Raw genomic sequence first — 69,101 nt, 5'->3', positions numbered from 1 at the left:
TCTTTAGTTCTGGCCCAAGGAGTGAAAAGGGGAACTCCTAATGTCCAGAGAGATCATGACCATTCTCTCTTCTTTTTTTTTTTTTAATTATTCTCTTTCTCTGTTTCTCATGCCACAGGCCCAGGGCAAACCCACACCTGCAGGGTCAGCAGTCAGTAACTGGACTGACAGGAGCCAAAACTCTGAGACAGGGTAAACTTGTTCTTTGTTCAGAACTGTGGTAACATGGCAGGTGAGACTAGCTTCCACTGATATTTTTTTTTCTCTGTATTCTCCTGCCACTTGGACCTGAACATGGGCTACAAACATAGATGTGTGTAGAACAGAGTAACCAGAACCCCAATTTGGGGTAGAGGATCAAAAAGGGGAGCCTCAGGGAACTGAGAGTACTGGGGAGATTACAGAGAGGGTGGAGCTCAGGGAAGTGACTCCATATGGTTGTTTATGAATTCCAGGGCTCACTTCCAAGCCATACATGTTTGGATCTGGTTTTAATGAGGATACCAAGACCTTTGAGAACTGAAGTAATGGAGAGGTCATCACCTGGTTCCTAGACTGGCTTCTGGGTGGTACACACCTGAAATGGAGACAAAAAGCAGTTTGAAAACTGAGTGGATGTTGACATCACAGTGCACAGAAGATGGGTTGGAACTTGCAAACTGAACCTAACCATGTCCATCACCTGCTAAAACAAAATATCAACATTTTTCATAATGGTTAAACAAGATCCAGAGTCTCACCAAATAATATCTAAATTGTTCAGTGTAAAATAAAAAATACTGAGCATACAAAGAACCATAACAATTTAGGTCACCTTCGCCTTTATCCCCCTGCTGTGCATTGCAGGTTCTGTGTCATTCTCCAGCTGCTCCCCATCCCACCCCAATTTTCTTTGACAAAGGCAATCCACAGACACAAATGATGAGATTTCACAGATGTTGGAATTAGAAGACAAAGGCTTTGAAGCAGCTATTATAAAAGTGCTCAAATGAGCAATTGTGAATATTCTTGAAACAAATATTAACATACAAAATCTTAGTAAGGAAATAGAAGATGTAAGTGGAAATTTGAGAACTTAGAAATATCAGAACTAAACCAAGAAATTCACTGGTGGACTCATTACCAGAATGGAAACGATAGAAGAAAGAGTCAGTGAACTTAAAAGTAGACAAATAGAAATTATTCACTGTAAACCGTAGAGACAAAAAATAGAATAAAAAAAAAGAACAGGTCTCTCTGACATATGCAACAACAACAAAAGGTCTATCATTTATGTCATCAAGATCCCAGAAAGGGAGATGAAAGACAGTGATGCTGAAAAACATTTAAATAACGTTTTAAAATGTCCCAAGTTTGGTGAAAGATATAAACTTACACCTTCAAGACTTGAATAAACCCCCAACATGGTAAACACAAAGAAATCTACATCCAGACACATCATAATCAAACTACTGAAAGCTAAAGATGAAGCAAAAATCTTGAAAGTAGCCAGAGAAAAATGACTCATGATCTGTGGGGCACAATGATATGAATGATTGCAGATTTCTCATCAGAAACCATGAAGGCCATAAGTAGTGATACAGTATTTTATTTATTTATTTATTTATTATTTTTTTTTAAGAAAGGGTCTCACTCTGTTGCCCAGGCTGGAGTGCAGTGGTGCAAACACGGCTCACTATAGCCTCAACCTCCCAGGCTCAAGTGATCCTCTTGTTTCAGCACCCCAAGTAGCTGGGACTACAGGCACATGCACCACCATGCCCACCTAATTTTGGTATTTTCTGTAGAGACTGGGTTTCACTGTGTTGCCCAGGCTGGTCTCGAACTCCTGAGCTCAAGCAATCCATCCACCTTGGCTTCCCAAAGTGCTGGGATTACAGGTGTGAGCCACCAATCCAAGCCTGTGATACAGTATTTATAAAGTGCTGAAAGAAAATAACTGTTAACCTAGAATTCAAAATCCAGCAAAAATATCCTTTAGGGATGAAGGCAAAATAAAGACATTCTCAGATGAAGGAAAACTAAAAGAATTCATAGAAGCAAATCTGTTCTAAAGGAACTGATACAGCTCTCCTGATAGAGGGTATGGTTCCATCCTAACAGCTGAACTTGTGGCCCTTCTGTATTATCCCTACCTTGTTGAGCCTAAAGGTTGCCACTCGGTGTAAAGAATGGACTACCCATGTGACTGAATCTATCATTTTCTATACATAAGGTAAATGCAGAGATTTCAGACTACAAAGTGACCTTCATAGGCCAATGGTGTTTCTGGAAACCTGTGAGCAGAAAAAGGACTTCCACTCTGAAGGGTGGCAGCATAGTCACTTGGCTGGGGCAACTGGTCTCTTTGGCAATAACTGGTTATCAGAGAGGTTCCCGTGGCATCCAGGCCCTGCACGGTGCCATTGAGACCCTGTCAGGTGAGAACAAAATGACAGTAGTGTGGCCCAGGCTCGCATACTGAGGACGGAAGGCACCAGAAGACAGTAGACACTGGTCCAAAACCTGCAGGTGTGCACAGCAGATGGAATACTCCTTTCTGCCAGCAGAGGGGATATTTTCAGGGGGCTTCGTGTCTTTAGTGAGAGAGAACCAAGGAACTGGAAAAGGATGGACACTGTGGGTGGCCACACACACAAACCTCGGCGACTGGCAAAATCATCTGAGGAGAATTGGATTGTTTCCTTGGCAAACAAAGTGGTTGAAGAACTATTTTTGTGGCTGTTCTTATGATTCTGTGTCTCACTGTAGACTGGCACAGCCTAGAGAACATGCGCTATGGTTGTTATAAGGACAATCTACAAATATTACAAGTAATTTGGAGAAGAGAAAGAAAAACACCTGTGATCCTATAACACTAGCATGACTATCATCATTTTCACATAATCTCATTCATTGGAAAATAAACTTAATATGAGGTTGAATGAGCTGAGAGGACCTTTTCACTTTACATGGGTCACGATTATTTTCAATGTTTCTACATTGTCCTCATACTCAACACTTAAATAACTGCTTGATTAAATGGATGCACATTAACTTAACTAATTCTATGTACATTAATTTCCTTAACAGCTACCCCTCACTGTGGAACACTTAGGTTGTTTCCACTTCTCTAATATTCTGAGTAAGTGCAATGAACATCATAAATGCTCCTCTTTTTCCTTCTTTGAGATTGTCAAGCCTTTCTGGATTTTTTTTTTTTTTTTTTTTTTTTTTTTTTTAGATGGAGTTTCACTCTTGCTGCCCAGGCTGGAGTGCAATGGTGCGATTTCGGCTCGCTGCAACCTCCACCTCCCAGGTTCAAGTGATTCTCCTGCCTCAGCCTCCCGAGTAGCTGGGATTACAGGCATGCGCCACCAAGCCCAGATAATTTTGTATTTTTAGTAGAGATGGGGTTTCTCCATGTTGGTCAGGCTGGTTTCAAACTCCTGACCTCAGGTGATCCGCCCATCTTGGCCTCCCAAAGTGCTGGGATTACAGGCGTGAGCCACCGCGTTGGCCACCATTCTGGATTTTAACTGCAGCAAAAGAAATAGGGCTGGATGTGCATGTGTGTGAGTGTGCGCGTGTGTTTGGGTGGGTGTGCTTTAGCTCATACCATCACTCTCCACGGATGCCGTGCACGCTGCCAGCCATCTTTTTGTGTGACTGCTCTGTTTTCTAATTTGTGCCTATCTTGGGGGGACTTGGCCATGTCACTGAGCCTGCTTTACTTCTCTGATTTTTAAAACAAATGGTCTGATGAAACTGCTTCTAAAACCAGTCTGTGACCTGAGTAGCAGGAATCCTGACAGATTTTTCCCTAATGGATTAATTAATGAACTAATTAATTAAGTGAATATTTGCTGAGTATCTACTATGTGCCAACCCTGTATTAGTGTTAGGAATATAGCAATAAACACTGCAGATGAAAATCCCTGTCCTAATAGAGTTGACAGAACTTTGGTGTTCTGTATTCATTGGTGAGACAGAATCAATGAATAAATACATATACAATGTAATTCCAAGAGATGATAAACATGCGAAGAAAAGTAAAGCAGGGAAGGGGAGAGAGGGTGATGGAGGAAATTTTTTTTTCTTAAAAGAATTTTTTTTTTTTTTTTAGAAATAATGTCTCGCTATGTTGCCCAGGCTGGACTTCAACTTCTTGGCTCAAGTGATCCTCCCACCTCAGTCTCTCGAATAGCTGGGACTATAGGCATGGGCCATTGTGCCCAGTTCAGAGGACCCTTTTTAGAGAGGATGGTCAGGACAGCCTCTTTGAGCAGGTAATTTTGGGGTTGAATGAGCTGAGAGGTCCAGCCGTGCTTTTGGGAGAGAGAGTGAGCCGGGCAGAGGGAACAGTGGTGCAAAGGCTCTGAGTTAGGAGTGAGTTTAGTGTTTTCAAGGAATAGCAAAGAATGCAGTGAGGCTGGAGTGAAATGAGTGAAGAGGGCAGTGATGAGATGAAGTCAGAGAGGTGGGGGTGATGATGAGGCTCTCTGGGGGAGGTCTGTCCAGTGTGGGCCTTGGGGATGGTAGGGAGTCCAGGGCAGGTGCTCTCTCATCTGGGACCCCCTGATCCTGGTTCTGTGGGAAGATAAAGATCAGAGCAGGAGACAGACACAAACAGATCATTTTAATATCTGGTGAGAGAGATGTTTTCGGAACCTAAAACCCAGGGGAAATTAGTGAGGCAATGATTTTCTGTCTTTCTGCTTGACTTCTGCTTTATTTATCTTCAGGACTAGCCATAATTTGAAGATGCTGGAAAAAAATATTCACAGTCTCTGGAAATCTAGCAAAGTGATCAGGGTTCTTTCTTTTGGCACTTCAAAGCAGAGTCAACAAAAAAAGCTGGGGGCATTTTTTTGTGGTTATATGTTAAAAATAAGAATGAACTTATACTGTCTTTCTTCCATTTTTCTTTCTTTATACCTGGGTTTGGCTGAGCCTGAGAGCAAAGATTGCCATTTGGGTTCAGTAGGTTGCTGACAAATTAAGTAAAGATTCCCTCATTTGTGGGTCAGATGTCTTACAGCCTGGTTTTGGTGAAGCAAATCTTGGGAGAGTGAATCCTGTCCACCCTCTGGCTGCTGGCCACATGGAGATGTTAGTAATTGCGGGTCAGGGCAGGTCAGATCTCCTAAGCCAAAGGTCCAGAGGTATCAGCGAATGCAGGGACTACCAGGCAATTCTTCATGTCTCAGCCTGGCAAGGAGATAATTCCAGAGAGAGCTGCAGGTTCCGTCACTAATTCATTGTGTGATCTTGGGCAAGTTTATTATTTGTAAAATGGGAGTGGAGGTAAGGTAGGGTGTGGGCTGAGCCAGAGTGATAGCCATTGCTCTCTTCAGCTTTTAAATTCCACTGGGTCAACAAAAAGGAAGCTTCTGAGCAGCCTTAATTGGCAGAGCTGAGGACACAAACAGCAGGAATAGCTGTAGAGGGATATGGCCTGGGTGGAGTTCCTGCAAGCCCAAGGGATTCCAGGACAGCTAGCAGAAAAAGAAGGGTTAGTGAGGGGAAGAGGGATGGAGGGGGAAAAGGTTGGGAGTAATCTTGCCCAGGATCACACAGCTGGGTAGAGGAGGAGGAGGAGGAGGAGGAGGAGGAGGAGGAGGAGGGCAGGACAGCGGGCATGGCTTTGTGGTTGTGTGAGTTCTGGCCTCTTTAAAGTGGAGTTTAGGAGTGGCTGGCTTCTCTGTAAGAGTTGCTCAGCTTAGTTGCAGGAGCCTGATGTGGACCCCTGAGAAAGGGCTGAGGAAGGCCTGAGTTGCATGCCCTGGTTCCAGGGACCCTGCAACAGCAGGTGGCATAGAGATAAGAGCAGGGCCCCTGCAGTTAGAAGGTGCTGTCCTAAATCCAGCATGGCACTGAAAGCATTAGGGGAACAGGTCTTTAGGCTTTCTGCCTTCCCTGCCCAGGGAGCTCCATCAGGCCCCCTCCAAGACTCCACACATGATCACACATGCTGATTCCGCACCTTCATTGTGTAGGTGCAGCTTCCAGACAAGGCTCAGAGGCCCTTCTCTGCCAGACGGTGGCTCTAAGCCCTTTCATAGAGAAGTTCCAGAACCAGCTGCTTATATCCTGGCACTGCTGTTTGTGGGCAGCATGTGCACCTCCAAGCCACTTAACCTCTCCGAGCTCCTGTTTCCTCTTGGAGGAGTGGAATCATGATCACCTTGCAGGATTGGGACTGTCTCCTAGGTTGATGCTTGTGAGACTCTTTATACAGCACCCAAGAGGAGGCCAGGAATGTTCTTTCCTTTCCCTTTCCTGCATTAGAAGAAGTTGTGAAAGGCTTGGAAGTGGGCAAAGGGGATGACTGGGTGTCCTTTCAGTGGAACACTGGGCATTTAACTGATGCTGCTGGGGTCTGTGTCTTTGACTGGGTGACTTGCAATCCCTGGAAAACTGATAGAAATGCAAACAATTCTTGCCTATCAAAACATAAGTGTGGTGGCTCACGCATGTAATCCCAGCACTTTGGGAGGCAGAGGCAGGTGGATTGCTTGAGCTCAGAAGTCTGAGACCAACCTGAGCAACATGGCAAAACCCCATCTCTCTAAAAAGTACAAAAATTAGCTGAGAGTGGTGCACACGCCTGTAGTGTCAGCTACTTGGGAGGCTGAAGTGGGAGGATTGCTTGAGCCTGGGAAGTTGAGGCTGCAGTGAGCTGTGATTGTGCCACTGCACTCTAGCCTGGGCAACAGAGCCAAGACCCTGTCTCAAAAAACAAAAACAAAAAAACCCAAAACCTACAGAAACATAAGTGAATATTGTCCTCTAATGATACAAGTAACTTCTGTTATGGATAACAGATTATTCCAAACAGTGTATTTTCTTGACCTGTGGATATGATACAGTTTTCTCTCTGTTAGCATTCCTGGCTGTCTACACATGTCTATCCTTCAGATTCTGCTTTGAAATGATTGTGACATCTTACTGGTTCCTTTATTAATTGATGAGTTAAATGATATCTTTGACATATGTTCATTTTGTGTTGTATGAGTCATGACTTTACCTTTGAAAATGGTATTTTAACACCCACTTCCTTGATGATTCATAAATCAGTAATTTAGATCAGATTTTCACCATCCATTCCCCACTGCTGATTCTATATTAAATTCCAGGTCCTTCACTCATCCTCCATCCCCAAAACACAAACAGCACACACACACACAAACACACACACACACACACGGGCACATAACCCCTACACACCCATAAAACTAGTGATTTTTGCAAGGGGAGGTGGCACTAAAAACCCAGGCATCTGGATATTTTAGACTGAATGGGGGTTGGATACCTAAGATATGAGGCAGCCTTGGAGATCAAGTGTAGGGACTGAATGAGGTGGTGTCTCAGGAGGGACTAATATAGTGTTTCCTATTTGGAGTAAGTTTTACGTTGAATCCCAACTTCAGCTCAAGTGAAAGAATTGTACTGACCAAGTCTTCCTGGGGCTCCCTCCCAGTGTCCTGTCCCCAACACTAAGGAAGGTGGCACTGAGTGCCACTAGCGAGTGGTGCCGGGCTGGGTAAGGTTTTAGATTTGCCAGTATTGTTTTCAACGTATTTCCCTTGGGGGCTGTCAGGTTCTGTTGCACTAGGCACCTGGGGCTCTGCTGGACAAGGATCGGAGGGTCTTGGAGGCCTCAGCAGGAGGCATGGAAAGGTTGCACCGTGGGCGGTGGGTACTGGATCATCTCTGGGTGTCACCTTGGACTATTTCCCCTCACTGATTTCTACAGAGAACCAACAGACAGATTGGCTTCTGCTCTGTATAACTACCAGAGTCTCCCCAGCACTTTGGAGTCCCACCAACTCCAAAACATGGCGGGGCTCAAGGAAAAGAGATTATAGGCTCTTCTCTGCACCATTGCAGCTCCAAGTGCGGTCTGCAACCAGCAGCATTGACATCACCTGGGAGCTTGCTCAGGCTCCCGCCCAGACTTGTTGAATCAGAACGTGCAGTTTAACAAGATTCTCCAGGTGATTCCTGTGCACTCAGTTGGAGAAGTGCTAGAGTGATGAAGGTCCCAATAGCCTCGGAACATTAAGCCCTCCAGTCTGTGAATCTCCTTAGCTGGGGCATAAGGGCCAGTCACTTTCACTCTTCAGAGCCTGTGTCCTCATCTGTAAAGAAAGGATGATAACTTCTGTGCCACAGAGCCATGGAGTGATCAAATGTATGCAAAACCATGGCCAGTTACTGCCTGTAACTTGTTTAAAGGCCAAGAGAACCCCAAGGAAACCCCGGTGGGAGTAGGATTGGCAAATAAGATCGGGGATCAGGATGGCCAGGGCTGGGCTCTGGAGTTGCCCACAGATGGCCCTTTCACTGTCCACCTGGCCTGTAGCAAAGTTAGCTCCAGGCCTGAGCTGCATCTCCCAGCCCTTTCTGGGGACATCTACTACAAGGATTTGTCCCGGTGTAGCATCTATCAGGCTTCCCTCCTTGCATGTTCTGAGGACCAAATGGAGCCCTTTGCCCTCAGTAGACGCAGGGAATGACAGGGCAGAATGAAATCACTTTAATAGCATAACAACATTTTCAGACCAGGAGTCACAGATGAAGAAAACATTTTGTCTTCCATTTGCACAATTCTGGTGAGGTGTGTGGTTGCACTGGACAATCTTACAGACACATTTTTCACATTGAGAACTTAATAAATAGATACATACAATGTCAAACTCCACAGACAATGAGTTATGAGTGTGATTGTTTTCTTATTCTGCCTCCTCTGGGTTGGGAGGTTGCTTCCCGTTAGGCTGATGGAGGCTGGGTCCTCTAAGAGGGATACTCATACTCCTCGGCACTGCGACGGCCAAAATCCATCCAGCCCATGTAGTCCCGGTCACTTATCCTGTGGCTGGGGTCCAGGTTCTGCAGGTTCTTAACGATGGACATTCGTCCAGAAGGAGCTACAAGGAGCAGGGAGGAGGGAAACAGGGACATTACATCTAAAAGCATCTCTAGTTCAATTTGTGAATGAGAGCAATGGAAAAAGCCAGACACAATATAATAGACACCACCTTAAAGGTATCAAAGAGCTATCAAAGTAGTGGAATTGATGGACCAAAATCTAAGAGAAGAGAAGGACCAATGTCTGTGTAACTGGAGAGAGGACAATATTTACAAGTTAGGGGTGTGCTTTGCCTTCTGCAAGTATTTAGGTGGATTCATTTTCTCCAGCCTTGCAGTCTGGGGACTTGCCTAGATTTTCCTTAGTCTCCCTACCTTTTGCTATCTTTTGGTAGATGGGTGTTTTCCTTTTGTAGATGGCATCAGCAGAAACCAACCAAAGATTTTTCCAGTACTTAATTGTTCCTAAATTCATCCCTTAATATCCATCAACATTCCTGACTCCTGGAGAGCTCTTGTTATTAAGGTAGCACAATTATAATATCTTGATGTTGGAATGGTTAAAAAAAAATCGTTGGTGGGAGTGTAAATTAGTTCAACCATTGTGGAAGACAGTGTGGCAATCCCTCAAGGACCTAGAACCAGAAATACCATTTGACCCAGCAATCCCATTACTGGGTATATACCCAAAGGATTATAAACCATTCTGCTATAAAGACACATGCACATGTACGTTCACTGCAGCACTATTCACAATAGCAAAGACTTGGAACCAATCCAAATGCCCATCAATGATAGACTGGATAAAGAAAATGTGGCATATTTACACCATGGAGTACTATGCAGCCATAAAAAGGATGCGTTCATGTCCTTTGCAGGGACGTGGATGAAGCTGGAAACCCTCATTCTCAGCAAACTAACACAGGAACAGAAGACCAAACACTGCATGTTCTCACTCATAAGTGGAAGGTGAACAATGAGAATACATGGACACAGGGAGGGGAACATCATACACCAGGGCCTATCGGAGGGTGGGGGTTAGGGGAGGGATAGCATTAGGAGAAATACCTAATGTAGATGACGGGTTGATGGGTGCAGCAAACCACCATGGCATGTGTATACCTATGTAACAAACCTGCATGTTCTGCACATATACCCCAGAACTTAAAGTATAATAAAAAATAGATAAATAAAGCCCTTTGATATATAAATACTCTTTTAAAAATATGAATTTGAAAGTTATATTCAGAAAGCTTTTGTCATTTATCAGTAAGTGTTTTGAGTTGATGATCATTTTATTTTTAATGATAAATCAATATCAATTAAAAATGATATTCAGAAAAAGACTGTCGGATTAAATCTTGGCACCTCAGTAATACTCAAAGAAGTAGGGGGGAGAGGTGATAACAAAGCTGATTTAAATCAGCCATTTTGACCAAAATGCAATAACTGAACCTGAAATTGTCCCATTGGGATGGAAGTTAAGTCTTCAGGAACAGTGTGATCCTTTTGTAGAGCTCACACTGAGTGAGCAGGGACATGAAGAGGCAGTTTATTTGGAGACATGAGACATAGTCCTAGCTCAAAGTTCATAGAGAGAAGCCTCCTGGGGTACGAAATCAGTAGAACACCTTCTCCTGTGCAAGCTCAGTCTTAAGAAAGGCCCTTCAGGGACTTCAATGGACAAAGCCCAGGCCAATTCAAGGGTAGAGGAGTGGAGGACCATTCAATGACTCCCACTGTGTTGGGGGCCACTGTGTCCCCACCTCCTGTCATGCCGGTCTATATCCCTTCTGCATGAGGCTGCCCTTGCCAGCTCCTGCCCATAGGCTGAGTAGAGTCAGACTATGGCTTATGTGTTGATAAATGAAAATGCAAAGGCAGTTACCCTAGGTAATGAAATTAAGCAAGTTTAATTAAAAACAGAAACAACACAGAACAACGTCCCCACCCTTTCTCTCCCCAACCCCAACCCTTCCCAGTTTTGAAACCAATAGTCAATTCAGCACATTTCAGGCCTTTTTGCAGATATCCTCAGCCTACGTAGAAGAAAAATAGCCCCTGCAATTTAATTGTTCATCATTCGGGTGAAATATTACCCTTGAATTCAGGAAAACCTATAGACCCAGTTACCTGTACACAGTGACATGGAAACATGACCCATCCTCCTGCCTGCTGTGATGATGGGTGCCCACTCTAAGGCCTGGGCACAACCCAAATTTCCATCTAATGGAAGCAAAGTGACAGCTTCAATACGAGCAAACAGCCTCAGTTAATGGTGGGGCACCATGTTCAGTCATGGAAGCTGCATTTATCACACACCCTGATTTCCCCATTCCATGTACAGTTCTGTCCTCATGTCATGTGTATTTACCAGGGTCCTCACTCACTTTCCCAGTGCTGACATAGAGTACGGGCTTACATCTGATGTATGGAATTGATCAAAGCCTGATTCCTATGGGCCACAGGAGATGGATGGGCCTCCCTCTGAATCACACAAAGAATTGGAAGGGGCTTATTGGAAAGCTAGCCTCGGGACTATCTGCATGTCACTCAGCTAGTGAGCTGCTGAATCACCTTATTCCTGGAGAAAGACTTTGGTGCTGAGAAAACAGTGACTTTCTTAGCTCTTGCTACAACTGAAGGGTTTAGCTCTTCTAAACTTTAAAATGTGGAATAGGCAGTACAGCTAGGAAGCTGAATGGCTTCCAGGCCCTCCCGGGGGGAGCAGGACTAGATAGAGCCTCAGCCCTGCTGTTGCGTAGATGTGCAACTGCATGTAGGTTACTCAGGCTTCTAGAGCTCCAGCTTCCACACTGGCAAAATGGGTATAATAATACTCACTGTGCAAGGCTGTTGTACTGAGAAAGACAATATAGATGTAGCATTGAAGCTTTGCTGGGCATGGGGGAGGTGTACACCAAATGCCTCTAGATATCTTTACCCACTGCCCTCCAATAGAATTGTTTCTTCTTGGGCCGTTGAAAGTGCTGCAGATATTTCCTAATGATAAACTCTTAAGCACTGCTCAAAGAATGCATTGTCTCGTTCAGAACTTTTATGCATAATATATACTATAGTGGAGCAAAAATCTGATATGATCTCAAAATATGTAAAATATTCAAAGAAACTGTGCAGTATCTATATGTGTAAGTATTTAGTCCTAGTTCATGTTTGTCACATAGAAGAGTTTGCTTGTTTTTTAGCTAGTGGTGATCCTAGGTGTTGGCATCTGAATTTCCAAGTGATTGCTATTCCCTCCTGGGTTTGTTTGGCACAATTGGCTGAAGGCAAAGGGAGAGGGGGCCTGAGAAGAGGGACTAGAAAGAACTTTCCAGCTAAGATTTATGCTATAAGAGCCATTGTCTAGTATTGGTTCTAATTTGGTAATGAGCTTTTTTTTTTTTTTTTTTTTTTTTTTTTTTCCCCTAGAGCAATTTTGGAACCAAGAGTCAATTCGGCACATTTCAGGCCTTTTTGCAGATATCCTCAGCCTACGTAGAAGAAAAACAAGGGTCTTTCCTAAATTGGAGGAGGGGAGTTCCAGGTCCACAGTTAAATGAAAAGCCTAGGATATTTCAGACTGATCTGGCTGAAATTCAGCCTGTATCTGGGGACAGATACTAAATTATTTTCAGGCAGAGAATCAGCAGGAACTCAAAAGCTTTCAGACTTTCTCTCTCCATATGATAAGTATTTCTATCTTTTTCAATTTAATTAGCAGGAAAGCAAAACAGAAGGTAGTGGGTGGGGCAATTTCCCAAAGACAGGAAGAAATACAACAAATCACCGATTTGTTCTTTCCTTCTGAAGCCTCTGGGTCAGAGTTCCAGTCTTCCCTTCATGTGAACCCACAGAAGAACTCTGCAGAGCCAAAGCTCTTCATCTTATCCCTCTCTGGTCAAGCCAGGGGTTAAGGTTCAAATCCAGGCCCTGGAACACCAGTTGGGTAAGAGAGCTTCATGGAAAGGGCAACACACCTCCCATATCCCTTCCAGCAGTGTTTGCTAAGTTCTTTTTTTTTTTTTTTTTTGAGACAGTTTCACTCTTGTTGCTCAGGCCAGAGTGGAATGGCACAATCTCGGCTCACTGCAACCTCCACCTCCCGAGTTCAAGCTACTCTCCTGCTTCAGCCTCCCGTGTAGCTGGGATTACAAGCATGTGCCACCATGCCCAGCTAATTTTGTATTTTTAGTAGACATGGGGTTTCACCATGTTGGTCAGGCTGGTCTTGAACTCCTGACCTCATGTGATCCACCTGCCTCAGCCTCCCAAAGTGCTGGGATTACAGGTGTGAGCCACTGCTCCTGGCCCGCTGAATTCTTTTAATGTCCAGCTGTGTTTGTACTGTTCAGCATGCTGCTCCACAGCCGGTGTTCATCATTAGTGTCACTGGGGATAAAGTTGGCAGAAAAAAGCTGCCCCAATCCAAAGCATGATTCCTATGGGTCACAAGAGATGAATGGGCCTCCCTCTGAATCACACCAAGAATTGGAAGGAGCTTAAGGGAAAGCTAGCCTCAGGTCAGAACTGCCTGCACGCCACTCGGCTAGTGAGCTGCTGAATCACCTTATTCCTGGAGAAAGACTTTGATGCTGAGAAAACTGACTTGCTCAGCTCTTGCTACAACTGTGACCATCTCTGCAACAGCAAAGTAAAAACAAAGACCTCTCTTATTGGGTCATTTGTAAGTCATTGCAAGGAGAACACAAAACTGCTGCTGATTCTTTCCTTCTGTTACATACTTTGGTGGAAATGCACACATTGTCACTGCTTTTTTAAACTGTTGTAGCCAGATCTCAGGCATTCTCAGCATTGACCCCTTCCTGCTAGAGGATTTCCAACGGTTGGTATCCGGGTGGCTCCCAGGTCCTTTGCGTTTTTCAGTAGAGGGTATTCAGTGTATCTAGGAACCCTTTCCTAGGATTCAATAATTATCTTTTAATGGCTTGGTAAAATGGTATTGAACTTAATCAGCAACACTGCTAAAAATTAGTTCAAAGAAAGCTTTTCAAGAAGGTTCCCCTTACTTATAAGTTAAGTCCTTCATACCCCTTCTCAGATTGCTACAAAGGACTGCCAGAAACCATGTTGCTTGTTTCCTACCGAGAGAGGTCATCTTCATCAGGCCAGGGCTAGAGAAGAGGGTCAGCATCAGGAGCCTGGGAACAAGGGCAGAAGTGAGGGATGGGGAAGCAGCATTCTTACCTTTCCTGGCCTGCTGGATGTATCTTGCCAGCAGCGCGCCCAGGTGCGCTCGGGACTCGCCGTCCGTTCTCTGCGCTACCCTCAGCTGCCTACGGGGCTCCTCCTCTGCCCGCTGCAGCCTGGAGCCCGCGGGATCTGCGGGAGGCACCGGCTGCGTCAGGGCGCCAGCCGCCAGTACCGCCATCAGCACGCACAGGCACACGCCGCTGTTCATGACTGTAGGGAGCAAACGAGGAGGACGCGTTGACTGAAAGGCTGGGCAACAGAGCTCCTGCGGCGGGCCGGGCACCCAGAAGCGGGCTTAGGACAAACACAGGTGCTCCAGACCCGCCAGGCCGCCGCAAGCACGAGGGCTCGCCAAGCGCTGACCCCAGCTGAGTGCCATGGCGCGCGCCCCCGGGCGCACCTGGCTGGTCTTTGGGAACTCCTCACCCAGTGCCAAGGGGCAGAGACCCTGTTTTCTGCCGTGTTGAGCAGAAGGAATGTTTTCTGCTTTCCTAAAGTTTGAGGAAGTGTTTGCAGAGCGCCTCTCTTCTAACCGAAAGAAGAAAAATAAAACCCCACGAGATTAAAAATAGTGTGAAAAAAAAAATCCTAAAGGGAAGACTCCGTGGGAGAAATGAGAACCCTGGGGAAAGTACCTTTCCAGATAGCTAACAAGCTTTCAATATGGAAATACAGTAAATGATGAAAAAGAGAAGCACAGTTTAAAATGTAGGAGCAATAAATAAAGCCGTATTTATAAAGTTTTCTCAAAGTGTACGTGGGAAATGGCAATAAGCCACTACGCAAAACATAGGCAGGTTTTAAAATCAGAAATATGTGCCCAGCGCTCAGGTTTCGAAAGCCCCGTGCATTTTAGATCGCTAGTGGATAGAACACCCTCAAGTTTCTATCCGTAAAGCCTCGACATTTTCTGCAGTATTTAGAAAATGAATTTAAATCTTAAAACCCTCTAGTATTTTATTAGAAAAGATTGCAAAGTCCCCCGCACCGCTGTGTAACAACTAGCAAATCTCAATCTGCATGCGAATCTTAGCGAATGGGTAGTTCATCCCTTAATGATGCGGGCGTATGAAAGGCTCTAAAGCAGCTCTACCCACCCAGACCTCACTTTTAGACCCAGAGCCGTTATTTCTGACTTCAAGAAACGTCTTTCGAGCTCTCGGAGGGAAGACACAGAAAATAGAAAAGCATAATGGAAATGGGCACAAAGCTGAAGACAGCATCCTTCAAAGACACACGGCACTTGGATCCCCCGCTGACGAACCGAGGGACCTACCTTTTGGATTAGGACGCAGCTGGCTTGGCGTTTCCAACCGGAGCAGCCCGGCAGCTGAGCCAAGTTCAGGGAGGACCAGCGGGCGGCTGTCTCTTAAATAGCCCCGCCCGGCGGCGTCGGCCAGTCATGTATTTACCCAACGCTGACGCAGACTGGCAGCAACACGTGCTCAGAGGGCGGCCACTGGGGCGACAACCGGTTGAACTGGCTCCTGGGAGACAGGGGGAGGTGGTCCAGTGGGGTGGAGTTAATCCCTCCCAGGCGCAGTGCCCGATGTCCGCGCCCCTCTGGGTCCGAGAAGCTTCCGCCCAACCCTTTCCAGCTGCCGCTCCCCTGCGCATTCCAGAGCAGTGCTCTCCAAGGTGGGAAACCTAGGAGTTTGGAGTCTCCTCCGGGATGGAGAAGCTGCCGCTAGCTTAGTTCGCTTTGGGGACCCGAGGGGCCAGAAAGGAAACTGGGGGCGGGGGTGGGGGGTGGACAATGGGCAGGACTGAGCGTCAGCAAGGCGTGATTCTGGGAGGGAGGGGGCGTCGGCCCCCCTACCCCGGAGCGTCCGAGGCGCTGGTCTTCATACTTGTGTGGGCTCTTTCGAAGGAGAGAGGAGGAGTCGGGGTCTTCACTTTCTTCTCAGCCGCATTAAAAGCCCTCGCAGTTCTCCAGGTTTCCGAGGGCCAGTGTTCTGGGTCAGTGAAAGGGCTCCGGCCACGGCTGGCTGTTGGTGTCCTGGGCCTCTCTTTACGCAGCTGTAAAATGGGGATGACACCATCTGGCTTTGCTCAGAGGAATCCGGTTTGGGAAAGGGATGTGTTTTCTTCCTGGGCCAAGTTACCACCACCCGCGGCGCCCACTGTTCCCCGTTGTCGACAAGCGGCGCCAGCGAGGGTCCTGGGGAACTTGCCCACCACACCCCCGCAAGCTCGGGTAGACCACGGCATCCGCCCCTCCCACCTTTCCTGAGGGCCCACACACTCACACCCCCAGGACAGTACCTTCCAGAACTCAGCTGCGCAGCCTGGAGATGAGGTCCTCACCCCTAGTCAGTCACCCGTCCGGTGGAGGGAAGGGAGGCACCAAGGCTCCCGTGCGCCTTTCCCTGCACGCGGTTACTCTCCCGGCTCCGGCGCGGGCCGACCCGGAGCCCCTCAGTGCGCTGTGGTCGTCTACACCCTGAAGCCCTTTGAGTTCGAGTCGGCTTGCTGGTGCTTGAGTTCGCAGCGTCCCTGCAAAGGCACTGCCAACCCCGTTTCACAGACCTCAAACCGAGGCGCGAGGAAGAGCAGCGCCTTGCCAAGGCTCCACAACACGCCCCTCGCCCTCTCCGTGCGCCAAGGCCGCCCAGCCTGGGTCCTGGAGATCACCAGGCATCCTTGAACCTTGGGACCTCAACTCCTCTCCCTTTCTTTCCCCCATCCGTCTTAGATGCAAGGAGAAGTATTTAGAAGCGCTTATTTTAAAATCGGAATCCGTATTCCGCTCTGGAATTCCCTCTGGAATGGAGGGACTGTGGCAACGCCAGTGTGGGGGTGGAGTGGGCGAGGCGGGAGGTGGGGGGGTTGGGGGGGCGGCCCAGAGACGCCTCCAGTTGCTGCTCCACTTTCTAATCCTGAGAGGCAGCTGCGTTTCTGCAACCTATGGGCAACATGTTTGAAAGAGCTGATTAAATGCTTTCCAGTGGTTTCCCCACGAGCCTGCTAAGGTTTGTGTAATTCAGTTGTGAAAACTAGTCTTATTTGTGATTGTGGCAAGACATATCTGGAAACATAAACTTGTTATCGAAATACCCCCAGAGCTTCTAATTCAGTAGGTCTGAGGAAGGGCCCAAGAATCCGAATTCCTTCCTTCCTTCCTTCCTTCCTCCCTTCCTTCCTTCCTTCCTTCCTTCCTTCCTTCCTTCCCCCCTCCCTCCCCCCTCCCTCTTTCCCTCTTTCTCTCTTTCTCTTCCTTCCTTCCTTTCTTTCTTTTTCTTTCTTTCTTTCTTCTTTATTTCCTTCTTTCTTTCTTCATTTCCTTCCTTCCTTCCTTCCTTCCTTCCTTCCTTCCTTCCTTCCTTCCTTCCTTTCCTTGCCTTTCCTTCTTTGAGACAGAGTTTCACTCTGTTGCCCAGGCTGGAGTACAGTGGCATAATCTCGGCTCACTGCAACCTCTGCCTCCCAGGTTCAAACGATTCTCCTGCCTCAGCCTCCCCAGCGGCTGGGATTACAGGGATGTGCTGCCATGCCTGGCTAATTTTTATATTTTTAGTAGAGACAAGGTTTCACCATGTTGGCTAGGTTGGTCTCGAACTTCTGACCTCAGGTGATCCACCCACCTTGGCCTCCCAAAATGCTGAGATTACAGGCATGAGCCACCACGCCCCACCAAGAATCCACATTTCTAACAAGTTCCCGGGCCATACTGAAAATGCTAGTCCACCAAGCACACTTTGAGACCATTTCTATAGAAATTCCCTACCTTATGCCAGTTACTCAACTCCTGGCCTTGGTCCATTTAATTCATGTTTATTCAACACTTACTTTGTGCCAGGCCCCAGCGATTCAGTATGAACAAGAGCTGACAATACAATAGGGGAGCTGAAGCAAACAAGTGGACAAACACCTCTCAACGATTCTGATATTTGGGGACTATGGAGTGGAGATGGTAGGAGGTAATCTTGGAGAAATGTTTTGGTGAGGGGAGCTAGGTGGTAATGTGGAAGATGCCCAAAAGGTAGAGGGACTGGAAGGGGAGGGCTGGATAGGAGGCCCTCAGGGATGGGCAAGCAGGAACAATCAAGGTAGATTTGTTTTAGGATAATAAGCCATTATGAAACCCATTAATTATTAGGAAACATAATAAACATTATGCAAGTCATAAGTGTTCATCAGAGAATATTCAGAAAACAAAAGTAGAGAAAAGAAGAAAGATTCCAGCCTCCCAGGGAACAACCTGTTGCTGCTCAGGAAACTGGTAGAGGGAACCAGACTTGGTGACTGAGGCTGACCTTGAGTTTCCAGGCTGGGAGACAAGGGTGGGTGGTAGAGTATTATCCAAGACAGGGAATTCAGAAGGAAAAGCAGGCTTGGAGTGTGGCCGTGGTGGGCCAGGGGGCGGGCAGGTAATGAGTCCAGTATGGGATTGGTTGATCATTTGTGCATTGACAGTCTAGGAGGAGTTTGGGAGCCTTTGTCCTGAGCAGAGAGACACTGGAGGGGTGGACCCAGAATCTGGCACGTGGGTGGTGGCTGCCAGCCTGGGAGTTATAGGGAGAGTTGAGGAAGGCAGCTAGCAATGGGTGGCAGGGTGCCTCTAGACAGACCCCTGAGGAGTGACAGTGTGAAGGAGTGGGTGGAGGAAAAGGAGCTGGTACAGAAGCAGACAAGTGGGCCAAGGAGGCCAGCGTGGAAATGCCAGTGCAGAGCCAGAGGTGACAGGGACCATCAGAAGCTGAAGAAGGGCTCGTGCGTGGGCCTTTCTCATTTACGATAAAGATAGCTGCTTGCCTCTTTATTGTAAAATAAAGTAGTTGTAGCCGCTTGTCTCTCAGGAGCAGGAATGTGTGATAGAAGAGCTGCTAGGAAAATAAAAAGACATAAGAGATCTGAACTCCTTGGCCATAGTCATGATTTTTCCTTCTTACAGGGTCAACAGGTACTAATTATTCTGACTATCGTTCCTAAGCAAGTTAGGCCTGGAGCCGACACTATTCCTGTAATCCAGATGCATATCCGCATTAAAGATAATCCATTTGTTCACTTAAAAAAATGGGCTTGATGTCTCCTGAGGCAGATGCCTTTGGTGCTCCTCACCACAGTTCCATGTTCTCCCTCTGGCTTCAGCTGCAGCCTAGCCAGGCTGGGCAGTTTTCAGCAGACAGCATTCCCACTTCAAGTTTTCAAAGCACCCCTCTCGGCTTATCTCCTTCAAAGTTCAGCCCCTGCAGAGGTTCAGCCTGTAAGTATGGGTGTTATCTCCCCAGAAGACAATCTTCAGCCAGTGGGGAATGGGAAGCCCAGTCTCTCTGTATGAACCATACTGGAAGCTTCTAAAAACTTCTCAACGGTCCTTTGCCTGTAGCGGTGAACTTGATAACAGCTCTCTCTCTCTCTCTCTCTCTTTTTTTCTCTCTCTCTCTCTCTGTCTCCTTAGACAGGGTCTTACTCTGTCACCCAGGCTGGAGTGCAGTGGTGCAAACCCAGCCTCCTGGCTTAAACAGTCTTCCCACCTCAGCCTCCTGAGTAGCTGGGAACACAGGTGCACACCACCGTACTCTGCCAATACTTTAATTTTTTGTAGAGACAGGGTCTCACCATGTTGCCTAGGCTGGTCTCAAATTCCTAGGCTCAAGTAATCCTCCCTCCTCAGTCTCCCAAAGTGTTGGGATTACAAGTGTGAGCCACCGAGCCCAGCCGATAACATCTCTTTAGTTGGTTTTTCCTCCTTCTTCGTCTTACTCTTCTAATTTCTTCCTCCTCTCCCAAATAAACGACATGTACTCAAGTCTGTCTAATTTTAGTATAACCCTATCAAAGACACCAACTGTCTTTCGGGCACTGTTGGGATTCAATGGTGAGCAAGACAGACAAAATCCCTGTGCTTGTGATGCTTCCATTCTAGTGGAGGAGACAGACAATTTAAAAAATACACAGCAGGCATGGAAGGTGCACACATGTTTTCAAGAAAAGTAGAGTAGGGGGAGGGTCTGCGGAGGACTGGGCACCCCCATGAACTATGCAGACCACTGCTGGAGGACGCCCTGTTAGGCTCTCTGCTGTGTAGACCTTGCTATGTATGTACATTATGGAGAAATGGTTTTGCTTTTCAGTCCAAATAGAGAAAAAAGAAGTTGTATGGGAGTTCGCACTGTTTGGAGATTGTCTTGTATTCCATCAAATGTGAGACGGTAACTAACTTTTCTGCCAAGCTCATTCTCTTGTCTCAGAAAAGGAATGGAAAAGGCAGTGCCCTCTGTGTCCTTCCCACCACCACCCACTCTCCCCCATCATGGAGTGAGACATACCAGCTGGTCCCTGCCTTTATCCGGAGGACTGAGAGTGGAGGGCGCCATATCCAGATGCTGCATTGGAAAGGAAGTAGTGGAGAGAGGAAACCTGTGACTGTTCACTGGTTTGGAGTCTAGAAATTCCCATCTGATTGCGGTGAAGTGAATTTAAGTGAGATCTTGCTGAGAGTTGGGGAGGTATCCCCGAAGATTAGTCCCTGAAACAGATATATTTTCAATACAGGATTTTTTTAGTCACGAGACCTAGCTCAAATACATATGTCCATTTTGTATGTGTAGAAAACTTAATGGAATTTCCAAGGACATGCTAGAGCCTCCTGATTTATTATTCATAGAATTTAAGCTTGTTACAAGCAAGCCCCACTTACCAGAAGGCAGGAGGCTATTTGCTGTGATCAGAAATGTGATGGTTAGAAGGCTTTTTTTTGGGGTCTTTTTTTCTCCTGAACATGTATTAAAATACTATTATTTGTCCTGGAATTTTTCAAAGGTCCACATAGCCAATATCATCTGCCAATATCTGGAATGATTAGACTGAAAAGAGGGAAGTAGCTATGGTCATTGTGAAGTGTTTCCTTTTCCTAATGATGAATTTCTCTAGAATATCTTGTCATAGTTTGGTTTCCTACAAAAGCAGAGCCTGGACAGCACCTGGATACAGGTAATTTATTTGAGAGTGATTCCAAGGGAGCAGGAGTAAGGGAGAAGGGAAGAGAGAAGACAGTGAAGTAATGAGTAGAGTGGATGACTGCTGTGGACCCAATCCCCTGGGGACTCTCTGAGATACCTCTTAGAACATGGCTCATAGCCAGCCTACTTGAGGCCAGAAGGAGAGCCGGCAGCACCAACTCCCATTTCCCATTAGTTGAGGGCTGTTCCAGCAGGTGTTAGCTCCCTCTCACTTCCAAATAGGCTTACCTGCTCCTGCAGAGCCAGAGAAAGCCCTCAGGCAGAGAAGAGAGAAGCAGATGGCTGAGGTGAGAATAGCTACATGAGAGGGAACATGAAGGGGAAATCAATAGTGGCTGTGTTACTGTCAACTCAGGGTGCTATAACAAGTACCATGGACTGGTGGCTTAAACAATGGACATTTATTTTTCACAGTTCTGAAGACTGGGACATTTGAGATTAGGGTGTCAGCATGGCGGGGTTCTGGTGAGGGCTCTTTTCCTGGCTTACGGATGGACTACTTCTTGCTGTATCCTCACGTGGCAGAGAGAGGGAGGTTGGGGGGTGGGGAGAGAGAGAGAGAGAGAGAGAGAGAGCAAGAGTGCTAGCTCTCTGGTGTCTCTTCTTATAAAGACATTAATCCTGTCATGAGGGTCCTCCCCCATCTGACCTCATCTAAACCTAATCACCATCACCTTCCAAAGTCCCCACCTCCTAATACCATCACATTGGGGGTTAGGGCTTTGTACGAGAAAATCAAATCTCGGAAATCTCAAGATTGCCATAATCTCAAGATTATGTCAAGTGGAGAGTTAAGCCTAGAGACTGAGCCATGCAACACTGCCTTTCTTTTTCCTGAAACAAACAGCTACAGAGAAGCAGATGGCTGAGGTGGGAATAGCTACAGGTGAGGGAACATAAAAGGGACATTAATAGTGATTGTGTCACTGTCAACTCAGGATGCTATAACGAAATACCACAGACTGGGTGGCTTAAAGAGCAGACACAACCCTGTGTTTTCATAGCTTTATACATAAGCCAGGTTCCCACGAGGATGAACGGCCTTCCACCTCTCTGGATGGTCACCCTCACAAACTGCTCACAAGGAAATTCCTTGCAGATCTCTAAATCATTCAAGACACATATCTCCCTGTAAAACAAGCACACACCAATTGTAACTTTAGGTCTGTAAGCCAAGTTTAACTCCTAAAACTGAGCTCTGTTCAATTTCATCCTGACAATGTCGTTTATAAGCTTATCTTCCCAGGTACAAATGAAATGGCTTGGCTGTGTCCCCATCCAAATCTCATCTGGAATTCCCACATGTTGTTGGAGGGACCCAGTGGGGGGTAATTGAATTATGGGGGCAGGTCTTTCTCATGCTGTTCTTGTGATTGTGAATAAGTCTCATGAGATCTGATGGTTTTATAAGGTGGACTTTCCCTGCACAAGCTCTCTCTTTGTTTGCTGCCATCCACGTAAGATGTGACTTGCTCCTCCTTGCCTTCTGCCATGATTGTGAGGCCTCCCCAGCCATGCATAAGTGCATTAAACCCTTTTTCCTGTATAAATTACCCAGTCTAAGTGCATTAAACCCTTTTTCCTGTATAAATTACCCAGTCTTGGGTATGTCTTTATCAGTAGGGTGAAAGTGGACTAATACACAAGGACAAGATAAGATCAATCACTCTTCTGCCTGCCCTGAGATGGCTGTATCATCAACTTTTTCCCATACTCCCTCTTTTCAGATGTTTACCGTATCTTATGTAGAGTGTAGATTCTTTGAGCATGAATCAGAGCCTCACAAGTAGATAGCTGTTTGCCTCACTGCCTACACCCTTCCCTTCTTTTCTCCTGCTTGCTCTTTCCCTTTAAATACTGAGTTTCCTGGAAAGGACAGGCTGCAGATACTTCTGTGGCTTGTGTTTTTCCCAGGTGCATCCTCACACTTTGGCTCAATAAACCTGTACTGGGATTTAGACACTTGCCTCAGTCACTGACTTTTTGGTTAACAGTTTCAACATATGAATTTGGGGAGACACAAACATTCGGCCCATAACAGAGTAAAACATCCCTGTAAATCAACATTTTATTTGTTCACTGGCATTTCTATAAGGTTGGTGGAATAAAGGAATCCTAAATCTGGAGTGGACCTTGAGGACCCTCTTGTTCAAGGTTCATGAATTCCAACACCACCCAAGGGAGTGAAGAGGGCTGTGGGTGAGAAGACCAAGAGAAGAAGCACAGAGATCATGGGCAAGTGAAGCTATGGGTGGTGGTTAACCTCCTGGGGCACTCTAGGGGCCAGAGCAGAACATGGGCCTCAGAGCCATCTCACCCTAGGGTGCGAAGCTGCGTGCATGTCTATACATCAACTCCACTCAGTCACTGGCTAAGGGCAGCTCCTGGGGCATTCATTCCTTAGCACTTCTGGCCCACTGATGGTCCAGCCCCCCATGGAAGCCTTCAGGGAAGAGCTGCAGATGCTGGCGACCGGAAGCTGGGCCTGCAAGCACCATGATAGTGAGGCCCGAGGGAATATGAGTGGGGCAGCCATGGAGCCACTACACTCTCCTAACACTTCGCATGTACTCAATGTTAGCACTTACCATATTGTATCTTAATTTCCTACAATAGGGCTTGGGACATAGCTGCTCAATGAATATTTGTTGAATGAACTCTTCATCTGTATGAACATCTCATCTGCCATCTGACATGCAGGAAAGCAGGAACTGTGATTTATTCACCCAAATGCAAGAATTGTGCTGGACACATGCTAAGTGACCAATAAATGTTCACCAAATTCGGCTGTTAGTTTCATCAGTTTAGTTGACTGGACTTACAAGATGGATAGCTATGAATGAAAAGCCATTTGCTGACCCTTGGTTGGATTGTGGACTCCCAATTAGCCACAGGAATTGTTCTTAGCACCGTTTCATTTAGCTGGGATTAGAAAAGCCACCAGAAATGGGAGATCACCTCGTGAATGGATGACAGGAATGAGAGGTCAGCTCCTAGCTGATTGAGCTCTCTGCAGAAGAAGCTTTCTTTTGCTTTTCAAACTAATATTGAAAAGCCAAAAGAGGAACCGTAGTTGCCAGGGAAACCAGCCACCAGTGTCCTCGGGCCTGTTGTCTAGTTCACTTTCTTTGGAGGAAGGTTTAGAAGGGGCCTCCATGGCTCTCCTTGGGAAGTGTTAGCAAACAGTGAGACTTGAAGTACTTGAAGGGCAGTCTGGGAGTCTTTGTGGTCCTGCTGATCCAGCTTCTCTCTGAAGCTGAGGTCCCCTCACAGAAGAGGGCAAGTCTGTGTCCTCTGGAATGGTCTCAGCCCCCAGCAGAGGCATCTCCTACCTTACCAACCTGCCTGGTGCCTGCATGGTGGCCATGGGCCCTCCTTTGAACTAAGGCTTTGGGACACAGCTCTTCCAGGACAACCTTATCAGAAAAGGCTCATAGTTTTAAAATTTAAAATAAAATGGTTTGAATAAGTATTAAGTGCCTATAATTCAAAACTTAAAAGGTGCAAAGGGGTATATAGTGAAAATCAATTTTTTCCCTCACCCTTCTTCCTCCACCATGCAGAGGCAAGGAGTGCTTCAGCGTTTAGTAAATTCTTCCAGATAAAGTCAATGCACATACAAGCAAATCAACAAGTATCAAAGAAATACACACACACACACACACACACACATGCATACACACACACAGTCTCCAAATGGAAGCGTATAATACAAAATCTTCTCTATTTTGCTTTTTTCACTTACAATATGTATTTGAGTTAGGTCAGTTTATACTGTTAGCATAATTCTACCTCAATATCTGTAAACTATTCCATTGTATGGGTGTACCTGAATTCATCTAGCCAGGGCCCTATTCATAGAAATTTAAGTAGCTTCCAATATTTTCCAATTATAACCAATGCTTCTTGAATACACATCATTCTGCACATGCACAAGTTTACCTATGGGATGAGTTCCTGGAAGTGGAACTGCTGAGTTAAAGCATATGTACATTTAACATGTTGGTGAATATTGCCAAGTTGCTCTCTGTGGCAGTTGTTCCCAATTGTCAAAGAGAGCATCTTTATCTTTTTTTTCTCAGCCCTTTTATTATAGAATGTATTTTATATTTGTATTAGTCCATTTTCACACTGCTTATAAAGACATACCCGAGACTGGGAAATTTACAAAAGAAAGAGGTTTAATCGGATTTACAGTTCCAAGTGGCTGGGGAAGCCCCACAATCATGGCAGAAGGCAAGGAGGAGCAAGTCACATCTTACATGAATGGCAGCAGGCAAAGAGAGAGCTTGCGCAGGCAAACTCCTGTTTTTTAAAACAACCAAATATCGTGAGACTCATTCGCTGTTACAAGAACAGTGCAGGAAAGAGCCACCCCCATAATTCAATCACTTCCCACTGGGTTCCTCCCTGGACATGTGGGAATTATGGGAGTTACAATTCAAGATGAGATTTGAGTGGGGACACAGAGCCAAACCATATCAATATTTATATTATATTTGGGCATTATATTGATTTTTTAAAATATCATGGGTATAGCATCAAAGATAAACAAAACTGGACAGTAGTTAAAGTGATAAGGACAGGTTTTAATCAGTGATATTTTATTGCAATAGGGAAAAGAGTCAAGCGTGAACTGAATGCAATTTGAATTTGTAGAGAGGTGACTGGATGTTTTAAAGGGAGAAGAGGGAATAGGAAGGAGGTTAAGCAGGATTTCAGTAGAGTCAGGAAAGTGAAAAATTACAAAAAGTGGGACACAGATGATGGTGGGGGGTGCAATGGTCCATTTGAAACCCATCTGGGCTTGTAAACTGGTACTTTTCAAAGTCAGGCTCTTACAGTAAATTCTTTTAGCGACCTTGAGTTTTCTCAAGGAGGCACTTTAAGAGGGACGGAAGGTAGAGTTATCCTAAGAATGTGGCCTTGAGCTGTTAGGAACTATGTTAGTGCTTGCTCAAGTCTTTATAGGCCAAGGTTGGGGCCTAGTTGAGAAAGGTCTCAGAGGAACCTGGCTAGAGTTTGGTCAAGGAGACAGCCTTTGTTAGTAGGTATATTATAACCACTATAAATGTCATTTTAGGATGATAAAGGAAGAGTGTGAAATATCTGTTGTCAAAAGGGGTTGTGGAGTCAGATGGCGCTAGGAATCCAGATCTTAAAAATATGGACATCACACTCCACCTGTTTCCTGCCATGATAACTCAACATAGGGAAAGTAGAAGAGCAAAAGTTTGGATCAGGGATTGAAGGCAGGCGCTCCAGCAAAATGGGATGCAGTGTGGGGGTCTAGGGGAACGGGGCCAGAACATGGTCACCAAGACAGAGAAGTGGTGTACAAAGATCACTGAACACATCTCTTCTTCCCCCTCACTGTGCTAACTATTGACCATTAGGCCAGACCACACCAATCAACCTGTGCTTGGCTTCTCCTAGACAAACCTAAGATCCAAGGGTAGAAAGCAAGGTCCCAGATTTCAGCAGGGAGGTGGACAGTGCCAGTGTGGGAAGTTCCCTGGAGGTCCCTGGAGGTCCAGGGTTTTAGAAAAAGCAAGTCTGGGGCTACTTTGCATAAGGATAATGCTAAGCAGTGCCCAAAGGGCAGGTTGGTGGAGAAAGTCACCACAAAAAAAAAGAGAAAAAAATCTCATGCTGAAGAGAAATGGTGTTTGGATGGCAAGAATTTTACCATGAAAGTGAAAGTTCTATTTGGATTTTTAAAACATCCATTCCTTAAGGAATAGCATGAACCTCCAACATGTGCAATGAAATGAAATGCTAAAAGTTGGCAGCTTGGAAATGAGGGGTCTGTGAACATATTTTCCTAGCATCCAGAATGATGAGCAAAGGAAGGAGATTGTTTACCATCTTCCTCAACATCCCCAGAGATGGCTGGTGACAGACGGGCCTCCAGATGAATGAAGGGCTTCTGAGTGCTGGGTGCAGGGTCTAATGAGAACTTGAAGAGGAGTGAGAATGTGATTTTTATCTGCCAGATTGCATTTCTTATGTAAGTTGCTGGAGCTTGAAGTTGAGAGGAAAGAGACTCAGTCTTCAAACAAGAATCTTGGTTTATATTTTGGGTCTCTGTCTTGCTTTTCATACCTCCCCACAACCCCACAAGAAAACCAGACCCTTAGATGAAGACCTAGATGCAGGTGGTATATTTGGGAGAGCACCCCAGAGAGCTGAACTGAGGAGGTGGAAAGTGAGACAGGAAAGCGAGAAAAGTCAATAACTTGTGAGTTAACAAGCAGGTGACTGCTGGTGACAACTTGGGCTCAGTCCTGCCAGGGCTCCATTGAGAAGATGAATGCCCTAGAATTGTCCCACTGGAGCATTTATCCACGGCCCCTATCTCCTATTGTTTGAGGGTTACTCCAGCAGGCAGGGTTGGGAGGGGCCTGCTAGTGCTAAGACAGGCAGAGGAGAAAGGTGCTGCTACTCAGTGTGGGAAGACAGAAGCCTGTCTTGGAACAGTCTTTTGCAGCTGCAGGTGAACCAGTGTGGGCGGAGGGGCCCTGGGGTGCAGCATCAACAGTGTCTCCCACAGCCCCTAAGCACAAACCTCAGGAAAGACCCTATTACATTCTGAAACTGCAAAAACACACAAGTGTAACTCTTTTGTTCTTGGTTTTGGGGAAACATGTGCACCAAGACATACAAATATTTTGCCCTGGAGAAATGCTGAAGAAATGTGTTCTTTTTTCCATGCCAGACACTGTTCTCTTTCCTCTCTGACCCTGGGAATTTCATAGTGAAAATGATACTAGATTTGAGTCCTAGGTCTCCCGTCCACTCTCTGTGTAACTTAGAGCAAGTAACTGTGGTTTTGTGACCCTGCATTTGTACAACTGTCAAATGAGGTGGATAGGAATCACTCCCTAGAACATGGTGAGGTCTGAAGGGGCTAAACTATAGCCATGTGAGATGAGGCCTTAGGATCAAGAAAATTTGCATTTTCGGTCATTTTCCACTTTCAGTTCTTAGAACAAAAAGGCTGGTCTCTGAATAAGACATTGAGGAATAAACAGCCCATGGGAGGGTGGTATAGAGGTGACAGGCATCTTGGGACTGTCTCGGTTATGTAAGTCCATCCCAAGTCTCCGGAGTGCTATCACTCACTCTCTTTTATGAGAACAGTGGCTTCTTGAGGTAAAAGCGGAGGGAAAACAACACTAAACCTCAAGTCCACTAAAACGATAAAGTTGCAGTAGGTTTATTCTGGGCTCCTTGTGGACGACCCCTTGTATAATGAGATGCTAATTTTAAAGATAAATTATGGATGCAGAGAGCAGGAGAGAAAGTGCAGCTATTTCTTGGCAGCCCTAATTGCTGCGAGACGTGCCAGGCTGCTAAAGGCATACGCATGTACTGTGCACACAGCCGAGAAAATCAGAAGCCAGGAGCAGGGTTTGTTATCAGCCAAAGCCCTGGAACTTACAAAGCAATCTGTTTTCCTTGAGAAGACACAGATGGCCCTACAGGGTTGGTTTAGAGAAGATGCTGCTGGTTTCACGGATGTGTTATGTTTCTTTTTCTTCTGCTCGTAACTATTTTCTTTCTTGCTTTAAAAAGGACCATACCATAGGCAGTGTGATTGGGAAGAGCTTGCCTTTACACAGCAGGCCTGCAAATATTAACATAGATGCTTTATCAGACGCTGGGTGCCCTGCCCACATCTATTCTCCGAGGTTGGCCTGACTTCCAGCTCCCTGCCCCTGTGACTCTTTGCTCCAGTGTTCTTTCTGGAGGCGGGAGCCAGGTTTCAAGTGTTGGAGGATTATTGCCCCCTGGGAGCAGCCCTCAAACAGTAACTAATGGGAACTTGTGGACAGTTAACTCAGCTCTCCCACCCTTCCAGAAGATCACAAGCCATATTCTATGCTGGCTCCCGAGTTCCCCAGTGGCCCTTGGTGGTAGCTCCAGTGGCCCTTGGTGGTAGCACGTGCAGAAATGTGCCCTTTATTGGAGGAAATTCTCTGCCCTGTCTCACTTCCTCATTTTCCTGGGATCACCTCCCAAATAAATCACTGGCCCTCAAAGCTTTTGCTCAGCATCTACTTCTGGGAAAATGCAAACTACAATGGTTGAACTTTCAGCTTCCATCAACTTGAGTCATGTTCCAGAGTTTAAAATATTCTTCACGTGTATTACCCCTGTCCACAGGCAATGAATCTCCTGCTGGCCACGTGGCTAAGAGACTTACACAGTCCTAGGATCCTTGATAAACGGGGCAGGTGTTTGGTTTTGGAGATTTTACTTCGGCCAGGGGCCAGGGACTGATGTGTGGATGTGAACACTAAGACTTATCTTTGCACGTTGAGAAGATTGCTTTTATGCAAGTTGATAAACCATTTGCTGAATGTTTCATGGCCCCTAATGTTCCCTCAGGGGTGGCCTTACCCCAACATCCAGATCCTCATCCTTTCTTTAGGGGCCCCTAAAATATGGTTTGGCTCCGTGTCCCCACCAAAATCTCATCTCAAATTGTAATCCCCACATGTCGAGGGAGGGACCTGTAATCCCCACCTGTTGAAGGACGGAGGTGATTGGATCATGGGGGCTGTGTCCTCCATTTTGTTCTTGTGATAGTGAGTGAATCCTCACATGATCTGGTTTTAAAAGTGGCAATTTTTTCCTGTATTCTCACTTCTGTCTCTTGCCACCATGTGAAGAAGACCCTTGCTTCTCTTTTGTCTTCTGCCATGATTGTAAGTTTCCCGAGGCCTCCCCAGCCATGTAGAACTGTAAGTCAATTAAACCTCCTTTGTTCATAAATTACCTAGTCTCAGGTGGTGTCTCTATAGCAGTGTCAGAATGGACTAATACAGTAAATTGGTGCCAGGAGTGGAGTACTGCTATAAAGATACTCAAAAATGTGGACACAGCTTCAGAACTGGGTAACAGGCAGAGGTTGGAACAGTATGGAGGGCTTAGAAGAAGACAGGAAGATGTGGGAAAGTTTGGAACTTCCTAGAGACTTGTTGAATGGTTTTGACCAAAATGCTGATAGTGATGTGAACAATGAAGTCCAGGCTGAGGTGGTCTCAAATGGAGATGAGGAACTTATTGGAAACTGGAGTAAAAGTCACTCATGCTATGCTTTAGCAAAGAGACTAGTGGCATTTTGCCACTGCCCTAGAGATCTGTGAAACTTTGAACTTGAGAGAGATGATTTAGGATATCTGGTGGAATAAATTTCTAAGGAGCAAAGCATTCAAGATGTGACCTGGATTATTCTGAAAGCATTCAGATTTATGTGTTCACAAAGAGATGTTTTGAAATGGTAACTTATGTTTAAAACAGAAGCAGAGCATAAAAGTTTGGAAAGTTTGCAGCCTGATGATGCAATAGAAAAGAAAAACCCATTTTTCTCGGCAGAAATTCAATCTGGTTGCAGAAATTTGCATATGTAATGAGGAGGCAAATGTTAACAGCCAAGACAATGGGGAAAATGTCTCCAGGCCATGTCAGAGATCTTGGTGGCAGCCCCTCCTATCACAGGCCTGGAAGCTTAGGAGGGAAAAATGGTCTTGTGGGCTAGACTTAGGGCCCTGCTGCTCTGTGCAGCCTCAGGACATAGCACCCTGCATCCCAGCTGCTGCTGTTCCAGCTCAAGCTGGTGTTAAAGGGGGCTAAGGTACAGCTCAGGCCATGAATTCCAAGGGTGCAAGCCCCAAGCCTTGGCAGCTTCCATGTGGTGTTGGGCCTGGGGATGCGCAGAAGTCAAGAATTGAGGTTTGGGAACCTTTGCCTAGATCTCAGAGGATGTATGGAAATGCCTGGATGTCCAGGCAGAAGTTTGCTGCAGGAGTGGAGCCCTCATGGAGAACCTGTGCTAGGGTAGTGTGGAAGAGAATGTGAGGTTGGAGCCCCCACACTGAGTCCCCATTGGGGTACTGCTTAGTGGAGCTGTGGGAAAAGGGCCACTGTCCTCCAGCTCCCAGAATGGTAGTTCCACTGACAGCTTGCACTGTGTACCTGGAGAAGCTGCAGACACTCAACACCAGCCCATGAAAGCAGCTGGGGCAGGGGTTGTACCCTGCAAAGCCACAGGAGTGGAGCTGCCCAAGACCATGGGAGTCCACCCCTTTCATCAGTGTGCCCCAGATGTGAGACAGGGAGTCAAAAGAGATTATTTTAGAGCTTTAAGATTTAATGACTGCCCTGCTGGAATTTGGACTTGCATGGGGCCTGTAGCCCCTTTGTTTTGGCCAATTTCTCCCATTTGGAATGGGAGCATTTATCCAATTCCTGTACCCCCATTGTATCTAGGAAGTAACTAACTTGCTTTTGATTTTACAGACCCCTAGGTAGAAGGGACTTGCCTTGTCTCAGATGAGACTTTGGACTTGAACTTTTGGGTTACTGCTGGAATGAATTAAGATTTTGAGGGACTGTTGGGAAGGCATGATTGGTTTTGAAATGTGAAAAGACATGAGATTTGGGAAGAGGAAGGAGTGGAATGATATGGTTTGGCTCTGTGTCCCCACCCAAATTTCATCTCGAATTGTAATCCCCACCTGTCAAGGGAGGGAGGTGATTGGATCATGGGGGCAGTTTCCCCCATGCTGTTCTCATGATAGCGGGTGAATCCTCACAAGATCTGATGGTTTTAAAAGTGGCAGCTTTTTTTTCCTGCATTCTCACTTCTTTCTCCTGCCTCCATGTGAAGAATGTTCTTGCTTCTCACCTTCTGCCATGATTGTAAGTTTCCTGAGGCCTCCCCAGCCATGTGGAACTGTGAGTCAAATAAACCTCCTTTGTTTATAAATTACCCAGTCTCTGGTAGTATCTTTATAGCAGCATGAGAATGGATTAATACAGAGTCACTTGCTTTGGATTGTAAACTAAAAATAAAATCCTAAGTCCCCCACCTGACTGAATGGACCCCCTGTTGGCCAAGAGGGCCCCAGAGAAACCCTAAAAACTGAGTTCCTAGTCATGATGGGATGGGAAGTCAGACACGCCTCATTATGTCTCCTCCCTATTGTGGTTAGATGCAACTTAACAACATTAATGTTAAAATAACCATAAGGCTGACAGAACAGACTCTTTATAGCAGTAGGACACAAAGTTATAAACAGGATCTGAGGCCATTCCAGGTAAGGGTTAAGTCACTCCCTGCCCTTACACTTAAAGAATAAACTATGTTTTAACTGCCACAAGGTTTTTCCTTTTCCCTAGCAGCTAAAGAAGCACTGACCTTGACATAAGCAATGGTGAAACAATTTACAGCTCATTCACTGCCAGATGCTGACTAACTGACCCCCTGTTCCACCAGCCTTGATGGGACAAGAGGCTGATTTCAGTAACTTTCTCCTGATAAGAAGACCACTGACCATGGACTGGTTCTGGCTGGACACAGTGGCTGCACACTTGAGTAACTTTGTGTCCTGAAAAAAACCTTTTGATATATAAGGCCTAATTGTAATATATTTAAATGTTAATTTTCCACCCCAATGCTTGCATCTGGATCCCCTCAATGAATATTCATAGCTTCTTCTTTAAACTGATAAATATGTATGTTGAGCCAACCTATTCAGCATGAAGCTCCTGCCCAACCCGTCCTTCTTCCAAGCGCCTGCTTCTGGACTTTTACCAGAGGCTATGCTTCCTAGCTTGTCAAAATGACCATCTTTCAGGGCATAATCCTTTATAAGAAATAAAGCTCTCCTTTCCCAATTTATGAAGACCATGGGATTTTTTAGTTAACAGGACAAATCATTCTCAATGTGGATCCACTGATCCTTTATTTCAGAATCATTGAGATTGCTTGTTAAACAGGCAGAGCCTACTGCATCAGAATCTCTGGAGGTAGGGCCAGGATCTGCTTTTTAACTGGCTACTGGAACACCTTAGGCTGGGCTCCCTAGAAGCCTACCTGGGGACAGGCACAGGATGCCAAGGAGGGGTGTGGTCTCTGATAAAGTCGCATCTGGCCAAAGTCCCAGTCTGATGCTGCAGGGGAGTCTGCAGGAGCTTGAGGCGATGGGGCTGGACTCTCCTACTCCTGAACTTGTCAGTCATCGGCTAAGGGCTTGACTTGAGGTACTTCTGGTTCTCTGTAGGTTCAGGCAGAGAGATTCTCATAGCCTGAGCACAGCCCTACACACTGAGTCACAAGTGGAAGCCATGGGAAATTAGTTAAGAGGGAAGGACAGAAGCAGCAAAGGGATCCCAGGGCCTCTAAGCAGAACACAGTGCCCACTACAGCAGGTGATCAGACGTCAGGATACCGGACCCTCATCTCCCTTCCCCCTCATGGAGTGGGGATGGGGGAGGGGTGGGCTTTAGTTTAGCAATTCCAGATGGGCTGGCTCCTAGCCCGCTCTTTTTGAGATCTCCCCACCACTGAGATGTGCAAATATGCCTTATCATTTTTTGTAGTTGTGTGGTGGGTAATGTTTAGTGTACACACACCCCCCCTACACACACACACGCCCACACACAAACACATATACATGCCCAGCATTAGAGAAAGCATAATTGAGTGAAACCTTCAAAGCTTCTCTCTGCTAGAAGGGAATGGAAACCCCAGGGCATATTGCCAATTTCTTCCTCTCCCTACAGATGCTGTAAAGGACGTCCCAACCCCCTACAGGTTTCCAAATGGAGAGGCTGCTTGTAATTATTTGAGTGCTGAGAGAGAGATACTTCACAGGCTTTTATTTCTAAGCAGTTGTCTTGATGTCAAGCAGCAGGACTGTTCTGGGAAAACTAGGCTTATGATTATTACTTTTTTTGGGGAAGAGAGATTTTGCCCATGTAAAATAAATGAATTGCTTGGAAGCATAAGGGGATGGGAGGGGGGAGAATAATGAGATTACTTAAGGGGTACAATGTATGTTATTTGGGTGATGGATACCCTAAAAGCCCTGACTTTACCACTACACAATCTATGCATGTAACAAAATTACACTTGTACGCCATAAATTTATACAAAAAAAAAAAAGAAAAAGAAACGAATTGCCAGCCAGGTGTGGTGGTTCACGCTTGCAATCCCAGGACTTTGGGAGGCCGAGGCAGGCAGATCACCTGAGGTCAGAGTTCTAAACCAGCCTGGCCAACATGGCAAAACCCTGTATCTACTAAATATACAAAAAGTAGCTGGGCATGGTGGTGAACACCTGTAATCCCAGCTACTCGGGAGGCTGAGGCAGGAGAATCGCAGGAGAACTTGGGAGGCAGAAGTTGCAGTGGGTTGAGATCTTGCCACTGCACTCCAGCCTGGGCGACAGAGCGAGAGTCCTTCTCAAAAAAAAAAAAAAAAAAAGGAAAAAAAAGAAAAGAAATGAATTGCTGAATTGTTATGGAAAAACAAAAAAGAGTGGATACATTTAGGAAAGGGAAGGAGGGACGCCAGGTGCCACAGGCTTTGTAACACATTCTCCCCTCACTCACATTTTCATCTGTGTCTAAGGACAGCTACCTCTCAAAAACACTCCTTCGAAGGACTTGTCAATGAGGTCAACGAAGTCTGTGCGGCTAGCACCTGATCACCTCTGTAAATGAAAACATGCTTTTCCTTTCAGGGAAAATATACAAATAGACGCTTTTCTGGGGCAGCTTCCAAAATGCCTGATGATTTTTTTGTTCAATTTTGAAGGCTTTGACAATGGAAATTCTGACTGCTGGACTATTTGAGTATCTGTCAAGGCTTGGAGGCTCTCAGCTTTCTGGATCAAATCAGAGGTGAGCTTACCTTTCCTCTCAATTCGTATAGTTCAGGTCCTCATTGTCTCTTACCTAGGCTCTTATTGTAGTCTCCTAAATCCATCCTTCTTTCTCCTTTCCTCCCTCCCTCCCTCCCTCCCTTTCTTCTTTTATTTAAATATCTATTGCTGCATTACTAATCACCCCAACGTGAACCTGTTCAGGAACGTTTTCTGGTAGTGACCTCTGCATTCTCCTGACTACACAGTTTCCCTGCCTGCATCTGTCCTTTCTCTGGGCCTGAGATTTGGGGCCAAGCCCGAGTAAGTGCATCTAAGGAAGAATATTTCTGGGACCAGGTGCCTCACCCTCTCCCTACTCACTGTTAGCTAAATTTTCAGCCCTGGAGCCTTTCCCTGGAGCCTTAATTTTTAGCCCTGGAGCCGCTCCCTAATTTTCAGCCTTGGAGCTTCTCCTTCTTGTTACTCACTGTTAGCTAAATTTTCCAATTTGCCTTTTGCACTTGGCCAAATATGGCCAAGAACACCTGAGAACATATTCTCATATCCCTTCTTCAGGCAAAAATTAGTTTAAGGGATTGAGTGAGTTCTGGAAAGCTAGGAACTCATGGACTGTTTATGATGCTGAGGATGAGAAATCAGGTAAGGACCAAGCCTGCTGCACTTGAAAAATGGGGTACCAGCTGAGCTTCCCCCAACTTGTCTAGGATAGGACACTTGCAGCCAGTTGTTAGTTCACTCTGCACTTCGAGGTATGAGCTTAGCATTTATTTCTCACCTTCTCAGACAGTCCTTTGGGTGGAAAAGTTTTAGTTTTAGTTTTAGTTTTTGCTTTTTGAGGCAGAGTCTTGTTTGTCACCCAGGCTGGAGTGCAGTGGTGCTGTCATGACTAACTGAAGCTTTAACCTCCCAGGCTCAAGCGATCCTCCTGCTGCAGCCTCCTGAGTAGCTGGCACCACAGGTGTGTGTCACCGTGCTTGGCTAATTTTTGTGTTTTTTTTAGAGAGACACGGTTTTATCATGTTGCTTGGGCTGGTCTCAAATTCCTGGGTTCAAGCTGGAAAAGTATTTTTTTTGAAATGGCAGGTTACACTTGAAAGGGATTTGGATGAGGAAGCATGTGCATTGGGGGAGAACATTCTTTTAGTCATAAGTGCATGGGCTTTCGTGTCAGATTAGCTAAAGTTTAAACACATGCTTTGTCCCTATTGGCTGTGTGGCCTTGCCTGTGTTATTCTGTCTTTCTGATCCTGTTTTTCATCTGCAAAATGAGCATTATGATGACACCTACTTTTCTCGGTAGCTGTCAGGGGTAGATCATGCATATGAAGTTCCAACATGTAACCATACATCATATATACCAACTATTACCATAATCATTGAAAATTAAAGCTTGCATTTTGCTTGTTGGGATATCCTGAGTCTTTTGAACAAATTTTCTGGAAACTTGAAAAGTCAAAAACCACTTTTATGGTTGGCTCAAGGAAATAAACTTTCACCTTGCCTAGACAGTTCCCAATTTTAGAAAAGTTAAATGCAGTTAAAGCCAGTTTTAAGAGGACTGGATCATTCATGTATGTTTCCAGGGTTGAAGATTGGAGAGAAGGTGTGGTATTGTGGTCATCTGCAGTGTCTCGCCCATAGGAACCAGTCTAGAGCTGGGAAATGCCTTGGTCTTGCTTCCAAAAGAGACTACAAGTCCAAGAGAAGCATCTTTGCCCCTCATCTTAGGGCAGGGACATTTACAGCAACCACTCAGTTTGAGAAAGCAACCCTTAGCTAAAGTCAGTCCTTACAGCAAAGGACATACATTCAGGATGATTTACACTTTCCCAGCTGGGTGTGTGTGGTGAGTGCAAGGAATGCCCTTCAGAATGGCCACACTGCAATTATTTTCATTTTATGAGAAGTGTGCTTAAATTGTAGTCCAGTTTACAAAACTAGGCCAACTAGCAGGTCCATGGTGATGCAATTTTGAAGGGTACTTGAAGTTGTCAAAATGGGAACAGAAATTAGAAGGCCTTTTTGTGAGTACATTATTTCCTTTGGATATGGCTTTATGTCATATAAATACATGTAACATAAAGTACATATATATAAAAACTATGTTTACCATGTTTTGTCAATTCTAAGTCATAGATTTTTTTTTCACATTGTAAGATTACTGAAATCAGTATATGTCTCACAATCTATGGCATCTTACGATCACTGGAACTAGATGGTCTGTCATTGTCATGGCCTGGAGATACACAAACTTGGCCTTGCTTGTTTGTACTGATATCACTTCACCTGAGTGTTATCTTGGTCATTCATACTGACATCAGTTTGTCAGCATGGTTTATTGGTATTATGTGTGTTAACTCTTTTTTTTTTTTGAGACAGAGTCTCTCTCTGTCACACAGGCTGAAGTGCAGTGGCAAAATCTGGGCTCACTGCAACCTCTGCCTCCAGGTTCAAGTGATTTGCCTGCCTCAGCCTCTGAGTAGCTGGGACCACAGTTGTGCGCCTGGCTAATTTTTTGTATTTTTAGTAGAGACGAGGTTTCATCATGTTTCCCAGGCTGGTCTTGGTGATCCGCCCACCTCAGCCTCCCAAAGTGCTGGGATTACAGGTGTGAGCCATTGCACTGGCCAATGTGTCTTAACTTTAAATGCTATTTGAAATGCCTTCAGAAAGGTTACACTACAATCTGGCATTGAAATGCAAGGTTGCTGTGGCCTAGAAAGGCACAGAAATTGCAGTAAAACCTAGAGATATTGTTAGTGAAGTAAACGTTCATTATTGGAGAAATGACTGCAATTCCATATTTTATCAGAAAGCAATAACCAAATGCTTTATATACTTCATAAAAAGCAGATACCCACTGTGTTAGTCCATTTGTGTTGCTATAAAGAAATACCTGAGACTGAGTGATATGGTTTGGCTGTGTCCCCATCCAAATCTCATCTTGAATTGTAGCTCCCATAATTCCCATGTGTTGTAGGAGAGACCTGGTGGGGGATCATTGAATCATGGGGGTGTTTTCCCCCATACTGTTCTCATATAAGTGAATACGTCTCATGATATCTGATGTTTTTGTAAAGGGTTTCCTCTTTCACTTGACTCTCATTTTTCTCTCTTGCCTGCTGCCATGTAAGACATGCCTTTTGCCTTCCACCATGATTGTGAGGCCTCTGTAGCCACGTGGAACTGTGAGCCCATTAAACCTCTTTTTCTTTCCAAGTTGCCCAGTCTTGGATACGTCTTTATCAGCAATGTGAAAACAGACTAATACACTGGGTAATTTATAAAGAAAGGAGATTTATTTGGCTTACGGTTTTGCAGGCTGCACATGAAGCATAGTTGTCATCTGCTTCTGCTGAGGGCCTTAGGAAGGTTCCAGTCATATTGGAAAGCAAAGGAGAGCCAGTGTGTCACATAGCAAGACAGGGAGCAAGACAGAGAGGAAGGAGGTGCCAGGCTCTTTCCAACAATCCAATTTCATTTTAACTCATAGAGGGAGAACTCACTTATTACTGGGAGAACTGCACCAAACCATTCATGAAAGATTGGCCCCCATGACCCAAATATTTCCTGCTAGGCCCACCGCCAACACCGGAGGTCACATTTCAACATGAGATTTGGAGGGAACAAAACATCCAAACCACATCACCCACAAGTAGATGAAGCTGTGCTGTGTTTTGTATTGAGATACTTGCAAAAGAATTGTTCAGTACACATCAAGCCATGTACCTATAGGCAGAATAAATTGCCAAATTCCTTGCATTAGATAAAAGAAACTTCAAGGCAACAAGAGGTAGGTGTGACTGATTTATGCATTATGCAGGATGATTATCAAGGAATTATGTTTAACAGCAGCATTTTTTCTTGTAGTGTTTTAATTTATTTGTTTGCTTATTTATTTATTTATTTATTTATTGAGATGGAGTTTCACTCTGTCACCCAGGCTGGAGTGCAGTGGTGCGATCTTGTCTCACTGCAACCTCAGCCTCCCAGGTTCAAGTGATTCTCCCACCTCAGCCTCCCGAATAGGTGGGACTACAGGCAGATGCGACCTTGCCCGGCTAATTTTTAGTACAGATAGGGTTTCACCATGTTGGCCAGGCTGGTCTCAAACTCCTGACCTCAACTGATCTGCCCACCTCAGCCTCCCAAATTGCTGGGATTACAGGCATGAACCACGGCGCCCAGCCCCTTTAGTGTTTTTAAAATAATGGTATATCTTATAATCAATTGAGTCTTAGAGTCCATGAAATATAGTACATTGAAAATGACACATAACTATTCATTAGCAGCAAATGCTGTCATCACCTAGAAAATACATTTAGCAATTGTACACATAACAGGCTCCCCTGCCCCCACAAAACTCTCATACTTCCTTTGTTCTTTGGTCCCTCCTGTAAACAATTCTACAACTAGACAAAACCTATGAGGCAAATGTTTTCAGCACAATACAGCAGACAATGCAAGTCTCTGATTCTTGAAAGAAGAGAAATCCACATTTGCCCTGGTCCTGGAGGCCCTTTCCAGACTGGAGCAGGAAAGTTGAGCCCCAGTGGAACACAGGGGTCTTGCTGGGTGGAGAAGGCAGAGAATGACATTTAGGGTGTTTGGATTTAGTAGAGAAGGGTGCTAAAAGGAGAGAGTGCACAAGGGAGAGCATTCTGGGCTGTCCATGTGCAGAGCAAGGCTGTGCTGGAATGCAGAGAACTAAGTCAAGATCACAGAAGTAGTGAAGTCCTGGGAAATGTTTGAGTTCCCACAGTCAGTGTTCAGAGACCTTGCCGAGCACCTCAGGCATTTAGTTGAGATGTCAGAAAAGCCATAATTTAGGAGTAAGGACCACATTCTGGATGGAAGGCCACATTTCTAGGACTATGGACAAAACTCAAAATAGATTGGCCCTAACAAAACCTACCAAATTCTGACTGCATCAGGAGAATCTACCAGTCATTTAACCACCAGTCAGAAAAAACTTAGCATTTTTTTGTTGTTGTTTTTTAAGGGAAGACAACATAGTTCAGACTTTGTACAAGGTATCATTTACAATGTCCATCATATAATAAAAAATTATCAGACATGTGAAGCAGGAAAACAGGAACCATAATCAATAGAAAAAGCACTAAATAGATACTCTGAAATAACCTAGGTATTGAAATTAGCAATGGATTTTGAAGTTATTATTACAAGTATGTTCGAGGATTTAAAAAAAAAGGATTGACCAAATGAGAGAATAGAAGGGTAAGAAGATAAAAATTTTAAGTTATTAAAAATATGCCTAAAATGTTAAGAAAAGATGGACAGAACGAGTGAATAGATCAGTAGACCAGAAATTGAAAGAATAAAACTAAAAAAATGGCCAGGCACAATGGCTCATGCCTATAATCCCAGAACTTTGGGAGGTCTACCGCTTTGGGAGGCTAAAGCAAGAGGACCATTTGAGGCCAGGAGTTTGAGACCAGCCCGGGCAACATAATGAGACATTGTCTCTATTTAAAAAAAAAAAAAAAAGGCTGGGTGTGGTGGTTCACATTTGTAATTCTGGCACTTCAGGAGGCTGAGGTGGGCAGACTACTTGAGCTCAGGAGTTTCTGAGCATTCGGAGCAACATAGGGAGACCCCGTATGTACAAAAAAATGTAAAAATTAGCTGGACATGGTGGCACACACCTGTAGTCCCAGCTATTTGGGAGGCTGAGGTGGGGGGATTGCCTGAGCCCTGGAGTTCAAGGCTGCAGTAAGATAAGATTGAGCCACTGCATTGGAGCCTGGATGACATAGTGAGATCCTGTCTCAAAAAAACAAAACAAAACAAAAAACAAAAACAACAAAAAACAAAAAACAACCAAATGAACAAACAAAAAAGTCCCCAAGAAACACAACAACAACAACAACAACAACAACAACACCGAAAAAAATAGCTCTGGGTTACTCAGGTTACTAGGGTAGTGCCCTGTGGTGGTTAAGAGCACAGACTCTGGATCCAGACTGCCTGGGATCAAATGCTGATCCTTCTCCTTAGCTGTGAAAATTACTTATCCTTTCAGAGCCTTCATTTTGTCATCAGTAAAATGAGGACAAGAACAACAGTGTCTTCGTTTTGGAGCTATTGTGAGAATTAAATGAGATAAATGTAAAGTGCCTCTCTGAGTGCCTGACACAGACTAAGTATTATTTTTTAAATTATTTCAACCTTTCTAGGGTTCATCTCAGGATTTTAGTGCAACACCCTCTCTTTTTTGTGGCCTTCAGAAGGACTCCCATGTCTGACATGTGGGCTTAGACCATACTTTGACAAACAGTTGACTTAGATAACTAAGGTAACTTAGGTAGCAACGGCCACATGCCTATGGGACATTTACCAGGGTTTTGGAATTTGTTCAACCTCTCATTTTCCTCCAAGCAGGAAAAATGTGAGACAGTGATTAGGCATGTGTGTGGTGGGGGTGGGGGAAATAAATAAGAGAGAGAAAAGAAGAAAAACTCCACAATCAAAAAATGGCTTTATTCCTTCAATTGCTTTTAAATTAAAAACATTTAATATCAGCTTCAATTTTGAGGGGGACTTATTTAAAATGTAGGTCCAAATGCTTCTCTTTTTCCCAGCTGTCAGGAAAATGTGTGTGTGTGTGTTTGTGTGCGCGTGTGTGTTTCTGGGTGAATGTTTCAATTTTTACTGACTTCCTTATAACCTTGGGTGGCCAGGATGCTCCTTGAAATTAAAGTTGGTGACATTGTTTATGCTGTTCTTGATTTGAAGATGCTATCTGAGACTCTATTCTGGCTTTGGGGGTTAATAAAATAATTTTAGCCTGCTTTATCACATCTTAATAAAGTTACTGACTGTTGAGCCAGGCAGAAATATTAATGTAATGAAAAAACAACTGTGCTACAGTATTTCTCAGTTAAAGCAGGGATTTTCCAATGCGAATAAATGAAATAAACCATGCAGGTAGGTGTGGAGGTGCCATTTTCTTAAAACTTTGTCTTAACGTTCATCTAGTCAGTGCTGCCTTTCTAATCACCTCCAAAGGGTGATAGGTAAAATGTAAAACATGTAAATTAGGAAGATATAGCTACTATTACAACCAAAATCTATAGATACATGGACTGGAAACATAACAGATACATATGGTGGTGAGCTGGGGCTACAGGTACAGGCATCAGGCCCCCAGGTGCAGAGATAGGCAACAGCAACACTTCCCATTACTCAAGGAAGTGCAAGCTAAAATTGCTCCATACGAGGCAAGGCTCCAGATCCACGGTCACCCATGCAAGCCACAAGCTGGTCTGGGGTTTCCTTGCCTGAGAAACAAGGTGGGGAAGGAAAATCATCCCCCATCAATTCCAGGAATTATGTCTTACTTAATCTACCTTCCCAGGGTGGGCAGAGGAAGCAGACAGAACTTTTCAGCCAGGACCTGGACTAAGCCGGGGTAAATGGATATGCAGAATCTCTAATATCATCACAAGGTGGCTGGATGTCCTGGGAGGATGAGCAAAGGCAGCAGCAAACCAGTTAGTAGGAAGTAATGTACTTGAGGGGTAGGGTGAGAGAGGGAGAAAAGAGAGAGAAGAGGGACATCACTTCAAGATAGGCTAAAAAATAAATTTGAAAACACCCGAGGAAAATCAAATTCTAAGAAGAACAGCAATAAAATCAACAATCAAGAGATGAATTCATACCAGATAAAATCAAAATACAGTTGACCCTTGAACATCATGGGGTCAGGTACACTGACCACCCGCCTCCCCGCTCCCGCCATGCAGTCAAAAATCCACATTTAACTTCTGGCTCTCCAAAAACCTACCTGCTAATAGCCAATGTTGACTGGAAGCCTTATCAATAACATCGACAGTTGGTAAACACATGTTTTGTATATCATATGTATTATATACTATATTCTTACAATAAAATAAGCTGGAGAAAGAAAAATGCTATTAAAAAATTATAAAGAAGAGAAAATATATTTACTATTCATTAAGTGGAATTGGATCATCATAAATGTCTTCATCCTTGTCATCTTCACTTTGAATAGGCTGAGAAGGAGAAGTAAGAAGAGGGGTTGGTCTTGCTGCATCAGGAGTGGTGGAGGCAGAAGAAAATAAGTGGACCTGAGCAGTTCAAACCTGTGTTGTTCGAGAGTCAACAGCTACAGAGCAATCTGAAAACTACATACGCTAAGAATTCTCAAGGGATGAATAAATAGCTGTAGAATGAGAAATTACTGAACAAAAACAAACAGACGTGAGACCAGGTAAATATGCTAAGAACCAAATAGAAATCTTAGAAATTGAAAAATAAGGTCACTGAAATAAAAGTCCGATAGACAAGACAAACTCTAATTTTATACTAAGCAATTGGAAAATTAGTTCTAAACGGTGAATCCAGAATGTAGCACAGAAAGAGGGAAGGATAAAACACACACACAAAAACAGTGTAGTTTGACAGTCTTTAGCAAACATCTAAAAGGAGTTCCAGGCCAGGCACAGAGGCTCCTGCTTGTAATTCTGGCACTTTGGAAGGCAAAAGTGGGATGATTTCTTGATGCCAGGAGTTCGAGACCAGCCTGGGAAACATAGCAAGACTCCGTCTCCACAAAAAGGAGGAAAAAATAGCTAGGCATGATGGTGCACCTACGTACTTACTCAGGAAGCTGAGGCAAGGGGATTCCTTGAGCCCAGGAGTTCGAGGCTGCAGTGTGTGCTATCACACCACTGAACTCCATCCTGAGTGACAGAGCGAGACCCTGTCTCTGAAAAATAAATAAATAAGTAAAAGGAGTCCAAGAAGTGAGTTAGAAAAATGCAGAAAATTAATATTCTAAGAAAATGCTTAGAACTTTCTAGAATTAAAGAAAGACATAAGTCCTTGAATTCATAGTATGTACTAAAAATCATGCAGGATAAAAATAAATCCATATGTAGACACATTTGATGAAAACTGCAGAACATTAAGGATGAAGGAATTAGAAAAAATTTCAAAGAAAGAAAATAAAAATCATGCAAAATAACTATAATGAGCTTGACAATCAGTTTCTTAACAGTAAAAATATTAATAAATTTCAGGAAACAACAGATTAATGTCCTTAAGGTACTGAGGAAAAATAAATGCCAATTTAGAATTGTGCACCTAGCTAGGCCCCTGATCCTGATGAGGATCTCTGGGAAAATATCAAGCCACTCATCCCTTCCCTAGCCCACATCAGGCTAACTGCCCAAAGATTTATTAGTGGTCTGGGAACCCAATCATTTAAATCCAAGAAAAGGATGACAAGACATCTCTCTCTGCCTAAACCCAGGGCAGTAGAATCATCTTACATACCCTTGTATGGCAACCAGGGGGAAGAAATTATTATGATTCTAGGGCCAAATGGACTGGAGGGGAACAGAGGACTTCTCAAACTCAGCGACCATCTGAACTCAAATAACCAAAGTTGGAATCCACCAGTAAAATTAAATCTGGCAATCTTTCTAGGACTTTCATCACTTCAAGTTGTTCTCACATAACTTTTCTTCAAACTTTTGTCCTTGCTATGTCCAACCTATAGGAATAATAGTAGGACAAGAGGATAATTAACTTTCTTCACTGAAATCCTTTGAGACTACCCTCTGTTTCTTGCTGGAACCTGGCAGATCCTCCTCCAAACCAAGGGAAAGTTAGGAGTGTTCCGTGACAAAGAGGAATGCCTGGAACCAGGATTGAATACCACCAGCAGTTTGTCTGTCTCTGTCTCTGCCTCTTACATCTCACTCTAGACCTGTTTTTGCCACTTGGCCAGAGACACAGGGACATGGTTAGCACACAAATAGAGCATTTGAAACAGGATCCCCTTGGCCTGTCTAGTTTCAGCACTGCGGTGGAGGACAGTTCCCTGCTGTGACCGGCTTCCACACAAAACCTCAGGCTTTCACATCAGAGGCAGAAGATTACTTAGCCAGGTGCAGGCACATCCCAGAAGTACAAGGGAGTTACCACTCCCAATCCTCAATCAATAGGTGATGAGATTGTGTCCCTGGTCTTTTTTGGAGGGAAAATTGGAGGCACATTTTACATAGTTCCTCAGAGGGTATGCAATGGATTGAGCCCCAGTTGCCCAGTTCACTAATGCCATCTGTCTTAGTCCGTTTGGTGCTGCTATGACAGAATACCTGGGACTGAGTCATTTATTTACAAAAACCCAGAAATTTATTTCTTACAGTCCAAGATCAAGACACCAACATCTGATTAGGGCCTTCTTGCTGTGTCCTTAGATGGCAGAAGGCAGAAGAGGGAAAGCAGGAAGAACTCCCACCATCAAGCTCCTTTATAAAAACCTCTAATCCCATTCATGAGGAAGGGGCCCTCACAGCCTAATCACCTCTTAAAGGCACTGCCTCTTAACACTGTCATGTCACTGGCAACACCTGAATTTTGGAGGGAACACATTTAAACCATAGCACTGTTTGTTGGCTTGTCTCCTTTACCTGTCTTACTTTCCCCTTTTCCTCAAATCTTTCTCCTGGGATCACCTCACAAATAAACCTCCTCACCCAAATTCTTGTTTGAGGGTCTGCTTTTGGTGAAATCTAAACCAGGTAGAAAAGCTTTCGTCTTTCTAGTACAGCACACGGTGTGTCATCTTCTGAGAGGAAGGGAGAAAGGTCACATTAGGGTGACTCAAGGGAGGTGAGAAACATCAGTGGGGTGGTCATGAAGGGGTCGATTGAGATTGGAATTCATCCTCTTGAGGAGCGTCTTGCCATGCAATGCTACGGCTGTGTCCACATGGCCCAGGCCAGGAGACAGCAGAAGGTGGTTGAAGGATGGGAAGACATGTGATGGGAAGGACCTCCAGACACCGCTTCAGGCTGTGGATTGAGTTTAATTTTCTCCATGTCACTTATTTTGGGACCCAGCGTGGATGGGAGGTAGCTTCCTGGGGAATGCTGTTCTGATGACAGATGGCAGGAGCACAAGAAAGCAAACCAAACCATGCAAGTACATTTAACGCCTTTGGTTGAATGGACATATGGTACCTCTACTCACATTCCAAGTCACAGATCAAACCCAAAACCAGTGGAGCAAGGGTGTATACATGGCCAACAAGAGAGCCTTGGCAAGGACAATAAAGGATGATGAACAAGTAACACCATCTACCTGTCCAACCTACAAAAGACATGCAGCTGGCTTCTCCCTTTTTCCATAGAGGCACAGGGACACCAAGTGGTGCTTTCATGACTGACTGTATCAGCCACATCCCAGCCCCCCAAAAAGCACTTAACGCCCAGTTTCCCATAAGTCACTCAAAAATGAATTCCTGAAGTGGTCTTTAAATCTGTGTTCTCACATCCTGTTCCAAGCAAGCCTAAACTATGTATTTCTCTACTTGGCAGTCAGGATCTAAAACAGGGCAGAGGGAATGACATCAAGGTGCAGGGTTTCCTTCTTTTCTGCTCTTCTTTGAGTAGAATAATTTTGCAGAAGACATGTCTTCTCCTTTAGGTATGAGGTTAGAACTGGTTGAATGCCCCCTGACACTACGGAGTCACTGGGCTCCCATGAAGGGTCCTGATGGGAGTGGAACCCAGATGGGGAATGTGCCAAAATACTTTCTTCATGACAAAGAATGCACAGGTCAAATAATAATCATGGTGTCTACATCACCAGATTATTGTGTGTGCGTGTATGTGGGTGAGGACACACACACACACACACTGTTCTTTTTTCCTCTTTTCTCCCATTATTGCCTCAGTAGTTGATAAGTTTTGGATCTGTGTTCCCATTCAAATCTCATGCCAAATTGTAATTCCCAGGGTTGGAGGTGGGGCCTGATGGGAGGTGATTGGATTAGGGGAGGTCTCTAATGGTTTAGCATCATCTCCCAGTGCTGTTCTTGTGCTAGAGTTCTCATGAGATCTGGTTATTTAAAAGTATATAATACCTACTTGCTCTCTCTCTTCCTCCTGCTCCAGCCATGTAAGACATGCCTGTTTTTCCTTCACCTTCCGCCATGATTGAAAGTTTCCTGAGGCTTCCCTGGAAGCCCCTATGCTTCCTGTACAGCCTGCAGAACCATGAGCCAATTAAACTTCTTTTCTTTATAAATTACCCAGTCTCAGGTATTTATAGCAATGTGAGAATGGACTAACACAGTGATACTAATGAGGAAGGAGGCTGGCCGTGCATCAGAGTCAGGAGAAATGGGATGCAATTGTGCAGGGACTTGAGAAAAGCATTTGATAAAAACACAATTCTTAGCATAGAACAGAGATGTAGAATGTGTATTAATTAATATTTTAGGAGTTGTGGATATTAACTTTCATTGGTATATAGTACATGTTTCATAATACTGATGCGGTCTGTTAAAAATGAGGTTCCAACAACTGTGTCAGGTTTTCAGGAAAGAAAAGAATTACAGAAACTTTTTCTGGTGTGTCTTCCTGCAAAAGTAGGTCTCATTATTTCCATTGACCTTGAGAGAACAGACATGGCGAGATCAGAATACTTGCCAAAGGCCACACAGTAAAATGGCAGACTGGAGACCAGGGTGGTGTGAGGTTCAATGGTAAAGGAAAGACCCTAGCATAAGCTAGACCTGTTTTTGAGTCACGGGGAATTTTAGCTAGTGTCCCTGTGACTCAAAAGCAGGTCTAGCATGTCTTCTTCTTTCTCTCGGGTAGAATAGTGCTAAGTAAGGAAGGAGGAGAAAGAATCTCAAGTTGTGGACTTTCAGAGAGACCAAACCTGAAACTTATCACAGAAGGTGATTATATAATAGGTTCCACCACTCTGTCATGAATATCTGTTATCATATATCTAAGTCTCACAGGTCAAGGTAAGAATGGTGATATTTTATTCATCAGTACTTCCCTCACCCTCACAATGGTTTCCCTCTCTGTGAAGGTCGAGTTTCTCTCCACTCTGAATAGATTAAAAGCTGGCATTGTGATTTTCCTGTGAATGGGGAGGGCAGGCCCATGGCCTTTCCTCCTGCTGCAGAAGCAAGATAGCAGAAGCAGAGGCAGGGCATTCACCTTTCCACCAAAGCTGAATCTTTTTCCCCCAGATGAATGAGAACTATGGAGGTTCACAAGAGAGAAAAGCTCTGTGACCCTCCAGGTGGCAGGAAGTGGAAGAGGGGTTTTTTCTTCAGACAACAGCCTTTCTGATTAGGGGTGCCAGCTCTTTCTGTTCCTCTTTTTGGTGGACTGTGACAGCTTCCCAGAATGCTTTTCTGTCCTTGTTCTGCCAACAGAACTCTTCTTTACTTCGGGAAAACCAGTCCATATGGTTTGGATGGACCTATAATTCCCCTCCTCCCCACCCTCTCAGTCCTAGCCACAGGATGAACAGTGACCACTGATGTAGCCAATCAGAGCACCTCATTTTCTTGGTTGCAGTGATTGGTCCACAAATGAGCACTTAATCCAAGCAGAGACAATCGAAGTTTTTTCACAAGATTTGTTTTATTAACAATGAGGCAGCTGCCTCTGTCTTTATCTTGGATAAAGTAGGATGAGTGAGTCTGCTTTATAATGCCACCAGCACAGAGGATTGAGAGGGGTGAGAGAAAAGGAAAGGGACAGAGGTTGGACAGCATCCTTTAACACCTGAATCCATCTACGCCTGAATAGAGACCAATAACTGGATTTCCTACCTACTGTAGTTAATAAATTCAAATTTTGTGCAAGCTAATTTGAGCCATGTTCATATTACATTCAATTACATTTGAACCTTGACTTCTATAAATTCTGTACTGTATTTATCCAGGCGAATGGTGGAAGAAATCTTTTTTTCTTGGGGTGGGAAGGATATTTGTGACTAGAATCAAAGATTCACATTCCTCCTTGGAAAAGGCCATTTAATTGTGCATACATTGTTGATTATTGTCTTCTCCTGCCATCTTCTTCCTTGTGCTGGAGCTAAATGCAATTTGAGCCCTCAGTCTGGAAGACTCTGGGGTTGTAAAATGCTCAAGGTTCTCACAGTCTCTCTCCACTGCTCCCCCATGCTGATGGAGTAGATGTGGAGGACAGAGTTTTAGATTCCTCCCCTTAACACACAGCTGGGATGCTGCTGGGAAGGAAACAGTTCGTGAACCCCGTTTCATCTCAGCAAATATTTAGAATGCATAAGACTTAGCCGTGGCCTTGAGAATGTCTTGGTAAGGGTTGGGGGATGATCAACCATATGCATGATGTTGAATGTCCTCTTCAGAATATTCACCTATGAAATGTCCCTTGTACTGAGCCAGGTCTGCCTCTCCAATGTCACAGGGTGGCCCACACACAGCTGAACTGCAAGCGTGGTGCTCTCCGGCAGGAACAAACTGCAATCTACCTGATTTCTCTGAGCCCCATTGACAGTGAAGTGGCTACATGATTACCGGGCACTAAGGCTGATTTACAAAGTAGGGCTGGTGCAAAGATGTTACTGCTGTGCTTTCAAGTTCTGAGGACTGGGGAGACAAACTATTGGCTTTGCAAATTAGTAATACAAGCCTTCTGAAATTAGGCCAGGTCTGAAATAAGTTGAATTAAGAGCTAATAAGAATTTTTAAAAACAATTGTACCTTCATTAAAGTATAATTAAAGCACAATAAACTACACATACTTAGAATGTACATCTGTCTACACCCTTGAAGCCATCATTACAATCAAGATAACAAATATTTCCATCACCCCTCAAAGTTTTCTGGTGCCCCTTCCCTCCTTTAACCCCCTCCTCATGCAACCCCTGATCTCTTTTCCGTTACTATAGATTAGTTTCCATGTTTTAGAATTGCTAATAACAATGTCAGAGTAAGTTTAAAACAGTGTCTAGATAGGACAGGGCTGCCTCCTCTGAACAGGTGGGGAAAGCTCCCCTGAATTTGTCCAGTTGAGGGCAGAGTCACTCTCTGCCCCACTTTAAATTCCTAGTTTTCCTCTCACTGTCCCTTGAGAAACAAGCCATATGCTAGCTAGGGTGGCGGTGTGTGATATGGAAACTTTGCAATAGGAGCTACTGAGGAAGAGCCAAGCATATTAGGGGGATGGAGTGGAAGATGAGAGGAATAATGTGAAAGGAGGGTTTAGAGATAGACAGGGACTGATCCTGGGCACTACACCTTTGTCAAGGTTAAAATCAAAGACATGAACTTTAAAGTCAAGCACAAAGAATGTAGGAGGATTGCCTTTAAATGCCAATGTCTCTAAACAATGAAGCAAGTTAGTAGCAGAAATGGTGAAGTTGCTCCTTGTGGCATTCCATCTTATTTTAAAAAGATACATTCTTGTCTTTATGAATCCAAGCAGCCATGGTCCAAACTAAAGGCAGAGGAGTGGACTAAAGATATTCTAAAATTTCATCCAGTTATGACTGTCATAAAGGTTTAAAGTGTTTTACATAAACATACCTTAAGAGTAGCTGACAGGGCGCAGTGGCTCATGCCTGAATTCCAGCACTTTGGGAGGCTAAGGTGGGTGGATCACCTGAGGTCAGGAGTTCAAGACCAGCCTGGCCAACATGGTGAAATCCCGTCTTTACTAAAAATACAAAAATTACCTGAGCGTGTTGGTGCACGCCTGTGATCCCAGTACTCAGGAGGCTGAGGTGGGAGAATTGTTTGAACCTGGTAGGAAGAGGTTGCAGTGAGCCAAGTTTGAGCCACTGCACTGCACTCTGGTCTGGGTGACAGAGCGAGACTCAGTCTAAAAAAAAAAAAAGTAGCTAATTGAGTGAATATTTATTTATTTAATTTATTTATGAGACAGTCTTGCTCCGTTGCCCAGATTGGAGTGTGGCACGATCTTAGCTCACTGCAACTTGAGTGAACATTTAAAAGTGCCTGAACTTAACTTGACAAGGTCCATTTTGAGACTGTGAGTGGTAAAGTCTTTGTGTCAAGATCAGCAGTGATGTGGGACACGGGTTTGTTCTGCATGCCAGCTGCAGTGTGCACACTCTGCTGCTGTCCTGGGACTAGAGATGGGGTAAATATGACCCACCATTGCTGTTAATAAACTACCTTTGAAACATAATTTTAGGCTCAGTAAGTAGCATCATTAAAACTGTAAGAAGGTATCATTAAAACTGATATTATTTACGTGTACAAATAAATCACGCTCAAACTTCCCCCATACATTGTCTCTCAAGCAATAAAAAAATTGATGGATACAATTCTATTGTTGAACAAATATCAACTCTGATATCTTGGCTCTCTTCAATGTTTCAGGGCTACAGGTGGTCACTATTTGCTACCTGAAATATCATTTTGTTTATCTTTTATAAAGCCACATTGCAATTACTTTAGAAATTAATGTCAAATGAATTGGTAATCAATTCTTGAGTGCCTCCTCATCTGAGGAGGCGGTAGAGTACTGGGGGAAGTACCCTGAAGTCATTAAAGGTGGAAAATTCTCCCCTTTGTGGTTTCCCTCACTTTGTGATGTCAGTGTCTGTGTGCTTGTTTGCTTCTCGAGCTGATCCCCAAGGCAGAGGCCATGCCATATTTGTCTTTAAATTCTTAGTAGCTAACCCAGTGTTAATACATAGCAAGAGCTAAATAAATGTTTATTGAATAAAGGAATGAATGAACCAGAGTTGCTACTGTCAAATATTCATATTTTTTCTAGCTTTTTCATAAAATAGATGTGTTTAAAATATTCATGAATAGATTCCCCCCCATGGGTTCATTATTTCCTTAAAGTATGATTCCATAAATTTGATTTTTGAATTAAGGAATATATATTTTATCTTTGTAATGTATTTAATATTGCTTTTAAAGCTGATTTTAAAGTCAATTTATAATTGTAACATCATCAATAATGGGACAACGATTATTATAGCACATAGACTTTACGTGTCTCCTAATATAATGCAGTTTGAAATACGTAGTGCTATGACATATTTTTTCCCAACATTTTAATCTTAATTTAGAAATAACTTTTAGTCTCAGAAGATGGGTTGTTCTATGAGACGTCTGTCTGATTCAATTGGTCAGTGTCATGAAACAATAAAAAGGGGGGAAAGGGAGGATATTCTAGATGAAAAGAGATTTGAAAGACACAACAACAAAGGCAATCTGTGGACCTTGATTGGATATTTGTTCAAACCAATTAGCTAAAAAGTCATTTGGAGAACAATTGGGAGCGTATAAATATAAAATGAATATTAGATAATATAAAGGATTTTTTTGTTTGTTCGAGACTGAGTCTCAGTCTGTTGCCCAGGCTGGAGTGCAGTGGTGTGATCTCGGCTCACTGGAACCTCCTCCTCCTGGATTCAAGTGATTCTCTTGCCTCAGCCTCCTGAGTATCTGGGACTACAGGCAAGCACCACCATGCCTGGCTAATTTTTTGTGTTTTTAGTAGAGACAGGGTTTCACCATGTTGGCCAGGCTGGTCTCAAACTCCTAACCTCAAGTGATCTGCCTGCCTTGGCCTCCCAAAGTGCTGGGATTACAGGTGTTAGCCACCACGACTGGCCAATGCTTTTCTTTCAGGTTGAAGAAATCCCTTTGGCATTTCTTGTGGGACAGGTCTGGTGTTGAAATCCCTCAGCTTTTGTTTGTCTGGAAAAGTCTTTGTTTCTTCCTTCAAGCTTAAAGGATATTTTCAGCAGATATATTACTCTAGGGTAAAAGTTTTTTTCCTTCAGCACTTTAAACATGTCATGCCACTCTCTCCTGGCCTATAAGGTTTCACTGAAAAGTCTGCTGCCAGTCATTTTGGAGCTCCATTGTATGTTACATGTTTCTTTTCTCTTGCTGCTTTTATGGATTCTTTATCTTTGACCTTTGGGAGTTTGATTATAAAATGCCTTGAAGTAGTTTTCTTTGGGTTAAATCTGCCTGGTGTTCTATAACCTTCTTGTACTTGAATGTTGATATATTTCTCTAGGTGTGAGAAATTCTGTTATTACCCCTTTTAGTAAACTTTCTACCCCTGTCTCTTTTGCTACCTCCTTCTTAAGGCCAATAACTCTTAGAGTTGCCTATTTGAGGCTATTGGTTATTTTCTAGATCTTGTAGGCATGCTTCATTGTTTCTTTAATCCTTTTTCTTTTGTCTCCTCTGTGTATTTTCAAAAAGTCTGTCTTCAAGCTCACTAATTCTCTTTTCTGCTTGATCAATTCTGCTATTAAGAGACTCTCATGCATTCTTCAGTGTGTCAGTTGCATCTTCAAATCTAGAATTTCTGCTTGATTCTTTTTAATTATTGTAATCTCTTTGTTAAATTTATCTGATAGAATTCTAAATTCCTTCTCTGCATTATGTTTGAGTTTCCTCAAAAAAGCTATTTTGATTTCTTTGTCTGAAAGGTCATATACCTCTGTTTCTCCAGGGTTGGTCCCGGATAGCTTATTGAATTCACTTGGTGAGATCATGTTTTCTTGGATGGTGTTGATACTTGTAGATGTTCTTCAGTGTCTGGGCATTGAAGAGTTAGGTATTTGTAGTCTTCACAGCCTGGGCTTGTTTGTACCTGTCTTTCTTGGGAAGGCTTTCTGTGTATTCAAAGGGACTTGGGATTCAAGCCCAATAACACCATGGTTTTTGCCAGAGGTACCACCTTTGTGGTCTTAGATAAGACCCAGAAGACTTCTCTAGATTATCAAGCAAGAATCTTTTGTTTTTTCCCCTTACTTTTTCCCAAACAAACAGAGTCTCTCTCTGTGTGCTGAGCTACCTGTAACTGGGGGTGTGATGATGCAAGCACATCTGTATCTATCACCACAGGGACTGCTCTGGGTCAGATCTGAAGCCAGCACAACACTGGGTCTTGCCCAAGGCTCTTCCCTCAGGATGGTGAGTTTCACCAGGTCCCAGGCATATCCAGAGGTGCTGTCTGGGAGCCAGGAATTGGAGTCAAAAACCTTAGCAATTTATCTGATGTTCTATTCTCCATGGCTAAGCTGGCACTCAAACCACAATACAAAGTCATTCCTGCTCTTCCCTCCCATTTCCACAGGCAGAGAAATCTCTCCCTGTAGCCACCACCACCACTGGTCTATGGGGGTGTTCTGCCAGGCCACCGCTAATGTTTACTTAAAGCCCAAAGTTTCTTCCGTCAGCTTGTGGTGAATGCTGCCAGGCCTGGGGCTTACCCTTCAGGGCAGTGGGCTCTTCTCTAGCCCAGAGCAGGTCCAGAAATGCTGTCTAAGAGCCTAGGCCTGAACTTGGGACCTCTAAGAGCTCTATCTCACTGTGGTTAAGCTGGTACTTAAAGTGGAACACACAGTCCCCTTTACTTTTCCCTCTGCTTTTCTCAAACAGATGGAGTCTTTCCCTGTAGCCATTATAGCTAGGAATGTGCTGGATCACCCCAAAGCCAACACATATCAGAGTCCAAGGTCCGTGGCATACTCCCTGGGTGTCACTAGTAGTTATTCAGGTCCCACGGGCTCTTTAATCAACAGGAGATAAATCCTGCCAAGAGTGGGTCCTTGCCTTCAAGGCAGCAGGTTCTGTTTAGGTCCAGGGTGTGTCTAGAAATGTCCAGGTGCCAGGGCTTCAATGAAGGCCTTAAGTCTCTGTCCAATTCCCTATCCTACTGTGGCTAAGCTGGTATCTGAAGTGCAAGACAAAGTCCTCTTCACTCTTTGCTCCCCTCTCTTTAAGCAGAAGGAAAGAATTACTTTCATTGCTGCAAGCTGCACTGCCTGGGATGGGAGGAGGGATGGCACAAATATTCCCTTAGCCACATCAGCTGGTGTATCCCTAGGTCACTAGTCACCCTAGTTTACTGGCTCTAAGTCCAGCCTAGCACTAGGAGTTGCCTAGGAATTGCAGTCCTTGTGTCCTAGACTGCCCTTCAAATTCACCTACGACTCCAGAGCACTTCAGCCCACAGTAGTGAGGCTTGGTGAGAAACTCAAGTTCTGACCTCTGGGATGGGCTATTCCCCTCTGGCTCGGTCTGGTTCATTCATAGGCACTTGCTGAGCCCAGCATGGCTTTATTCTCCTCTATGGCAGAGCAGTACGGAGGTCAATGTAATGTTCCCCAGTCACTGCGCTCTCCCTCCCCAAAGTGCACAGGTTCTCTGTCAGCTCTGCACTGCTACTGCTGCTGGGGGATGGGTAATGGGTGGCACTGGCAATTCAAGACTCTCTCCTGCCTTCCTCAATGCCTCTTTTGGTGATACGAAGTTAAATCCAGGTATTGTGATTGCTTACCTGATTTTTGTTTCCTGTGATGGTGCTTTTCTCTGTGTAGATAGTTGTTAAAGTCTGGTGTTCCAGCAGGAAGGGCAAATGGTGAAGTCTTCCATTCTGTCATGTTGCTCTACCTTCCTAATTGTGAAATTTCAATTAGCACATTATTCTGCCAAGTGAAAAAGAGTTTTATTATGATACGGAGTCTTGTGCAGACATCTTGGGAAAAGCTGCCCACAGCATGAAGTTGTCAACTTCTTGTCCTAGTTTGCAGTCTGAATGTCTCTGGTTATGGTATAGGGTGGCTTGTTGAACTTTCAGAGTGGCCTATACATCAGGCACGAGACTTGTTTCTTAAAATTATCTAGTTCCTGCTTGTAGGGCTTCAGGAATAGAACAGTTCCCATTTTTCATAATTTTATAGAAGCTGGATTGAAGAAACCTAGAAGAATTTAGAATCTAGTCTAGTCTACAGGTACATAACAAGTACTCAAAATAATGCATAGGACTACAATCTAATAACAAGTGTATCATAGCTTTTCCTTAGAAATATAACTTTTTCTGTCTATATTGATCACATAAGAATCTCATATTTGAAATCTTGAGGCTAAGAAGCTAAACCAAAGCAGACTTTAGATTTTACTTCCAGTCTTAAGGTTCCTGAGCCTGCCAGGAAATGACAATTTTGACTTATTCTCTGTAAGACTGGGAACCCTTGAAACCAGGCATTCTGTACACATTCTCAAATGTAATATTCCAGTCAGAGCCTTGGTAATATAACCAATGTTTCCAGTTGTATGCTGTTATACAGAAAGCAAATTTTTATTGAACTTATGCAAATAACTATATTGCCTATATCACACACAAATATATAACTATATTATGCAAATAACTAAATGAATATTCACAGATAGTTTCCACATTTTGGAGAATTCAAGTAGGGAGAAAGAAGTAAATGCTTCCACCTTTGTTCATAAAAATATACTTTACCAAATTTCTTTAAACTACAGACAGCTTAAGACAGAATATATTCTTTTTTCTTTTTTTTTTTTTGAGACAGGGTCTTGCTCTGTTGCCAAGGCAGGACTGTAGTGGTGTGATATCAGCTCACTTAAACCCCTGCCTCCCGGGCTGTCACTTAAACCCCTGCTTCCCAAGCTCAGATGATCCTCCCACTTCAATCTCCTAAGTAGCTATGACTACAGGCAGGTGCTGCTATGCCTGGCTAATTTTTTGTATTTTTAGTACAGACTGGATTTCTCCATGTTGCCCAAGCTGGTCTCAAATTCCTGGTCTCAAGGGATCTGCCTGCTTTGGCCTCCCAAAGTGCTGGGATTATAGGCATGAGCCACTGCACTCGGCTGAGAGAACATTTTCTTAAATCTGGAAAACAAAACATTTAAGTGAAGAACCAATAATGTTTCAAATAAAAGTTATAAAAACCTTATCTTCATCAGTTATTTAATCTCATGTAATTAATTTTTGTTCTGCTTGACCTTGGTTTGTTGTCTCACAAATTCATCAGTTTCTTCTTAGAGTTCTGAAATTTTTTATTTAGTGAATTGTTCTTAAAGTTATTAAAAAAAGAAAAAACCTCTGGCCAGGTGCTGTGGCTCACGCCTATAATCCCAGCACTTTGGGAGGCCTAGGCGATCAGATCTCTTGAGGTCGGGAGTTCAAAACCAGCCTGGCCAACATGGTGAAACCTTGTCTCTACAAAAAATAGAAAAATTAGCTGGGTGTTGTGGTGCACACCTGTAATCCCAGCTACTCACGAGGCTGAGGTGGGAGGATCACTTGAACCCAGGAGGCAGAGGCAGCAGTGAACCGAGATTTCCCCACTGCACTCCAGTCTGGCGACACTCCATCTTAAAACAAAAAACAAGAAACAAACAAATAAAAAAACCCAAACCTCTATTTGAGAGTACTTTTAGAGTCTTTTTCACAAATCCGATTGCAAATACTGTTAGAGAAAAGTCAAAACAATAACTATGGATGACAAAAACTTAGAAGAACCATGGTTAAAAATCTGATCGAAGTTCATTATAATCAGCAATTGATAAGGAAATTGATTATTTCTGTGGCATATAACATAATAACCGGAATTATGACTGATGATATATTGGATTTTAAGAGTTTTATACACTTTGGAACATTCATATCAATAACACATAGATGCAACTGAAAGAAGATCTAGCGTCATTTATTTGACAATGCTTCCCATGTAACTTACCAAATAAGGCTAATCATTTAATATCTCTAAAGATGAGAGATACATCCTTTGATGCTCTCCAGGGATCTGGCTGTAATATCCCAAAGTTGATTATAGGTCAAAAAGACTTAATTTAGAATTTTGATAATGGGGAGGCCTGTTAAAGATGACAAAATGTTTAAAACCCTTGATTAAGACAGGACAACAGGCTGAGCACAGTGGCTCATACTTGTAATTTTAGCACTCTGGGAGGCCAAGGCAGGCAGATCATTTGAGCCCAGGAGTTCGAGACAAGCCTGTGCAACATAGTGAGACCCTGTCAGTATAAAAAATTACAAAAATTAGCTGGGCATAGTGGTGTGCCCCTGTAGTCCCAGCTATTTAGGAGGCTGAGGTGGGAGAATCACCTGAGCCCAGGAGGTCAGGGCTGCAGTGATCTGTGATGGCGTCACTGCACTTCAGCCTGGGTGACAGAGTGAGACCCTGTCTTGGGGGAAAAAAAAAAAGACAAGATAACAGGTCACTGTTAATTAAATAATACAATTAAATAATAGTAATTCATTTAACCAGAGTGATAATCAGAATTCAAATGCAATACAGAAACTTACACTGATGTAAAAGAAAAAAATTCTTTAACCCTTTCAAAGCCCGGTTTTCCCAAGTAATCAGAAAACCTGATAAAGACAACATAGGAAAGTGTCTTCATAAAACATAAACATTTTGTTCTCAGGCTAGTTACCAAAAAGATAAAGAAAAACCTCCTTCAATGTGATTACCTCTCCTCATAGGAAGCCCATTCAGATACCTGGAAGTTGAACCTGATGAAAAGGTACTTGCATTTTATCAGACATAGTAAGAGTGTGTGCCCAAAGGTTATGAGCATGTATCATATTATAGAGAAATGTGAACAAGAAAACTAGTACCTTGTACAGGGAAATGCATGGCTCTTAGAAAAAGCATGAGATGTCTCCTTTTTACATGGAGCAAATAGGACACATCAAGAAATTGTTATGCAGGAGGAAAACATTTCTTTCCCAGGCCTTCAAAATAGACCATTTCGGTGTCAGGTCGTAACAGCAGAGTTAGTACTGAAGAAAAAATTTACAGGAGCTGACAAGAAAGTTAAAAGAGTTATCACCCCAGCCAAACCAGAAGATGTGTGTGTGACCTGCAAATCACATGCGGCAAAATACAGCAAAAGCTGAATTTCTGAGACATGAATTTGAGAAGCCTTAAGAGCCTTAGAGAATTTCTCTACTTTGAGAAATTAACCACTCTAAACAAAGAAGATGGCATTTCCAACCTGAAACTAGGGAAATTAAATGCATCTCAGAAAGAAACTTAGCAGAAATAGAAACTGTAAAACAGGAAGAAGCTGCAGTTTGTAATACACCCGTTAAACAGATTTCAGAATTAAAAATCAAAACTTCTTGCAATTATACTAAGAGCAGATCAACACTTCAAGAAAACTTTGTTGTTTTAACATAGGAGAGCAGATTATTTTGTTTTCTATCATTGTATTTTTTTTTTTGGTGGGATGGAGTCTCGCTCTGTTGCCCAGGCTGGAGTGCAGTGGTGCAATCTTGGCTCACTGCAAGCTCCGCCTCCTGAGTTCACGCCATTCTCCTGCCTCAGCCTCCCGAGTAGGTGGGACTACAGGCACCCGCCACCATGCCTGGCTAATTTTTTTGTATTTTTTTTAGTAGAGACGGGGTTTCACCGTGTTAGCCAGGATGGTCTTGATTTCCTGACCTTGTGATTCGCCTGCCTCAGCCTCCCAAAGTGCTGGGATTACAGGCATGTGCCACTGCGCCCAGCCGTATCATTGTATTTTTAATATCACAGCTCAATTTTTAGAAGGACTTACAATTTCCTTCTAATTATAGCCAACTTGATCACACACAAAAATGTCTTTCATAAATTCATCCTTCACAAACATTGTGTGATGTACACATACCTTCCACGACATGCTTAGACATTCTGCTTGAACTATACTTCCTCTTTCTTAAATAACCAGCCATTTGACTTTCAGACAAAAATTTGCCACATATGATTCTTTCTCATACAAAATTATTCTTTTTTCTTTTTAACTCTTTACCAAAACTATACCCTCATACTTATAACTTTCTTTACATCTCTCTCTCTCCTACTTACTGGTTTCTTTCTATCTTGTTTATATTTCCTTCCTAAATTCATATTTTAAAATAACCTTTAATAACTGCTGAACTTACAATTAGAATATATGTTTTTTATTATTCTAAATGAAGAACACATTTTTATGCCTTTCTTATATTTTATCTCATAAAAATCTTTGGTATGCTTTATATACAGAATTTTATATATTAATTAGAATTTTTAATTCTTAGTAAACTTAATTTCTAGTGAAAACCTAGGAAGCAAGAATTTTTTTAAATGTTATGACAACATATTTATTTTTAAAGTATTTTTATTTTTATAGATTTTGGAGGTGCAAGTGCAGTTTAAAAAATAGATTTAGGAGGTACAAGTGCAGTTTTGTTAAATGGATATACTACATAGCACTGAAGTCCAAGCTTTTAGTGTAGCCATCACCTGAACTGTGTTCATTGTAACCATCAAATAGTTTATCAACCCTCACCCTCCTTCCACCCTCCCACCTTTCCAAATGTCCAGTGTCCATTATTCCACTCAGTATGTTCATATGCACACATTATTTAGATCCCCCCCCCCTTTTTTTTTTTTTTTCCTGAGACAGAGTCTCATTCTATCACCCAGGCTAGAGTACAGTGATCTCGGCTCACTACAATCTCTGCCTCCCAGGTTCAAGCAATTCTTCTGCCTCAGCCTCCTGAATAGCTGGGATTACAGGCACCTGCCACTATGCCTGACTAATTTTTGTGTTTTTAGTAGAGGTGGGGTTTTGCCATGTTGGCCAGGCTTGTCCTGAACTCCTGGCCTCAAGTGATCTACCCGTCTTAGCCTCCCAAAGTGCTGGGATTACACTGTACCCAGCCTAGCTCTCCCTTCTCAGTGAGGACATGCAGTATTTGACTTTCTGTTTCTAAGTTATTTCACTTAGTAACCTGTAGTTTCATTTGTGTTTTTGAAAAATACATGATTTTATTCTTTTCATAGCTGAGGAGTATTTCATGATGTATATATATGCCACGTTTTCTTTATCCAATCATTGATGGATATTTAAGTAGATCCCATATCTTTGCTTTTGTGAATAGTGCTACAATAAACATATGAGTGCAGATATCCTTTTTAGGTAATGACTTATTTTCCTTTGAATAGATACCCAGTAGTGGGCTTGCTGGATTAAATGGTAGTTCCACTTTAAGTTCTATGAGAAATATCCATACTGTTTCCCACAGAGGTTGTACTAATTTACATTCCCACCAATTGTGTTTAAGAATTCCCCTTTTTCCATATCCTCACCAACATCTGTATTTTTTTGACTTTTTAATAATAGCCATTCTCATTGATATAAGATGGCATCTCATCTTGGTTATAATGAACACTTCTCCACTGATCAGTGATGTTGAGCATTTTTTCATCTGCTTTTTGGTCATTTGTATGTTTATTCTGAAAAATGCCTATTCATGTCCTTTGCCCAGTTTTCAACAGGGCTATTTGCTTTTTGTTGTGGTTGAGATATTTTAGTTCCTTGTAGATTCTGAATATTAGTCCCTTGTCAGATGCATAGTTTGCAAATGTTTTCTCCCATTCTGTAGGTTGTGTTTCACTCTGTTGATTATTTATTTTGCTGTGCAGTAGCTTTTTAGTTTAATTAAGTCCCATTTGTCCCCAGCACTTTGAGAAGCTGAGGCAGGCAGATCACAAGGTCAGGAGATCAAGACCTTCCTGGCTAACATGGTGAAACCCCATCTCTACTAAAAATACAAAAAATTAGCCAGGCGTGGTAGTCCCAGCTACCTGGGAGGCTGAGGCAGGAGAATGGTGTGAACCCAGGAGGCAGAGCTTGCAGTGAGCTGAGATTGCGTCACTGCACTCCAGCCTGGGCGACAGAGCAAGACTCTGTCTCGAAAAAAAAAAAAAGCCCCATTTGTCTGTTTTCATGTTTGTTGCATTTGCTTTTAGTCATAAATTCTTTGCCAAGCAAAGGGAGCAATTTTGAACTGTCTGTCACATATTGGTATTTTATAAATGAGAATTTTATTATTTTAGAAACATTTCCCCATAATGTAATTTTTATGTACTGTTAGACTCAAATATACTTAGTCTTTCTATAAAATTTAAGAAGCCAAAGACAAACATATTTATTTTCAGCAATCTATGTTTTAGAATTTATCTTATTTGGAAATGACTTGGACATTCAATGAGTATCACTTAATTTAACATAACTTTAGAATTTTAAATCACACAAAAAATTCATTTATAAACATTTATTCCATTTACATTTACCTAATTTATTTTTATCAATATTACCTAAATTACTCATGAAAACTGAGATATGAGATAAAGCTACTCATCATTTCAAGTAATTTCCCTGTTAAACATATGTACAGTCTGTGAATATCAGGTGTTCACCTAAGTAAGAAATTGAAAGTTAATTATACAGATATTTTGCTGATGACTTAGAAGACATAGCTGTTTTTATTAAGCCAACACTATTAAATTAGTCTTACTTGTCAAAGAGTTACACAAACAGAGATCATTATGTTTTTAGGCTGGGTTTATAGTTTTACTATCTTAAAATATCTGGCAGAGACAAATATAATCCTATCTGACTAGTAAACTCACACAAAAATGTATGCTGAAATTCTGAAGATGTTTTTATTTTTATTTCATCAACAAATTTAAAACCAGCTTATTTATTAAAGAAATACTTAAGTCACATGCACTAAAAGGCATTTGGGTTGATTACTCCATAATTTATATAAGCACTCATGTATCTAAGCCAATCTGAATAGAATTCCTTAAGGGATTTCTAGCTGACTATGCCAGATTTTACCATGCAGATACAACATACAAAATGCGTAAACACATATAGATACACATACCACAATAAAGATCTTACAGCTTTCATTTTAGAATTTTAGTCATGAGACAGTAATACATAGTAATATACACTTATTGGCTTATAAAAGATAGCTGGATCCAAATTATATTTCTTAGAAAATGGGGTCTGTTCATATAGCTAAATGTTATTTAACCTGACAGGTAGTCTAATGAAAGCTGTGGACCAAAAGTTTGAACAAAACAGTTTGGTTTTCTTTTTTTAAATCTCTTTTGCCCCTTTACACTCCCTCTTTTTTTTTTTTTTAATCAGTTTCAAATGAATTTAGGGTTAAACATTCAGTTGTTTATTTTTCAGCTTGAATTGGCTGAATTGTATAAGAAAAATCAAATCTCCAAATAGGCTTGGGTGTTTTAATAACAAATCTATGTTTTGTTTTTTTGTCTGGTTTGCTTGATTAGTCAGTGTGAGTGAGAAAGCATTTTAGCAGGTTTTTTGTTTTGCTTTGTTTGCTTTTTCTGGGCATGGCAGACAAAGAAAGGCATTTTTATGCCAGAGAGACACCTCATATTATTGCTCTGAGCTTAAGATTTTGACCTGTTTAATCTGAGAGCCTAATTTATAAATATTTATTTATGTTTTGGAATTTATCTTATTTGGAAATGACTTGGACATTCAATGAGTATCACTATTTAACATAACTTTAGAATTTTAGATACATAGCAATTTATACTTATTGGTTTATAAAAGATAGTTGGATCCAAATTATATTTCTTAGAAAATGGGGTCTGTTCATATAGCTAAATGTTATTTACCCTGATAGGTAGTCTATTTTATTTTAGAATATAAATCCCTTAATTAACTATTCCATCACCCTAGGCAATTGTTTTTCAGGCACACTCAAATTTACATTTCATGTCTAGATTGTTGGTTGCCATGGAGCTGTTGTAAGTTGTAAAGCCATTAATTTGAAAGCCCTTTAAGACCGTAAAAAAAAATCTTGTCTGGAATGCCATAAGCAGTGTGTTTATCTCAACACAAGCAGAAAAGTCAGCAGATTCAAAGTAGGCAGAAAAAAAATAGAGATATAGAAAACTTAGAAGGCTCTACATGTTAACTCTGCAGTTACAGTTTCTAATTCAGCTTTAAGTAAAAACAAGCTTGAGGAGTTTGAATGATTCCCATGATGGCCACTGGTTTAAAAACATGGCTGGGCATGGTGGCTCATGCCTGCAATTCCAGTGCTTTGGGAAGCCAAGGCAGGAGGATTACTTGAGGTCAGGAGTTCATGACCATCCCGGGCAACATAGTGAAATCCCGTTTCTACAAAAAAAATTTTTTTTTAAATAAAAAGAAATGCACGAGGACAAGTCATGTAATTGGCAGGAGTCCCTGAAAACCTGGCATGCCTTAATGTTTGAGAATATCATTTTTGTTTTATATTAATCTCTCAAGAGTGAAGAAAATTCTATAATTCCTGTCACGGAGTTTGGACTGCTGTTTTAGATAGCGGTGACTGTCCTAGTGGTTTTTAATTGGCTGTCTTGTGCCCACCATTTAGAGTGTTTATTTTTGCTCTCAGAAAATGTTTAGAAACAAGCAAGGGGGAAAAAGGAGCCAGATCATTTACAGACGCACATGACCAAACTCAAATGAAACAAAAAATAAGAGTGTTCACAAAAATTTTAAGCCAGGCATGCAGACCACACAAAATACTATACCAGGCGTGCAGACCCAGACAAAATGTAAATTCTGTGGAAACCAGAGGACTCAAATCAGAAAAACATTGTTCTTATTCCAGATAGCACCTGCCAGAAAAGACAAAACATATCTTATTATCTCAGAAAGTGAAAAAGAATTCACTGAGGGAAGGGAGTCCAAGAATTAAAAAGGATATTTATTAGAGCAGAAAATGTAACTCATGGCAGCATAGAGCGCAAAGGGCTCAGTTGATACCTCACTTGATACCAGGGGCTGCCAATTCCTCTGAGGTGGGTACACTTGGGTCCCACTTCTGAGATCTCATTTTTATTAATCTAAATAACAAACAGACAGGGAGGCTCTAAGAGAAAAATATTTATTTGGGAATAGGACACTGCAATGGGAACATGTCTGCCATAGTAAACTATGTGTATATTTAGGGAAGTAAAGACAGACAAACTTTTTAAAGAAAAAATGAGGATAATTACATAATTGTTTTGGAATAATTGTCCTTAGCTACAAGAATCAATGATAAGAGTGGTGCCAGTCCAAGATTAGATAGGCAGTTGCTGGGATGTCCTTGCAGAAGAATTTTTGTGTGTGTCAGGTTGTGATGGCCTTTGTGCACAGCTTTAGTTTTTGCAGTCTTTTATCATAATTCTTGTTATCAGGCATTTGTGCATGAGAACTCTTCCTTCCTGGCATTTCTTGGCTCTATTTGTGAGGATTTTTAATACGAGTGACTTTGTTTTTATTCTGACAACCTTCATAGCCCCAATCCAACATGATTGGTGTCCTTATAAGAAGAGGAGAAGAGACAGAGACAGAGACAGACATACACAGTGGGAAGATGATCTGAAGATTCACAAATGGAATGCAATATGACGACAGAAGCAGAGACTGGAGTGATGTGTCCACAAGCCGAGGATTGCCAGCAACACCAGAAGCGAAGAGAAAGGCATGGAACAGATTCTCCCCTACAGCCTTCCCAGAGAGGCGGGCCCCACCCACACCTTGATTTCAGACTTCTAGTTTCCTAACTGTGAGAAAATAAATTTTTGTTGTTTTAAGTCACCCAGTGTGTGGTACCTGTTACAACAGTCTTAGAAAACGAATACAGACTCTACTAAAAATAAAATCAGAAAAAAAACCGTAAACACAAATAAAAATTTAATGACTGAGTTCCAGTGTTAAGGAGTGAAAAGGTCAGCAAATGCTCTCTTCCAAAAACAATTGTAAAACTCAACAAAACTGTAAAAAAAAATCATTTCAGGGCTTTGGAATAGACCAAAGGAAAACAACAAAATGAAGAGCATTTATTTATTTAAAACTGCTGAACTTTGGGTAAGAATAGTAGGAGTCTAGTTTTGCTTAAAACGAAGGTTTAACATGATTATAAGGGAAAGAGGGAAGATATTATCTCATGCAGCTATCATCATGCTAGAACTTCTCATTCATTCTCAAAAAAATTTGAACACACAAATGACACATGAATATTTTCTCACGGCAAAATAGAAAAACATCAATACAATGAAATTCCATATTGATTCTCATCTTTCATTCTCATTTCTCTTCTTTGATAGTAATGCAGCTACGAAGGTAATTTATTTTGTATTTGTTTTGATATTAAATAAATAATATCACAATGTCCAATACCACTGCTGCTGGAGCTGCATCTGCAAACTCTGGGGTCAGTTCCTGTGGCACCCAGTGGCACCAGTGGCTGGGAAGGCGGGTGCTCCAGTGACCCACCCAGGGAATGATGATGAGGCGAGTGAGGACGAACCACAGTAAATTGGCTTCGTCAGGAGACGTGTGTCTGTGAGAAATGCTCTGCAGAGTTCTTTAGCATCTCTGAGTTCCTGGAACATAAGAAAAAATCACACTAAAAATCTACCTGTTCTCATCATGAATGACAGTGAGAGGCCAGTGTCTTCAGAAGACTTCTCCAGAGCTGTACTTAGCTACCAACCACCCAGTCCAAGCAGTGAGTGAAACCAGCTGTGGACTCTGCAATGTACCTAAAGACAGAGACCGTCCTGCCGCTGCCCCCAAGACATAAGGTATTTACCCAAAGGCAAAGTGGTCAACACATATGTGACCTTGCAGGCACTAGGAGGCACCAACGTGGCGATGAATCAGCAGAGTGCAGATGCGCTGCCTGTCCCAGCGCCCATGTGTGCTTGAGCAGATCCTATGTCTGCAGCAGGAGGTACAGCAGGTCCAGCTCACCCAGCAGATCGCATCCAGGTACACATGTGGACCTCCCATGCTCTCCACTTTGGTGGTGGGCGACGACCTTGGGCAGTCGCATGTCCCAGCAGGTTTCTATGGCTGTGACTTTGCTCAGCCAGAAAGCTGGAAGCCAAGGTCTGTCTCTGGATACCTTGAAAGAAACCAAACTACTTCAAGCCAACATCCCTTCTGCCAACATTCCTTCTGCTGACATCCCTTCTGCCACCAGCTCTCTGTCCACAGGGCTGACACCCTTTGCTCTGAAGCCAGATGGAACCAGGTTGTTCCCAAAAGTCATGTCTCCTCTCGCAAGTGCTTTGCTTCCTCAGGCGCCGGGCTCAGTGCTCTTCCAGAGTCTTTTCTCCACTGTCACACTAGAACCATCCAAGAAAGGGAAGAGGAAGCCACCAAACATCTCCACAGTCGACGTCAAACCCAAAGATGAGGCTGTCCTCTACAAGCACAAGTGTCAGAGCAGTCTCCCTTCCATGTTTATCTGAGCCCAGCCAACCTATGTCAAAGTTGAAGTTCCTGGCACCTTTGTGGGACCCTTAACATTGTCCCTAGGATGACTACTTTGTTAGCAGCCCAGCCACGCCGACAGGCCAAACAACGTGGCTGCATGTGGTGTGGGAAGAACTTCTCATCTGCTGGCGCTCTTCAGATTCATGGGTGGACTCACACTGGAGAGAAGTCTTTTGTAGGCAACATTTGTGGGCGAGTTTTACCACCAAAGTCAACTTCAAGGACCATTACATGATCCACGGGGCGAACAATAACTCAGCCTGCTGTGGGAGGAAGCTGGCCATCGAGAACACCATTGCTCTGTTAAGTACAGACAGAAAAAAGTCTCAGAAATGTTTCCCAAGGAAATCCTGGCCCCTTCGGTGAAAATGGACCCTGTTGTGTGGAACCAGTAGCCCAGCATGCCCAGTGGCAGCCTGGCCATGAAGACCAGTGAGATCTCTGTGGTCCGGAGTGGGGGTGTTCCTAACCTCCTGCTTTGCTTGGGGGCCAGCTCCATTGTGAATAACACCACCGTCTTTGAGATGGATGGCTCCCAATCAGGCATCAGTGCAGATGTGGAAAAACCAGGTGCTACTGACAGCGTTCCCTCACTTCCTGGAAGAAAACAAGATTGCAGTCAGCTAAGCTAAAGGAGAACTTGCATGGAAGGAGAAATGCAGACAGAGTGAAATCTCTAGAATTTGCTTTTTTGGTAAACACTCATCTCCTGTTTTCTTTTTCTTACTGATATGCAAATGATGTTTTTGAAGGTTGTGACCGCAGCCTCAGGCAAGTCCCACAATCACGACTGTTGCTATGCTGCTTTGCAAAAAATTGAAAAATCAAACAACAAAAAATATTCATATCAAAACAAATAAAGACTAGCATTAAAAAAAATTTGGAAAGAAGCGGGTCTTGCAAAGTAGCTTTTGTACTTGTGACAAACTGTATACATAGAACCTTTGTACAACCTAGAATTTTTTCCAAAGACTGGTTACCTATTTCAAGGTAGAACCACTGGAACTTATTGAACCAACATGGAAAAGACAATGACTTAGCCTAATTGAGGGGAGAGGGGTACTGTATACCTCCATGATGACTGTATGTGGGTAAAAGGACAAGGTCAGCCATCTATTTAGGGGCCTATTTATATACCCCAACCCTGTCCCCATCTTATTGTTTGTTTTTCTGAATGTGCTTAAAAAAAATAAAACTAAGGTTGTAGAATTATAAAATTGCTTCAACTTTTTTTTTGTTTGTTTTTTTGTTTTTTGAGATGGAGTCTCACTCTTTCACCCAGGCTGGAGTGCAGTGGCGTGATCTCGGCTCACTGCAACCTCCACCTCCTGGGTTCAAGTGATTCTCCTGACTCAGCTTCCTGAGCAGCTGGGACTACAGGCATGCACCACCATGCCTGGCTAATTTTTTTGTATTTTTAATAGAGACAGGGTTTTACCATGTTGGTCAGGCTGGTCTCAAACTCCTGACCACAAATGATCTGCCCACCTTGGCCTCCCAAAGTGCTGGGATTACAGGTGTGAACCACCACACTTGTCCTGCTTCAACTTTAGACCCATAAGTCAGATGCCCTCAGATGGACTTACAGTAGTCCTTAAGGAGTCAGTGTGTGTGTTGCTGCTTAAATGCAGTCCAGTTCAAGCCCTGAGAGTGCCAGTGTCCTCCCCACACTTCCCAGGTGCTGTCCTCTTCCTGAACCCCAGAAGAGGTGGACACCTGAGCAGGGAATTTCAGGTGACTTAATTTAGTTTGTCAGTGCCTACTCTATTGAAGAACTGGGTTTTCATTCTTGAGAAGAAACTCATGGAAGGGTGTGTTTCCTATCACACGTTCACATACTAATTTTTTTTGTTGTTGAATTTCCTTAATTCAACAAAATTGGGACCTAAGACAAGTAATTATGAAGATTTTTTTTTGTTTTCTTTCTGAATATTTCATGAAGGCTACGAAGTTGGAATAGGCAATTCCTGGGTATAAAAGCTTTAATTTATCTACCTCATTTATTTTTAAATTCTTTTGTAGCTATTGTGTCTGTTTTCCTATTTTAAGACCGATGAAGTATTCCCAGGCCCTGTCTAAAACCTAGGAGTTGTATTGATGGGAAGAGCTGAACGTCCAAGAGGTTTTGTGATGCCTTTTTTTGTAATCTCCTTTTGTAAGTGTAATATTGAGCAAATCAAATATTGCTTTCACAATTTAACAAGAAAGGAGAAGAAAGAAAGACTCTAGCTTCTGGGAGAAAAGTCTTTTCCCTCTAGGTGGAAGACCCTGGCTGAACAGTGGATCCAAGACTGTTAGTCAAGGTGTTGTCTCTTAGTTATTGCACCTGACTTTAGGATTCCCTAGATATTATTATTATTATTATTTCTGCCAAGTTGTTCCTTTTCTTCTGGAATTGTAAATGAACACAATAATAGTACCTGTTTAGACTGTGAAATGGGTGTCATGGAAAACACACTGGTGGCTTTCTCACTGTTGAGCTAATAATGCCTTGTGAATGTATGATCTATGGAGAAACCCCTTTTATTGTACCTGCTGATGCTGTCTGTCTGTTGGAAAATACATTTTGAATTTTCCCTCCCAAAAACTTACTTATTTTACTTCCTGTGAACCTGTAATTATTTCAAAATTAAA

The 69,101-nt window shown here is 43.2% G+C and overlaps 1 protein-coding gene and 1 pseudogene across 1 annotated transcript; one reads left to right on the top strand and one right to left on the bottom strand.

The window, feature by feature from the left end:
• Positions 1-8,506: 8,506 nt before the first annotated feature.
• On the bottom strand, positions 8,507-16,837 carry CCK (cholecystokinin). Its single transcript, XM_024244786.3, has 5 exons — positions 16,333-16,837; positions 15,918-16,086; positions 15,344-15,554; positions 14,062-14,277; positions 8,507-8,912 (listed from the first exon to the last, which is right to left on the bottom strand). The coding sequence occupies exons 4-5, from the start codon at positions 14,273-14,275 to the stop codon at positions 8,779-8,781; spliced, it is 348 nt and encodes a 115-aa protein (XP_024100554.1). The 5' UTR covers positions 14,276-14,277; positions 15,344-15,554; positions 15,918-16,086; positions 16,333-16,837; the 3' UTR covers positions 8,507-8,778.
• Positions 16,838-18,610: 1,773 nt separating this feature from the next.
• Positions 18,611-67,094, top strand: LOC100440656 (sal-like protein 4; annotated as a pseudogene).
• The last annotated feature ends 2,007 nt before the right edge of the window (positions 67,095-69,101 follow it).

Source organism: Pongo abelii, chromosome 2 (genome assembly GCF_028885655.2).
Source record: "Pongo abelii isolate AG06213 chromosome 2, NHGRI_mPonAbe1-v2.0_pri, whole genome shotgun sequence".
Taxonomy (NCBI): Eukaryota; Metazoa; Chordata; class Mammalia; order Primates; family Hominidae; genus Pongo; species Pongo abelii.
This window is presented reverse-complemented; position numbering and strand designations above follow the sequence as displayed.

Coding starts and splice junctions, on each gene's coding strand:
- CCK (XM_024244786.3), bottom strand. CDS start 14,275: ATGAACAGCGGCGTGTGCCTGTGCGTGCTGATGGCGGTACTGGCGGCT. Junction 8,913..14,061: donor CATCCAGCAGGCCAGGAAAG/GTAAGAATGCTG, acceptor TGCTCCTTGTAG/CTCCTTCTGGACGAATGTCC.